General features: G+C 35.3%; 1 protein-coding gene and 2 non-coding genes across 3 annotated transcripts in view; 1 reads left to right on the top strand and 2 right to left on the bottom strand.

Moving 5' to 3' along the window:
- Positions 1 to 3,115: 3,115 nt before the first annotated feature.
- On the bottom strand, positions 3,116 to 3,222 carry LOC128284673 (small nucleolar RNA R71). The gene has a single exon (XR_008275095.1). It is a non-coding gene; the product is annotated as a small nucleolar RNA R71 (small nucleolar RNA).
- Positions 3,223 to 18,420: 15,198 nt separating this feature from the next.
- LOC128284487 (small nucleolar RNA R71) lies at positions 18,421 to 18,527 on the bottom strand. The gene has a single exon (XR_008274912.1). It is a non-coding gene; the product is annotated as a small nucleolar RNA R71 (small nucleolar RNA).
- A 37,977-nt stretch (positions 18,528 to 56,504) lies between these two features.
- LOC108466598 (GDSL esterase/lipase At5g18430-like) overlaps positions 56,505 to 58,211 on the top strand; it is a 1,768-nt gene continuing 61 nt past the window's right edge. Inside the window, exons 1-5 of the mRNA XM_017766985.2 lie at positions 56,505 to 56,789; positions 56,891 to 57,021; positions 57,111 to 57,353; positions 57,542 to 57,794; positions 57,886 to 58,211. The exon at positions 57,886 to 58,211 is cut by the window's right edge and continues 61 nt beyond it. Coding sequence (XP_017622474.1) covers positions 56,537 to 56,789; positions 56,891 to 57,021; positions 57,111 to 57,353; positions 57,542 to 57,794; positions 57,886 to 58,118 — 1,113 coding nt within the window. The 5' untranslated portion in view covers positions 56,505 to 56,536 and the 3' untranslated portion in view covers positions 58,119 to 58,211. The remainder of the gene's footprint in view (positions 56,790 to 56,890; positions 57,022 to 57,110; positions 57,354 to 57,541; positions 57,795 to 57,885) is intronic.

Below are 58,211 nucleotides of genomic sequence, written 5' to 3'. Positions count from 1 at the left end.
TCGATTGCAGTGAATCAATCCAGACAAAAGGAACTCCCTTGAGCAGAAGCTTATCAACGGAGCTGCAATCAGAGAGAAACCCTTGATAGACCTTTGGTACCATCCTGCAAGACACAGAAAACTGCAGATTTTAGATACATTCTTAGGCTGTATAAGGTACTAGAAGTGCTTTGGTAATCTAACTAGAAGTGCTCTCAACAGAAATCCCCAAGTTTTCAGAAACAGTACTAGATAAATAGGAGTGTGTAGAACCTATGTTTATCAGAGCAATATAAGGTACATAAAAAATTAAGAACGTATTGGTGATAACATCAGGAGCATCACTATCCTCTCGGTGACGAGTGGTATAAACCAACGTAGGCTGCCTCGCCATAATTTGACTAGTACCTCTACTCAGTGCTCTTTATCCTCGGCCAATACCATTACCACCACTAGCCGGTCCATAACCCGTAGGTGGCTGTTGAATTGTCTTCTAAGGCTGTACAGAACTCGGTCTTGAAGCTTGCATCTAATCAGCTCACTGTGGACGCTCTCTAATACGGTACTCTAAAGATCCACACCACAAACAAGCCACTAACCTTTTCCAACACTCGCCCGAATGGCACCTACCACAATCACTATAAGGCTGAAGCCTAGTAGGAGCAACAGGAACCCTCACTATAACCAGCCTATCAGGTCTGGCCCTTTTCTTAGGCCTCTGACTAGAACTAGGGAGCCCTGAATCCTCTTATTCTTGCCTCTCTCACGGTCCCTAATCTGACACTCCACACGGTTAACCACTTTGACGATCTTCGTCTTATCTACTAGAATCGTAAACTCTCACTCCCACTGTGGAGCAAGCAGTACCCTCAAATTATCCCTCAAGCCATCCTCAAAATGGACGTACTTCTTATACTCAGACGCCACTATTCCTCGAGCATAGCATCTTAACCTCAGAAACTTGACCTCATACTCAGCCACTAATCTATCATCTTGCGTGAGATTCATGAACTCATGCCTACGAGCATTAATGTAGCTCGTACCCACATATTTCCCCTGAAAAGCATCTTGAAGAAGTCCTAGTTCAGCTGATTAGGCTGAGTACCCTGATAAACAATAATATATACATATTTTTTACCCCATGCTTGGTATATTTTTGGAAGGTTTATCATAAGAGTTAATGAAGTTTACACTCCTAATCCTTTAATTTCATTTTTTATACTCAGGAGAGCTTAGGATAGCAAAAAAAACAAGAAACGGGCCAAAAACAGACAAAATGGGCCTAATTTAGTGTTTCACACGGCCTAGGTAGTTCCACACAGTAATCTACATGCCCGTGTGTGACACACGGGTAGGCCACACGTCCGTGTGTCATGACCGTGTCGACTAAAAACTAACTCAGAATTACACACGGCTTGAGCACCTTCACATGGGCGTGGCACACGGCCGTGTCCCTGTGGAACCCAAGTCTAATTCTACTCGGAAAAGGCTAATTTTTAGCATTTTGAAGCATTCCAAAGTTTATATAAACACCCTAGAATAGGATCAAAATGGGGGAACACAGAATAGAAAGCAGAAAACACTCAAAGATAACCATCGAAATTAGCTCGGAAGCAGGATCTACTTTAAGACTAAAAATCTCCATTCAATTTCCTTAGAAGTTCTTTGGGCTTCTTTATATTTTGTTGTTTTCCCAATTTTGAGATGTTTTCCCCTATGATTATGAACTAAACTCCTTAAATACCTAGGAGAGATGAAGCCTAAGACAGATCTTATTACTATTTGAATTATATAATAAATACTTGTTCTTATTCTTAATTGTGAGTTTTAATCCTTATTTTAATATTTCAGGAATTTAATTCAGGTTTTGATGTGCTTATTCAGTGGAGCAAAAGTCCCTATTTAAGAGTAGATCCCCCATAATTAAGTGGAGTTGCATGCAATTCTAGAGATAGGATGACATAAATCTTCCGGATTAGATTCAAATCTAATAAGGGAATCCATAGGTCGAGTTAATGCGACAATAGGGGTTTTAACTAGAAAGAGATTTCAGTTAATCAACCTAGAGTCAGTTGTTTTTAGTCTCAAGAGAGATAATAACATAAATCGGGGATTTCTACGGATTAAGTCTAGTGAATAAATCATCTAATTCAGAAGTAATAAGTGAAGTCTAGGTGGATTTTTCCTTCGGTATTGTCCTCTCCATCGATTTTCCAAAAGTATTTTTCAACTTTCATCTCTGTTGTATTTTTTTAAGACAATTAGATAATTAGTCTTAGTTTAAAAACATCCCTTCAATTCTTAGGCTAGATAATAGAAAGATAGTAATTACTAGTACTTTTAATCCTTGTGGATACGATATTTCCGGTTTCACCATAACTATACTACTGTTCGATAGGTGTGCTTGCCTTATTCGAGTTTTTAGTTAGTCTAGCGAAAGGCGTCGTTACTGGGGACTAAGATATTAGGAACACTTAATTTTTATTACTTTAGCCATTTTTATTTTTATTGCAATTTAATTTTGTTTTTATTTTAATTACTAATTTTTCTTTTATTTATTTTGGCAGGTTTTTATAGTTTATGACTAGAAGAAACCCTTCAGGACCTCTACTTTTTGACAGCGAAATTGAAAGTACAGCTCGTAGAAATTGTAGAGAAATAAGGTGAAGCTTACGATATATAGAGGAAGAGCACGAAGATGACACCAATAACACCGAGGAGATGGCTAAAAAACAAAACAAACTGTTGTCTCTTGTGGTTGCCACAAATCTTGTAAATCAAACTCCTATACGACTATGCTAAGCCCAATTTAATAGGAATTGGATCGAGTATAGTTAGACCTGCTGTTGCTGCAAATAATTTTGAACTGAAACTTAGCACAATTCAAATGACACAATAGTTTGTCCAGTTTGATGGTTTGCAGGACGAGGATCCAGACACTCATTTAGCAAATTTTCTGGAATTCTACGATACCTTTAACATCAATGGCATTTCTAACGATGCCATTCACCTTCAGTTATTTCCATTTTCACAATGGAATAAGGCTAAACAGTGGTTGAACTCATTACCACGAGGGTCAATTACTACTTGGGAACAAATGACCGAAATTTTTTTACTTTGTGATGCTAAAACGGAAAAGTTGAGGAATGATATCTCTTCTTTTGTGCAGATGGATTTAGAAACACTTTATGATGCATGAGAGAGATACAAAAATTTATTGAGAAGATGCCCTCACCATGGGTTACCTCTTTGGCTACAGGTTCAAACTTTCTACAACGGTTTGAATCCTTCAACTAGACAAATGATCGACGCAGCTGCCGGTGGAACCATCAATAACAAGATACCTAAAGAGGCTTATGAGTTCATAGAAGAGATGTCACTGAACAATTATGAATGGCAAGTCATGAGGAAAAAGCCGACAAAAGCAAATGGCATTTTTAACATCGACTCGGTTACTATGATTTCAAATTAGGTAGAACTCTTGAATTAAAAGATTGATGGTTTATTTGGTTTTAAGCAAGTACAACCAATAATGCAGTGCAATGCAAGTGGAGGTGGAATGAGCAATTCAGAATACCCACCTTACGACCCCAATATGGAGAACGAGCAAATGAATTATATGGGTAATAATCCTTACAGTAACACTTACAATTCAGGTTAGAGGAACCACCCATGGGGAGGCCAAGGGAATCATAGACCACAACCCCCTCCAGGCTTCCAACAACAACCTTACCAGTAAGAGAAAAAGTCAAACCTTAAGAAAATGATGACAAAGTTTATTTCAGTAGTGGAAGCTCAGTTTTAAAACACTGAAACTGCACTTAAAAATCAGCAAGCATCAATTCAAGGGCTCGAGAATCAAATAGAACAGCTAGCTAAGATGATTTCAGAGAGACCACCAGGAAGTCTACATAATAACACCAAACACAATCCAAAAGAGCATGTGAAAGCAGTTACACTAAAGAGTAGGAAAGTGTTAGCTGAATCTGAAAAAAAGATGCCACAAGAAGTTAACATAAAAGAAGATAAGGAGGTAAAACCTAAAACAAGTCAAAAATCGATGCTGAGGGAATATAAACCACCAATTCTATATCCAGCAAAGTTGAAGAAAGACCGCATGGGTGCACAATTCGATAAATTTATTAAACTTTTTAAACAATTGCATATTAACTTACCTTTTGTTGAAGCTATCTCGCAGATGCCTACATATGCAAAATTTTTGAAGGAGCTTTTAACAAATAAAAGGAAGTTTGAAGAGTTGTCTACAGTAGAACTCAACGAGGAGTGCTCAGCCATACTCCAAAATAAATTGCCAACCAAACTGAAAGATCTAGGAAGTTTTACTATTCCCTGCTTAATTAGTAGTTTAAATGTAGAGAATACGCTACCTGATTTAGGTGCTAGCATTAATTTGATGCCTTACAAAATGTTCAAGCAACTTGGCCTTGGGGAACCAAAACTTACTAGGATGAGTATTCAACTAGCTGACAGAACTGTTAAATATCCTAATGGTATTATCGAGGATGTACTCGTAAAAGTAGATAAATTTATATTCCCTATTGATTTTGTTGTGCTTGACATGGATGAGGATGTTGAGGTGCCTTTAATTCTAGGTCGCCCATTTTTAGCCACTGCTAGGGCTGTTATTGATGTGGGTGAAGGTAAACTTGTGCTTAGGGTAGGTGACGAAGAGATTATTTTTAAAATTTATGATGCCATGAGATTTTCTAAAGAACAAGATGACTCCTGTTATTTTATTGATTCTATTGATCATACTACTCAAGATTCTTTGCAGGAAATCATACATAAGGACACGTTGGAACTGTGTCTTGCCCAAGGAGAGGACATAAATAACAATAATTCTGCGATAGGTAAGACAAAAACTAAACTTAATTCTAATTAGCCTTCACTGAGACAGAAGGGTTATGAAGGTATTGAGGTAAACAATGAATTAAAATTAAAACCCTCGGTTGAAGAACCTCCTAAATTGGAATCGAAGCAACTACCAAATCACCTAGAATATGCGTTTCTTGAAAATAATTCCATATTACAAGTGATCATTACTTCAAATTTACAGCTAACTGAAAAAGACGAATTACTTCAAGTATTGAAGGAGCATAAAAGAGCTATAGCTTGGAACATTTCTGACATAAGAGGGATTATTCCTTCTTTCTGCGTACATAAAATTGTAATGAAAGATGAATATAAACCTTACGTGCAAGCTCAAAGACGACTGAATCCTAGCATGAAAAAAGTCGTAAAAGCTGAGGAAATTAAACTTCTAGATGCTGGAATTATTGATCCTATTTCTGACAATTCTTGGGTGAGTCCTGTGTAGGTTGTCCCTAAGAAAGGAGGCATGACTATTGTGACTAATGAGAAGAATAAATTAATCCCAACACGAACAGTCACGGGAAGGAGAGTTTGTATTGACTATAAAAAATTGAACGATGCCACAAGAATAGATCACTTCCCCTTACCATTCATTGATCAGATGTTGGAAAGACTATCTGGGCATATGTATTATTGCTTCCTAGATGGACTCTCTGGTTATTTCCAAATCCTAATAGCTCCTGAGGACCAAGAGAAAATGACATTTAAATGTCCATACAGTATGTTTGCTTATCAACAAATGCCTTTTGAATTATATAATACCCCTGCTACTTTTCAGCGATGCATGTTGGCTATTTTTGATGAAATCGTAAAAGACATTATGAAGGTATTTATGGATGACTTCTTGGTATTCGGTAACTCTTTCCATTTTTGCCTTAAAAATTTAAAAAGAGTTCTAATAAGATGTGAGGAAACAAACCTTGTACTGAATTGAGAAAAATGTCACTTCATGGTTCATGAAGGGATTGTGTTAGGCCACAAAATTTCTAGCAAAGGGATCGAGGTTGACAAATCAAAAGTCAAAACTATTGAGAAATTACCTCCCCCTAATTCAGTTAAGGCTATTCAAAGCTTTTTAGGTCATGCTAGATTTTATAGAAGATTTATTAAAGATTTTTCTAAAATAGCTAAGCCTTTAACGAATTCTCTAGAAAAAGATGTGCCTTTCAATTGTAGTTGCACCTGATTGGAATTTACCCTTTGAACTAATATGTGATGCGAGTGATTTTGTAGTAGGTGCGGTTCTTAGACAGCGAAAAGGCAAGCATTTTCAACCAGTCTATTATGCTAGCAAGATATTGACGCCGCACAATAAAATTATATGACGACTAAGAAAGAATTGTTGGCTATGGTTTTTGCATTCGATAAATTTAGACCATATTTAATATTATTTAAAGTTTTCATTTACACTGACCATTCAGCACTTCGATACCTCCTTACTAAAATAGATGCAAAACCTCGACTAATAAGATGGATTTTATTGTTGCAGGAATTTGATTTAGAAATTCAAGATAAGAAGTGAGCAAAAAATCTTGCAGTAGATCATCTATCCAGATTAGAAAACCCACATCTCAAGGAGTTTGGTGAACATGAGATAAATGACTCATTCCCTGAAGAACAACTCTTTGCTATATCTAACTCTGAGGAACCTTGGTTTGCAGATATTGCAAATTATTTAGCTGCAAATGTTACACCAAAAGGGTTCACACATCAGCAAAAAAAAACGATTCTTCACTGACGTGAAAAACTATTTTGGGGAAGATCCTTTTCTTTTCCGCATATGTGTAGATTAAGTAATTAGAAGATGCATCACAAAGTTAGAAGCAATTAAGATCTTGGAACACTGCCACTCAGGACCAATTGGAGGACATTACAGTAGGACTAGGACCACACATAAAACACTCAAATTAGGTTTTTATTATCCCACACTATTCAAAGATGCCAATAGGTACGCTATTTCTTGTGATAAATGCCAACGAACAAGTGAAAAGATATTGATGCAGCTGAACAAGTTAGATGAATGGCGAACTAATGCGTATGAGAACTCACGATTATACAGGGAAGTAACGAAGTGCCGTCATGATGCTCGTTTAAAGTAACACAAGCAATTTGAAGCTGGAGATCTTGTTCTACTATACAACTCAAGGCTCAAATTGTTTCTTGGGAAGCTAAAATCCAGATGGTCAGGTCCATTCGTAGTCCAAACTATTTTTCCATATGGTACAGTAGAGGTAAGTCATTCAACCCACGGTACTTTCAAGGTAAATGGACATCTTCTCAAACTATATAATGGTAAGGATTTTAAAGATAAGGGAGAGGAGCTACGGCTCCGCGAACCTGCCTAAATGAGCCCACAAGGTAAAAGCCGAGCTTAGACTTTAAATAAGCACTCCTTGGGAGGCAACCCGAGCACTAACCCCACTAAATAACTTTAATTTTTTTCCATTTGTCATAATTTAATTGCAGGCATTTTTGACACACATGGCCGAACACACGGACTTGTCATAGGCAGTATGCTCACCAAGGAATGAAGACACGGGCGTGTCCATGGCTGTGTTAAAACAGGACAAACATTTTTCCCAAGATAGGATGACACGCGGGCTGTGATAAATAGCCATGGCCGTGCGATACAGCTGTATGCACCACACAGCTAAGGGACACGGGCGTGTCTCAGACCGTGTTGAAACTGCACTTCAATTCCCCAAAAATCAGTAGAGGCACGACATGCGTTAAATCACCACGGTCGTGCCTAAAAGCTGTGGGCAATTCTGATTACATAACACGGGCGTGTTGGAACTATCACGAGCATAGTAAAAGCGAACGAATTAGCACATGGCTGTACAATGCAGCCGTGTGGGATACACGACCTAGACACACAGGCGTGTCCACAAGCCGTGTGCAACACTAACTTAAATCATCATACCATAAGCACAAATCAAAGACAAGTGCATGTTGGGCCGAGCACGGGCGTGGGAGAAGCGAACGAACGAGCGCACGGCCGTGCGACTTGGCCGTACGCTCCACACAGCCTTGGGACACGGGCGTGGCCACAGGTCGTGGACGATACTGACTTACAATTTCATGAAAACCATGGGCTAGGAACATGACACACGGTCGTGTGGTCCAAAACAAGGCCTCCACGATCGTGTCCCCCTTTTAAATCAAATCTCTAACCCTAATTTTCCCCTATTCCTATATAAACACTCCACTATTAACTCATCCCACCCACTTTTCACTATTCATCATTTCCACTCCAGCCACTATTCTCCGACAAGCTGCCGGCGACTAACCCTCCCCATTCTCCTTTCCTCCTCACACTTGTCCCTCATCCCTTCTCCCTCATTGTTCACCCCCCACAGCCCACAAAACCTCTCCTCTCCTCCCTCCTTCCCCCTTCCACTCACACAACCACCGATACCTTCAACCGGTAACATTGGCCGTTCAACCACCGTACACCGTCACGACCACCACCAACCACCACTATCAGTTTCCTTTATTGCACCTCTAATTGCTTTACATTATATTAGTTGTTTTATTACTATTATTATTTTTAGTATTATTACTCGTATTACTTTATTCCTGTTTATCCTATTAATCCTATACATTGTTATTGCTTCACTGATATTACTGGTTCTTATTGATAACTTTATGCCTAAGTTAGTTTTAAATGTTTACAATACTCTGCATTTATATTTTAGGGTCATTTGTTTTGTTGATTTAATACATATTTTGCTGGCTCATTTATATATATATTCAGTAATCATTTAGTTAGTTTTCTACTAGGTATTTAGAGTCTACTTATTTTGTCTGCTTGATTAAAGTTGAATTTGGATGCTTACTAGTTTACCCATTATGTTGATTTGTCCAAATTGAATTTTGTGTTTACTTTCACAGGACACTATGACAAATACTCACGGGAAAAAGTCTGCAGTCCCCGTTTCTAAAAAGCGGAAAGGCCCAGGAGTGACATCATCAGGTTCCACCACTGAGATACGCCATCCATTCTTTCAATTTCCACTAGAACCCCAGGAGGAATTATTTTAGATTTTACGTGCCCGACCCCTTGGTGTGGGCCGATCCATCGATTGGGCTGTATTAGAGCAAGTCCACCTGGCTGACTTAGTTCGGGCCCTTTTTGGTATCGATCCTTGGGACCGGTTCTTCAACATTATTGAGCCAACATACCTAGAGCTCACTTTGGAACTTTACTCGACCTTTCAGTTACAGATGGTTATGGTAGAGTACGACGACCTAGGCACAGTCCAATTTCATCTTGGCAGTCTTGTGCGGTAATTGAGTGACCCAAAATTTAAAGTTACCTTGGAACTTTATACAAACGACTTCATAGAGACCGACAATTTTCCCCATCTCTACCGTCACATCCATTACACATCTTCCTCTTGTTGGGCAACCCTCATGCCTACTACCGACATCTATGATCCCAGCCGCTCTAAGGCATCGGCTCTCTCTCCAACATTGTGATACCTCCACGCCCTTTTAGCTTACACCTTAACAGGGGGACGAGAGAGCACTAGCGTCGTTAACACTCACGATGCATACTTTCTATGGAGCATGAGGTAAGGGCATATTTTCGATCTCGCATACTTTATTGCCCTTGCCTTTCACCATCAGAGCGAACAGCATCGAAAGGGAGTCATCAGCATCGACCTTTACGTGATTCGACTAGCTCGACACTTTGGGCTCCTGAACACATCAGCACAGTCCTTATCGCTCACACTTATGGGCCAGATGTCCCCACAGGGAATCTCAAGTATGCTCCACATGAGGATGATAGAGCATCGTCGTGGGTTCGATCCTCCTCAATACCGACTAGCACGAGTCACCGATGAGGATGACCCTAAGGATATTCCTAACGATATCCCTTCATTTCATGAGGACCCACATTCTTCGCCATCGCCAAGTCACCGACCAGTTCATGCGGCTACTTCATTGACATAAAATTCTGACCACCTAGATCTATTTGAGTAATATTGCACTCGGAGATTCGATGGCATAGAGGCGACTCTACAACAGATTTGCCAGGATTTCCACATTTCGCCTCCAGCACCACCACCTCACGATCCAGCTGCCGATTAGGACCTTTAAGTCCATTTATTTTCACTTTAGTTGCTTTTCCTTTTGTTTTTATTTTCCCTTTTATATCTATTTCTATTTCCATTTTTTATGTTCTAAAAAGACTTTAAATATCTTAATTTTATGGCTATCTTTCTATGAGTAACCATAACAACCCGATCAATATAACTCCCTAAAATATTACTAGTGCTATCGCAGTTTCAAAAGGTTCAATCGATTGGTGCTATTCAGGAATATACCAACAATCTTATGTGGTGGCTATGTCCTCCTCGACCACGATCATAGCCACCACAACAACGACCACCACGATAACCTCTTCGCTTGGCGCTGTGATTGTGGAACCCAACCTCTACCACTACTTTCACCTTTGCCTAGTTCCACATGCACTTCATTCACAATGACTATGAACCTGCTTTCACTACTCCAAGGACTACATCCAAATTCAGGATTGTTTCACTTCTCCCCATATTATATGATATTATGCTTGTGTTATTATTATCTATCTTTGTACATTGAGGATAATGTACATCTTAAGTGTAGGGAGGTTATTTTTATGATTATCAAAAAATCCCTAAATAATTGTCTCATAATATTGGAGTGAATTCTGATTGATTTATAATTTTTATTTATATGTTTTGAATTAAAACATAGGTAATTATGCATTGATATCTCACTTTAAGACGTTAAAGAATCAAGCATGATAAGTTGACTTTTGAGAATTAAAATTGCTAGGTTATTTCCCTGAATTAAGGTCTTATCTTAAAGTTTTGAATTCACAGGATTGACATCAAAAGCCATAATTTTTGTGAGATCTTGAGCCTTTAGAGCATATACCCTTTCTTGCTCACTTTTATTGCTGCTTATAAGTGTGGCAATACTGATTTGTGTTATTCTAGAACTTGCTTCGATTATACATGTCGAGACCACACCATTGATTTGATATACCGAGATGATAAAGGCACTTAGGTTTTAACCCACTCACTCCCTAAAAATCCTACCCATATAATTGACCCTTAGTGAACCCGTTTGAGCCTTAACCATTGTTTTTTTCTTTTCCCCTTAATGTTAACCCACAACATAACCCTTTTTGATTCGTTAAGAATTTCTCCCTTTTTATTAACTCCCTTTTTATTGAGATTTGATTTGATTAGTTACCTAACTATGCTCGTTCATTTTAAATGTTGAATTATTTCTTATTATGTACTTTCCATTATTGTACTTGTCTTATTCTTAAAAAAATCATATAATTACATATTGTTAGAAAAAGCTCAGATACGTTAGTGTTATATTATTGAGAAAAAGCTCACTTCATTCGTTTGGGCACTTGTTTGTAATTTAGCAATTAGCTTTATTTTTTTAAGTTTGGTAATTTATTAAATTAATCTCGATTCTAACCCTCATTTTCAGCTTTTATCCACACCTTTAACCCAAGCCCCATTACAACCCTGTTAAAGACCTTTTGATTTGTGTATCATCTCATTTATAGTGTTGGAGATGTGATTTTCATGCAAGCCTATGGTAATAATTTTTCATGTTTGACTATTGAGTGCTTAATTATTGGACCTTAAACACTTTACGTGATTTGAGTGAATCTTTAATGAGGATGTCAACCCTTGTCAATTTGGAATTAAAGGTAATTACTTAAATAAAGGGGGATACCTATGATTTTATGATTAAAATGCTCAACTTGGATTGTTTGAAACTTTGATGTTCTTTTAGTTGAATTCTCAATGCATGATTATCTGTGGATTACTTCAAAACATTATTGATGAGAATTATAAGTTAAGAAGAATTAATTTTAATTGTGAGTTGAGAATTTTGCTTGAGGACAAGTAAATACTTAAGTGTGGGGAGATTTGATAAACCATAATATATACATATTTTTTAGCCCATGCTTGGTATATTTTTGGAAGGTTTATCATAGGAGTTAATGAATTTGATGCTTCTAATCCTTTAATTTCATGTTTTATACTCATGAGAGCTTAGTATAATAAAAAGAGCAAGAAACGGGCTAAAAATAGACAAAATGGGCCTAATTCAATGTTTCATACGGCTTAGGCAGTTCCACACTGGTAATCCACACGCTCGTGTGTGACATATGGGTAGGTCACACGCCCGTGTGTCATGACCGTGTCGACTAAAAACCAACTCAAATTTACACACAACTTGAGCACCTTCATACGGCCTTGTCCCTGTCGAACCTAATCTAATTCTACTCGAAAAAGGCTAATTTTTAGGGTTTTAAAGCATTCCAAAGTTATATAAACACCCTAGAAGAGGATCAAAAGGGGGAACGTAGAATAGAAAGCAGAAAATACTCGAAGACAGCCATTGAAATCAGCTTAGAAGTAAGATCTACTTCAAGAATGAATATCTCCATTCAATTTACTTAGAAGTTCTTTGGGTTTCTTTATGTTTTGTTGTTTTCCCAATTTTGAGATGTTTTCCCCTATCATTATGAACTAAACTCCTTAAATACCTAGGAAAGATGAAGCTTAAGACAGATCTTATTACTATTTGAATTATATGATAAATACTTGTTCTTATTCTTAATTGTGAGTTTTAATCCTTATTTTAATATTTCAGGAATTTAAATCAGATTTTGATCTGCTTATTCAGTAGAGCAAAACTCTTTCTTTAAGATTAGATCCCCTATAATTAAGCGGAGTTGCATGCAATCCAAGAGATAGGACGACATAAATCTGTCGGATTAAAGTCAAATCTAATATGGGAATCCATAAATCGAGTTAATGCGACAATATGGGTTTTAATTAGAAAGAGATTTCAGTTAATAAACCTAGAGTCAGTTGTTTTTAGTCTCGAAGAGATAATAACATAAATCGGGGATTTCTACAGATTAAGTCTAGTGAATAAATCGTCTAATTCAGAAGTAATAAGTGAATTCTAGGTGGATTCTTCTTTGAGTATTGTCTTCTCCATCGGTTTTCCAAAAGTATTTTTCAACTTTCATCTCTGTCGTATTTTTTAAGACAATTAGATAATTAGTATTAGTTTAAAAACATCCCTTTAATTCGTAGGCTAGATAATAGAAAGATAATAATTACTAGTACTTTTAATCCTTATGGATAAAATATTTGCAGTCTCACCATAAGTATACTACTGTTCGATAGGTGCGCTTGCCTTAGTCAAGTTTATTGTTAGTTTAGCGACCATCATACCCTCCTCAACCGATAACCACCATTGATATGCCTCATCGTGAAGCAAAGAGACTGCATCCTTCAGTTTCTGCTTGGAAGTACAATCTAGATCACTCATGATCCTCTCGGTGGCCTCCAACCAATACTCGGCCACAGTAGGGGCGACTCTAGTGACACCCCTAAATAGCTCAACACCATTAGACTGGAGTCATTCAGTTACCAACCCTAGGCCCTCAGATCCAGAATGGTGTCCAGCGACCCTCTCCAATATCCTTAACATGGCTTGGGACAATGTGTCATCCCCAACCGAACAACTTTAAGACCCAGTCTCAGTAGCAGGCAAAACTAGTGTCTCACTCGTATCTAAGTTTGGCATGCTACCCAGATACGACCTCTACCGCGACCACGAATACCATGTCTATGAATTCCACGAGCGCTCATCGCAAATTTCAAATTTTATCTATAATATAAAATTTTATGCATCAATTCCAGTATTTATTAGCAGATATTTTAAGCACAAATTATCAGAAGTTTAGAATTGTTTTTAGAGGTTTCAATCCCTATCTATTTTAGTACAGTTTCAAAAAGTACTATTTACAGTATTTTTAGAATATTTTATCAAAAGTTCAGAAATACTTACAAGATTGGCACCGAAGACTCAGTATACCACATATTTTCTCAAATTATCCAATTTTTTTGAAAATTAGTTCTTTTTTAAATGTAATTTTGTAACCCAAAGTTTCATAGCCCGAGTTTTGTAACGTGGCTCTGATGCCACTACATGTAACACTTCAGATCTGGCCTATACGTTATGACCAAATCTGAAAATGTCACAAAGAAGGGTTTTGAAAACAAGGTCGATACGATATATCATTTCAGTTTTATATCTCATTTTCGCTTATATCAATTGTCAAAAACGTTATTTAATTATATAATTTGCCAAAACATTATTTACAATAGGAGTTATAAAAAACATTATTATTTTTGAAAATCCTATTTGTAGTTTCGAAAAACCCTTGATTTCGTTAAAAACCATGGTTTTAGATATCCGTTGCAACTAAAATGTTAAACTAAAAATCCAAATTCCAAAGTTAAACCAAATAGTCTGGAGAGTTTAATTATTACAAAACTCTAGAAATAATCCTTAAAATCAAAATAAAATCATAATCATAAACCACTATAACTCGTGGTCACCAAGAGGCTCCGTCCCACTGATCCGCCTAAGTCTGTGGATTACCTAAATAGAACAGACAAACAGACATGAATTTTAGTAAACTCAATGTGTAACCCAACAGAAGTAGGTATAAAATTTATACAGAAATTAGATATACATTCAGATTCAGATCAGACCTAAATCTTTTACAGAAATAGATAACAGATTCAGATATGTGGAATCCTACTCCTATCCTCTACACACCATCTCCAACCATCCCAACACACCATGTGGGGTTAAAAATACTCACCCATCACTACACACTATATTGTGTCATTATGACACATATCAGATAATATGCAGCCAAGCTGCCAGAATATCTGCTGAGGGTCGCCTTTTAGAACACTTCCTTCATATATACAATCCTCCCCAAAAGCAGATACAGAATACAGATTCAGATACAGATGTAACATGCTTATCATGCTTGTGTACAAATATCAAAAATACATATATCAGAATAGCCAGACATACATAAAAATGTCCTACTCAGAACATACTATCAAAATATCAAATCATATAATCTAGGGTTTGGTTAGCCTGTACCGACCCTACGATAGGCCCACGGTTGATTGAGACGACTCGTGCAACCCTAGAAAAAATTTAAAAAGTTTGGGCTTACATGCTCGTGTGAGCCCACACGCTCGTGTGGCCCACACACCCAGATTGGCCTTGCCGTGTGACCCACACGGCCTAGCTCAAAATCCATACACTCGCATGGACCCACACAACCATACTCACACTACCACACGGTCGTGTCTTGCGCACGGCCATGCTTTCGTAGATCACACGACTGTGTCTCGCACAAGACCAACCACACGAGTGACCACATGCCTATGTGGCGTGAACAGAATAGTTTTTTTGGCTTTTGTCAAAGTTTGATTTCTGCATTTCAGATACACACCTGGTACTGTTTTGATGCTACTGCAAACACAAATCCTCCAAAACCTAAAAATTGACATACCAACGCTCAAAATCAGATTTAATACACGATTAAATCGTAACTACAAAACCAACAATAATTCAAAACAAGCGTTCATCACTTACCCCAACAACAATTCAAAACAAGCGTTCATCACAATCAAAACACGAGTTCAACATCAATGAATAATTCAATAAGGCCAAACGGGTTAAAAGGAAAACTCCCTACTTGGGCAAAACATACTACATTTACTTACCAAACGAATAAACACAACGATTCAAAATACCGCAATAAGGAAGCACAATTTTTTGTTAAAATAATGAAGAAAACGAGAAAAATTTTGTTGAAAAGAAAAGGGGAAAAATAGAAGAGGAATAAAAAGAAACGTCAGATTTTCCAAGAAGCGAGAAAGATTTTTGAGAAGACAATTTTTTTCCCAAATTCCACTACATCCACATCCATAACCACCCACTAACTCAGAATCCCACTTCCACCGAACTTCTAACCACCACCGAAGCAAAAATATCTACAACGCACCCACAGGAACTCGAACACAAGACCTCTAACACATTAACTCCTTACCACTGAAGCAGCAGGTTCATTCTGATATGAGTTAACAGACAATTTTATATAAGCCCACCCAACAAGCGCAAGGCTTAGATCCAAAAATAACAAAATTTGGTAAAGGGGAGACTTGAACCAAAGACCTCACACACATACCCAGAACACTTAATCACTAAAGCAAATACACATTTGTGTTATATATTTACAGAAGTAGACATAAATTATTTAGGGCATTACACCACACGAGTGTGTGGGTCAGAAATTGGATTTAATAGACCGTATAAGTTCCTATCTAATTATTTAAGACTGAGTAGTTGATTATCTAAACATATACTAAATGTGATGGTTGTTAATGATATTGATTTGTACTATCTGACTATGAACTATATCTGGGCAACTATGTCTACGTTCTTGATATCTGACTTCTGTAATTTGCATCTGCATTGGATGAGAATTGTGTAATGAAAGAAGAGATCTGTTCTAGTTCAATGGCTAAGCCACAATCTATATTTGTATATGGCTGATAAACCGTAATTTATACATATTTTTATCCCATGCTCAACACATTTATGGATGGTTTCTCCTTAGATTTGGTGAATTCGATGCTCCTAATCCTTTAATTTCGTGTTTTATACTTAGGTAAGCATAGGAGAGTAAAAAAAGCGAGAAACGGGCCGAAAAAGGGGAAAATAGACCCACATAGGAAATCAACACGGCCTAGACTTCCTCACACGAGCATGTCACACGGCGTGTCCCTTTGGCACGATCGAAGCACGACTTACATGGGTAGACTACACGCATGTGCCTATTCAACAGCCTTGACCACTGCCTGGAGTAATCGTACATAGGTGTGCCCCTGCCAAGCCCAAGTATAACCCTATTCGAAAAAGGCCAATTTTGATGGCTCGTAGGCATTGTAAAGCCTATTTAAACACCTGATGAGGCACTTAGGAAGGGGACACGGAATAGGAAGCAAGGAATTACTCAAGGAAAGTCAATTGATCCATCTTAAAAGTCGGATTCATTATCAAGACTGAAGATCTCCCTTCAAGCTCCTTTAGGAGTTTTGGGTTTTCTTATGTTTCGTTATCTTTATGCTTTTGAGATGTTTTCTTTCATAAGTATGAACTAAACTCCCTAAATACCTAAGGGGAATGAAACCTAAGACAGATCTTGTTATTATTATCTGAATTGTATGATAAATATTTGACTTGTTCTTAATTATGTGTTCTTAATTCTTGTTTTAATATTCTAGGATATTGATTCAAGTTAATGCTCTTATTCAGAGGAGAAATAGGCCCTGTCTAAGAGTAAATTTGTCACAATTAAGCAGAGTTGATTGCACGCCTAGAGATAGGGTGATAAGATTTTACCGGATTAGGGTGAAACCTAATAAAGGGATCCATAGATCGAGTTAATGCAACACTAGGGCGTTTATTAGAAAGAGATTTCAATTAACCAACCTAGGGTTAGACGTTATTAGTCTCGAGAGAGATAATAATATAACTTAGGAATTTCTATGGATCAAGTCAAATGAATAAATCGTCTAATTCAGAGTCAAATAACAAGTGAAGTCTAGGTGGAATTTTTTCCTTAGGTATTGTCTTAATCAATTGAATTTTCTAAAAGGTATTTTCCCAAATTTTCTTTCTTTGCATTCTTAGTTTAGTAATTAGTTTAGTTAACCAATCCTCTTAATTTTTAGGCTAGATAATAAGAAGAAAGTAATTACTAGTACTCTTGGTTCCTTTGGGTTCGACAATCCGGTCTTTCTAAAGCTATACTACTGTTCGATAAGTACACTTGCCTTGATCGTGATAATAGTTAGTTTCAAGAACGATTAATTATAAATTTTTAAAACCTGTCGCGAATATCAAGTTTTTGGTGCTGTTGCCAGGGAACTAGAATATTAGGAACACTCGATTTTTATTACTTTAGCCATTTACTTTATTTATAATTTAAGTTTTTATTTTCTTTTCTAATTTTTTCTTTTATTTTCTTCCGACAGGTTTTTCTAATTTATGACCAGAAGAAACCCGTCAGGACCATTACTCTTTGACGGTGAAATTGATCGCACAATTCGCAGAAACTGAAGAGAAATAAGGTGAAGCTTAAGATACACAGAGGAGGAGCAAGAGGAAGACATCCACACCACAACCGAGGAAATGGCGACAATTAGGAAAATTCGATACCTCCTGCGATTTTCGCTAATCCAGTAAATCAGAATCATGCTCCACTCACTATGTATGATTATGCTAAACCAAATTTAACTGGAATTGAGTCAAGTATAGTTAGGTCTACTATTGCTACAAATAACTTTGAACTGAAACCTAACACAATTCAAATGATACAGTAATTTGTTCAGTTTGATGGTTTTCATGATGAGGATCCAAACGCTCACTTGGCAATTTTTCTAGAACTATGCGATACATTTAAAATCAATGGTGTTTCTGATGACACCATTCACCTTCAGTTATTCCCTTTTTCATTGAGGAATAAAGCTAAACAATGGTTGAACTCGTTACCACGAGGGTCAATCACTACTTGGGAACAGATGTCAAAATTTTTTATTAAAATATTTTCCGCCGACTAAAACAGCCAAATTACGTAATGATACCTCTTCTTTTGTGCAGATGGATTTAGAAACACTCTACGATGCATGGGAGAGATACAAGGACCTTTTGAGAAGGTGCCCTTACCAGGGTTACCACTCTAACTACAGGTTTAAACATTTCAGAATGGCCTGAATCCTTTGACTCGACAGATGATCGACGTAGCCGCTGGTAGAACTATCAATAATAAGACACCTGAAGATGCTTATGAATTTATGAAGAGATGTCACTGAATAACTATCAGTGGCAAGTCATGAGGATAAAACCAATGAAAATAGCTGGCGTTTTTAAAGTTGATTCGGTCACCATACTCTCTAATCAAGTAGAAGTTTTGAATAGAAAGATTGACGGTTTTCTTGGTTCTTCACAGGTTCACCCAGTAATGCAATGCGAAGCAAGTGGAGGTGGATCAAGCAATTTAAATTACCCACCCTATGGCCACAACATGGAGAACGAGCAGTTAAATTACATGGGTAATAATCTTCGATCTCAAAATAATCGTTATAGTAATACTTACAATGCAGGTTGGAGGAACCACCCAAATTTCTCATGGGGAGGCCAAGGTAATCAGCGACCACCACCACCTCTAGGCTTCCAACAACCACCCTACCAACAAGAGAAAAAGCCGAACCTTGAGGAGATGCTAACAAAATTCATCTTGGTGTAAGAAACTCATTTTCAGGATACTGAGACAGCACTTAAAAATCAACAAGCATCCAGCCAAGGGCTCGAAACTCGAATAGGTCAGCTCGCCAAATTGACATCTGAACGACCACTAGGAAGTCTACCTAGTAACACTGAACCCAACTCAAAAGAGCACGTGAAAGTAATTACACTAAGGAGTGGGAAAGTGTTAGTTGAATCTAAAAAGAAGCCACCACAAGAAGTTGACAGGAAAGAGGTCGAACCCGAAAACAATGACAATCTAATGCCAAAAGAATATAAACCACCAATCTTATACCAAATAAAGTTGAAGAAAGACCTCATGGATGCACAATTCAGTAAATTTCTTGAACTTTTTAAACAACTGCATATTAACTTACCTTTTTTTGAAGCTATATCACAGATGCCTAGATATGCAAAATTTTAAAGGAGCTTCTAACAAACAAACGGAAGTTTGAAAACTTATCTACAGTGGAACTTAATGAGGAGCGCTCAGCTATACTTCAAAATAAACTGCCAACCAAACTGAAGGATCCAGGAAGTTTTACTATTCCCTACTTAATTGGTAGTTTGAATGTTGATAAAGCACTAGCTAATTTAGGTGCCAACATTAATTTGATACCGTATAAAATGTTTAAACAACATGGTCTTAGGGAACCTAAACCCACTAGGATGAGTATTCAATTAGTTGATAGATCTGTTAAATATCCTAGGGGAATTATAGAGGACATACTTGTAAAAGTAGATAAATTTATATTTCCTGTTGATTTCGTTGTGCTTGACATAGATGAAGATGTTGAGGTGCCTTTAATCTTAGGTCGGCCATTTTTAGCCACAGCTAGGGTTGTAATTAATGTGGGTGATGGTAAATTGGTACTTAGAGTAGGTGACGAAGAGATTATTTTTAAAATTTATAATGCCATGGGATTTTCTAGAGAACAGGATGACTCATGTTATTTTATCGACTCTATTGATCATGCTACTCAAGATTCTTTTCAGGAAATCATACACAAGGACACAATGGAACTATGTCTTGCCCAATAAGAGAGGATGGATGATGATTCTAAAATAGGAATCGAACTAAACTCCAACGAAACCTCCCCAAAACTAGTAGAATATGAATTAAGGTAAAAGATGAACTTAAGCAAAAACCCTCTATTGACTAACCTCCTAAACTGGAACTTAAACAATTGCCGAATCACTTGGAATATGCATTCTTTGGAAATAATTCCACATTACCGGTAATTGTTGCATCCAACTTTCAACCCAAGGAGAAAGAGGAATTACTCCAAGTATTAAGAGAGGAATTACTCCAAGTATTAAGAGAGCATAAAAGGGCCATAGCTTGGAAAATTTCTGACATTAAAAGGATCAGCCCTTCTTTTTGTACCCATAAAATTTTAATGGAAGATGAATATAAACCATGCTACAAGCCCAAAGACGACTGAACCCCAATATAAAGAAAGTTGTTAAAGCTGAGGTAATTAAACTCTTAGATGTTGGAATTATTTATCATATTTCTGACAGTTCTTGGGTGAGTCCAGTGCAGGTTGTTTCTAAGAAAGGAGGCATGACTATTGTAGCCAATGAGAAGAATGTATTAATCCCAACAAGGACAGTCGCAGGTTGGAGAGTGTGCATTGATTATAGGAAGCAAAATGATGCCACGAGAAAAGACCACTTCCCCTTCCATTCATTGACCAAATTTTGAAAAGATTGCCAGGACACATGCACTACTGCTTTTTAGACGGACTCTCTGGCTATTTAAAAATCCCAATAGCTCCTAAAGATCAAGAAAATATGACATTTATATGTCCATACGGTACGTTTGCTTATCATAGAATGTCTTTTAGATTATGTAATGCTCCTGCTACTTTTTAGCGCTGCAGATGGCCATTTTTTACGAACTCGTAGAAGATGTCATGGAGGTATTTATGGATGATTTTTCAGTTTTTTATAACTCTTTCCATCTTTTCCTAAAAAATTTAAAACGGGTGTTAATAAGATGTGAGGAAACAAACCATGTGCTTAACTGGGAAAAATGTCACTTTATGGTTCAAGAAGGTATTGTGTGAGAACATAAAATTTCTAGTAGAAGGATTGAGGTTGATAAATCTAAAATTGAAACCATTGAAAAACTACCTCCCCCTAAGTCGGTTAAGGCTATTAGAAGCTTCTTCGGACATGCTAGGTTTTATAGAAGATTTATTAAAGACTTTTCTAAAATAACTAAGCCTTTGACTAAATTACTAGAAAAAGATGTGCCTTTTAATTTTGATCAGGAGTGTTTAGAAGAATTTAATGCTTTAAAGGATAAACTGACTAAAGCTCCAATTATAATTGCACCTGATTGAAATTCACCTTTTGAACTAATGTGCGACGCGAGTGATTTTGCAGTAGGTGCAATTTTGGGACAGTGAAGAGATAAACATTTTCAACCTATCTATTATGCTAGCAGGACTTTGACAGCCGCACAAGAAAACTACACCACCACAGAGAAAGAGCTGCTAGCTGTGGTTTTTGCATTCGATAAATTTAGGCCATATTTAATATTGTCTAAAGTTCTCGTTTATACTGATCATTCCGCTCTTTGCCACCTTTTGACTAAAATTGATGCAAAACCTTGATTTATTTGATGGATATTATTATTGCAGGAATTTGACTTAGATATTAAGGATAAGAAAGGAGCTAAAAATCTTGCGGCTGACCATCTCTCCAGGCTTGAAAACTCAAGTACCAAAGAACCAGTTGACATTGAAATAAATGATTCATTCCCAGAAGAACAATTTTTTGCTATATCTGATTCTGAGGTACCTTGGTTTGCAGATATTGCAAATTTTTTAGCCGCTAACATTATCCCAAAAGAGTTGACACATCAGCAAAAGAAGCGATTCTTCACTAATGTGAAAAACTACTTCTCGAAAGACCCTTTTCTTTTCTGTAAATGTGTAGATCAAATCATTAGGAGATGCGCTACAAGGATAGAACCATTGAAAATCTTGGAACATTGCCACTCAGGACTGACTGGAGGACATTACGGTGGAAATAAAATCACATATAAAGTCCTCGAATCAGGTTTTTATTGGCCCACTCTATTCAAAGACGCCAACAGGTATGTTACTTCTTGTGACAAATGTCAAAGGACAGGTAATATATCCAAACATGATGAAATGCCTCAGACATATATGCTCTCATGTGAAATATTTTACATTTAGGGTATCGACTTCATGGGTCCATTTCCTAGTTCATTCAGGAATAAATGCATCTTAGTAGTTGTTGATTATATGTCCAAATGGGTTGAAGCCCAACCTTTACCTACTAATGATGCTAGAGTAGTAGTACGATTCCTTAAGAAACTTTTCTCTCGATTTGGTACACCTAGAGCAATTATCAGTGATAGGGGTACTCATTTTTGTAACTCCTAATTTGACAAGACCCTCAAGAAATATGGAGTTCATCATAGAACAACTACCCCTTATCACCCTCAAACTAGCGGCCAAGTCGAAGTAGTGAACTGAGAGCTTAAACGTATCCTAAAAAAGACAGTAGAATTAAACAAGAAGGATTGGGCGATGAAAGTAGATGATGCTCTATGGGCTAATAGAACTGCTTTTAAGACTCCCATAGGAACATCACCTTTCAGACTTGTTTATGGAAAAAGTTGTCACCTACCGTTTGAGTTGGAACACAAGTTATTCTGGGCCATAAAATTTCTAAACCTTGACCCCAAACTTGCAGGTGAAAACAGGTTGATGCAGTTGAACGAGTTAGATAAGTGGCGAGCCAATGCATAAGAAAATCCACGCCTATATAAAGAAGCAACGAAGCGTCGCCACGACACCCGTTTGAAGCAATGAAGGCAATTTGAAGTTGGAGATCTTGCCAAGTTATAAAACTCGAGGCTCAAATTGTTTCTTGGAAAGCTTAAATCACGATGGTCAGGTCCTTTCGTAGTTCAAACTGTGTTTCCATATGGCATAGTAGAGGTAAGTCATCCATCACAAGGCACTTTTAAGGTAAATGGACATCGTCTCAAAATGTATAACGGTGAGAATTTTAAAGACGATAAAGAGGAGCTACGGCTCCACGAAGTTACCTAAATATACCCGCAAGGTAGAGTCGAGCTTAGACTATAAATAAGTGCTTCTCGGGAGGCACCCCGAGCACTAACGGTGCTAACTTCTTTAAATTTTAGTCTTTAACATTTAATTCACTAAGTCACTAAATATAGGATTTTCAGAACCACACGGCCAGGCACACGGATGTGTCGTAGGCCGTGCACATACTATGGGATGCAACACGGCCGTGCGATACGGCCGTGTGAAAATAGAGCAAAATCGTTTCCCCAACACGGGATCTGATAAAGTTGCCACGACCGTGCGACATGGCCATGGGAAATCCTGCCAAATTAACACGGGCGAGCGACACAACCATGTCCACCGACCGTGGTCGAGCCTGTCAAAATAACACGGGCGTGTGCCTGCATACACGGGTGTGGGAGAACCGAACGAAGATTGACACGACCGTGCAACATGGCCGTGTATACCAATGTGCCCAATTTCGAAAACCATGAAATGCACAGGCTAAAATGAAGGCACACGGGCGTACCCCACGGTCGTGTGCCCCAATTTCTCTATAAACACCTATTATTTTATTTTATTTTTATCTTTATATTTTGAAATTACTTTTTATTTCCTTTTAATACTATTTTATCTTGAGTTTTTACAATTTTTATTTTCGGCTATTTCATTACGAGTAATTATGCTCCATTATATTTCCTAAAGAGTTCCTAATTTTATCACAACCATAAAGAGTTCCAAAGCTCATCATCAAATAGGAACTAAAAACTCCAATAGTAAAGGACTTATGGACTATTGAACCTCTACCACCACCGAAGTATCCTCATCCACTCTCATCATTACCTTGGCCGATTATTTTTCATAACTCCAATTCAAGGAGTTCATTCATCATTCAGGAAGTTTCACTTCTCTCCCTATCTTATGATTATTTATCTATATTTTGCAATATATCTATCTTTGTACATTGAGGGCAATGTACATCTTAAGTGTGGGGGGTCTTTCATATCATCATTAGAATTCCCTGAATTTTGTCTTATTCTTATGTGAATCACTCATATCACTATTAGAATGAATATTAACTAATTTATGATTTTTATTGATATGCCTTGAATTAAAACATAGGCATTTATGCATTGATTGTTTAAACTGTAAGACATTAGGGAATCAAGCATGATAAGTTGATTTTTAAAGAATTATAAACTTTTAGGTTGTTTCCCTAAGTTTAGGTATTATCGTGAGTTGAAATTCACAAGTTTAAACATCAAAAAGCCATAATTTTTGTGAGATCTTGAGCCTTTAGAGCATATTTTATTTCTTTCATGCTCACTTTTATTATGAGTGCGTCAGAATTGATTTGTTATTCTAGAACTTGTTTGATTATGCATGTCAAGACCACACCATTTGATTTGATATGTCAAGATGATAAAGGCACTTAGGTTTAACCCACTCACTCCACAAAAGCCTACATTCATAATTAACCCTTAGTGAACCCCTTTGAGCCTAACAAGCCATTAATTGATTTACCCTCAATATTAACCCATAACCCATTATTGTTGAAATCCCCTAATTTGATCCCTATTTTTGTCGAGATTTGATTTGAACTAATTGCTTAGCTATGTTTTGTTCTTCTATGTATTTGACTTGTTCTTAAAAAAAAATTTACTTCAATACATATTAGTAGTAATTCGTCATTTTTGAGCTTGAGCGTTAATTCCATATTTTGAGAAGAAGCTCACTTATATTAAACTGATGACTAGTTATTTTTCTAGCTAGGTAATTTTTCAATTCAATCTCGATTCTAACCTTTTCCTTCAGCTTGTGACCACACTTCCTAACCAAATCCACGTTACCTTTTTGATTGATGTATCAGCTCAATATATAGTGGTGGAGATTTGATTTTTAAGCAAGCCTATGGTAATTGTGACACCCCTAAAGTGACCCTAGTCGGAAAACGGTTTCGGGACCGCTAAACCGAGTCACCAAATTATTTGAATATGATAATTATTGTCTAAAATATGTGAATATGAATGTGTGAAAGTTTTAAGCTTTGATTTAGTTAATTGCATGTGAATTTAGTTAATAGGACTTATGTGTGACACTTTTGAAATGTGATAGGTTAATCTATAAGGATCTATTAGTGCATGTAATCAAAGGGGTGGACTTGCATGTCAATTTCCCCCATTTAATTACTAGTGGCCAGCCATGACAAAGGGTGATGGCTAAAACATGTCATAAACATGTTGTGTTAATGGTTTATGTTAGAAATAATAAAATAAAGGGTTAGTAATAAAATAAGGAGATGGAGGTGATGAAAACAAAGAAAAAAAAGTGTCCATCCTTTAACATTTCTTTTGGCGAAAATTCTAAGGAGGAAGGAAGAAGAAGAGGATTTTCTTGCTTCATGTTCGGTTGGTTGGTGTTTAGGAGGAGGAAATGTTGAAGAGATTAACCAAGCTTGTAGCTAGGTTAAGGTAAGTTTGATGTTGTTCCATGAGATTCATGCATATTTTTATGTTAGTTTGAGTTCTACCTAGCCCATGGTTTAAATCTTGCTATGTGATGAAGATGATACTCGGCCATGGGTGTTGTTTTCTTGGTTGGTGTTTGTTTCATGCTAAATCTAGATGAACAATGGGGTTGTCATTTAGGTTAAGATCAAAGAAATTAATCTTGTTAAAACTTTGAACTAATAATGCCCATATGTGTGATAGCCGAACATAGACTTTGTTTAAAGTCTTGGTCAAAGGCAGTTAAGTGTTTTGGAAATGATTAAGCTAGGTGTTTGATCTTTTGGTTCGACATAGTACATAAAATGTTGCTAGATGGAGAAACAAATTCGCCGACAAGAGGTGTGCTAAGTAGAATATAATTTTGTATATTAATGAGTAATGCATGTGTTGAATTGATGGAATGGAGAGGATGTTTTAATAGTGCATATATGTGTATTAGCCAAGTTTTGAACTTGAAACAAAATGGTATTTGGTCAATACAAGTGACCATACTTGTAGAATGTCTTAAGTATGCAATCGGCCTCAACATAGACATGCATGTTCGGCCACACAAATGAATGCATAGATTGATGTTGTACATTCAGCTATAGGTAAGTATAATGATGATCCTATCTTGACTTAGACAATCGGCTCAAGGAGAATTTTTTAAGTGCTTAGTTAACTGATATTAAGTTAATGATGTGTGTATTTGGTCATAAAGGTGCACATGAGGAAATGTTTGATTAATTGTACTAAATTGCTTAATGTGATTAAAAATGCGTATGACCATTTTGTATTTGAGCTAAAGGTGGCCATATGACCTATCAAATTCATTGTCATATTCGGCCATAAGTTAGCATAATGAGACTTTAATAAGTTAAATTTTTTTGAATTAGCTCAAGAGCTTAGAGGACCAAAGCTGGATAAAGGAAAGGAAAAAGTGATCGAATAGCCGCCGAAATCGTTCGACAACATCCGAGGTAAGTTTTAAGTGATTAAACGTTGAGTAAATTCAATCATAATAGGACATAATAAGTTGATTTAATAAGATATGATGTGGCCATGATATGTCTTAAACTCAAATGGTAAGTTCATAAGTGTTTGGACTTGGAAATTTAAGAGCAAATTGTAATAAATTGCTTTGGACAGCAGCAGTAACGTGAGTTTAGAAAATCACTATAAATTTTTGGTGTGGAATTATAGGCTGAATAAAATATGTAATCAAGGCTTAATTAGTCTAGTTTCTTATAAAAGAGACCTTGTGAGCAAAGAAATTTCCTATAAAGAGATATTTAAAGTTGTGTGAGGCGGTGTCGAATGACTCAAATCCCTGATACGCTTTTTAGAAAATCATTATAAATTGTACAAAAATGGTTATAAGATACAATTTATATGCTTAGACTCATTAAACTCCTTAACGAGTCTAGTTTCAAATGAAATCAAATACAACACATTTTGAATTCTGTAAAACAAGAAATTTGATTCGTAGTGAAGAGTGGTTAGATTAGTCAAACAGTGAAACAAGGGAAACTTTAAGAAAAATCTGGTATTGATTGGCCTAACCTAAAATTCTGGAAATTTTATGGATGGAAAATATACGAGTCTATATTCAGGAAAAATTAATGGCAAGTGATTTGGAGTTTTGTAGCTCCAGTTATAAATAATTTAGTGACTATTGCTCAGAAAAAACAGCTTGTGCTGAATTTGAGATTATGTTGTAAACCTTGATAAACTTGTTTTAGTTGCTCATAAGCTATTGATTAAACCCATACGTGAATTCTAAATTGTGATATTGGAAAATGATAGATGTAGATTCAGCCAAGACAATGTGTATACGTGAAAGTATATGTGTAATGTGAAGTATATTTGGATAATTGTGATGTGCATACATGAAAATTTATATTTTGATTTAGGATTTTATGTGATGGATGTGAACATGCGTATGTGTGATAAGGCCGAATGGCCAATGTGATGAATGTGAACATGCGTATGTGTGATAAGGCTGAATGGCCAATGTGATGGATGTGAACATGCGTATGTGTGATAAGGCCGAATGGCCAATGTGATGAATGTGAACCCGTATATATATGTGTGATAAGGCCGAATGGCCAATGTGATGAATGTGAACATGCGTATGTGTGATAAGGCCGAATGGCCAATGTGATGAATGTGAACATGCATATGTGTGATAAGGCCGAATTGTCAATGTGATGAATGTGAACATGCGTATGTGTGATAAGGCCGAATGGCCAATGTGATGAATGTGAACATGCATATATGAGATAAGGCCGAATGGCCAATGTGATGAATGTGAACATGAATATATGTGGTAAGGCCGAATGGCTAATGCGAAACATGTATGAGATGGATATGTGGTAAAGCCAAATGGCTAATGTGAGATATGTATGAGATGTGTATATATATATATTGTGGCCAAATGACAAACGGTGAAAGTTGTGTATTATTAGATTTTTGATGAGGCAAATGAATTACAAATATGACAGTCGATGTGAATGTTGTAACATGTGATTAAATGTACATGAAACTTGGAAATATATTCCGGGTAAGACCCGATGACTACGTGTAGAGATTATGTCCGGGTAAGACCCGATGACTACGTGTGGAGATTTTGTCCGGGTAAGACCCGATGACTACGTGTGGAGATTATGTCCGAGTAAGACCCGATGACTACGTGTGGAGATTTTGTCCGGGTAAGACCCGATAACTTCATGTGGAGATTTAAATGCGAGCTAAAGGTCTCGCCGATAATCCGAGTAGAGGTTAGAGCTATAAGACTTAGTAATAAGAATTGCATATAAATATATTCAATGCGAAAGGTTAAGCAGTATGTACTCCAAGTTTATATGTGAGCTTGATTTGAACTAATTCATAAGGTAGTTATGTGATGCATATGAGAGCAATCTATGAGACTATTCCTATGATTATGTGACTTGGATCGGTGTGAGAGGATATGTGAAATCATACAATATATCTATGTCACATGAGCTCACTTTTATGTGAAAGTTTATCGCCTATTGTATATGATGAGATGTGCATATTCGGTAAAAGGATGGTATGCCGAAGGAAGAGTGAAATAAAATATGAACAACTATGTTATAATTTGATTGTTATCTGTTGTCTTTGCTTAAAACTTACTAAGCATTGTAATGCTTACTCAGTTTACTTTGTTTTCTCTGTTTTATAGATCTCATTCTTGAAGCTGAGGCTCGAGGATCGTCGGTAACTAGTCACACTATCACTATCCTTTGCTTATTCTTGTTATGTTTAGAATTATTTTATGGCATGTATAGAATAGACTAGTGGCGGAAGAATATTTTTGGTTAATGTATATAAGCCATGCGAAAATGGCATCTTTTGAATGTTTACTTAGAAGTTTAAATTTTATCCCCGGTCGTGCTTAGTACTTATTTAAATGAATGATCTTTATTTCAAGAAAAAGTTCAAAATTTTCTTTGTTCGACATGAGTTACAAGTCCGGTAATGCCCTTACCTATTAGGTGTGATTCACGGGATAGGGTGTTACATTTATTGGTATCGAGCTACGGTTTAGTCGATTCTAGGACTAACATAGCACGCGTGAGTCTATTTATACATGCCATAAAGTGATAAAATGATAGTGCGATGATTTTGGCTATTAAAATGTGTGTCTTTGTATTGTAATGAATCTTGATCCCGATCGATTTGTAGCAAGCTTCGACTATGAGAATTTGCGATATAACTTCACTTAGATATGCCTAAATTATTAAGTTGATCAGTGCGTATCATGTACTCGTATTTGAATTTCGATTTGGATTGAATTATAAGGGTATAAGTGATGCAATTTTGAAAGAGTGTTATGACTATAAATGTGATTTTTGTATGTGGCTATGGAACTGGAAGTTGAATGGTCGATAAGCATGTTGTGTTTGTATTCAAGTAATGTAAATGATATACTAATGTGTATTGCTATATGTGTATATGTACATGAGAATTGAGAGTGATATATCCAGGCTAAGTCCCGAAGAGCATTCGTGCTAGTGATATATCCGGGCTAAGTCCCGAAGAGCATTCGTGCTAGTGATATATCCGGGCTAAGTCCCGAGGAGCATTCGTGCTAGTGATATATCCGGGCTAAGTCCCGAGGAGCATTCGTGCTAGTGATATATCTGGGCTAAGTCCCGAGGAGCATTCGTGCTAGTGATATATCCGGGCTAAGTCCCGAGGAGCATTCATGCTAGTGATATATCCGGGCTAAGTCCCGAGGAGCATTCGTGCTGGTGTTATATCCGGGCTAGGTCCCGAAGAGCAACATCTTTGGTGGCGTGTATTCGGCCTTCGTGCCTAGTAGGCTTCGTCTTGGTAATTTGAGCAAAGTTTAAGTGCTCATTACTATACTGAATTCAAATTTAAATGAGATGATATGTTTAAAAGTGTACATACATGATGTTTATAGACTTGGTTAAGTCATTTCAATGTGTATTAACGAATGAATAAGAGCACTATGTGTGTGAATGATTAGAGGCCTGTGTGTGTGCGAATTCCTTTAACCGAGCACTATGAGTACGAGATCGGTCGGGGGCACTAAGTGTGTGAAGTGGAATTCATGTAAGACCTCGTGCAGGGACGAAGGCATTGATTTGAGATAGTGTGTAAGACCATGTGCGGGACATGGCATCGGCTCGATATGTGAGAATATGTAAGACCATATCTAGGATATGGCATTGTAAGAGCTATATGTGCTTAATGAGTATCCGTAATGATTTGAATGATTCAACGGGTATATTTAAGATGATAAATAAAGTAAGATCGAATAAGTGATACGGTATGTACGGAAGGTATGTGAAAATCAAATGAAAGTAAAATTTGTGAGTTCATATTATATTATGTTATGTATACTTAATAAGTGAATACGTAAAAGATGGTGGATATGTTGTTAAGAAATGAATTCATGTTATAGATGTGTTACGGATTTAGTCTATGGAATGCTTGGTATATGAAGTCATATGTGCTATTGCTAAATGACCCCTATATTTTTTGTTAATCATATTCAAGAAATTATTTCGATTAAGTTCGACATTTGAAAGTCTGTAAGAATTTTTGATGAATGTTGATAATTTTGGATATATGGGTTATGTGCTAAAATAAATCCCATGCCGGTATACTATATGAGGCTTTATGCCAAATCGATTGTATACGGGTATCGTTAACGGTGATTGAATGTGCTAAATGAATTCAATGTTCGGTATGTAGAAGTTGATTTTACATTGGAAATAGGTTAAGTTGAATAGTGACATATGATGGAGTTATAAAGGATATTTATTGGGATGTTTGAGTATATGTGTACTTTCGGTTAGGTTACAGCTTATACATGAATGAAAATGTGGGTTACAAATATGTGGGTTGATGATGTGAATTATACATGTTAATATGTGCTTAATATGTGTTTGAAATGCATTTGTGAATTAAATTAAGTGATTATTGCTTATGAAATCAAGAAAATGAGATATATGTGCATACTTGTAGAAATGTTTATGTATTTGTTTTAAGATAAGAAAATGATTTTATAGATCGATGAGAAATCAATAATGAATTACAATTGCTATCGATGAGCTAATGTTTATATGAATATAATTCAATAAGAGGACGTTATCCTAAACTACGCATCAGTAGAAATTTTGGGACGAAAATCCTAAATGAGGAAGAGTTGTGACACCCCTAAAGTGACCCTAGTCGAAAGCGGTTTCGGGACCGCTAAACCGAATCACCAAATTATTTGAATATGATAATTATTGTCTAAAATATGTGAATATGAATGTGTGAAAGTTTTAAGCTTTGATTTAGTTAATTGCATGTGAATTTAGTTAATAGGACTTATGTGTGACACTTTTGAAATGTGATAGGTTAATCTATAAGGATCTATTAGTGCATGTAATCAAAGGGTGGACTTGCATGTCAATTTCCCCATTTAATTACTAGTGGCGGTCATGACAAAGGGTGATGGGTAAAACATGTCATAAACATGTTGTGTTAATGGTTTATGTTAGAAATAATAAAATAAAGGGTTAGTAATAAAATAAGGAGATGGAGGGTGATGAAAACAAAGAAAAAAAAAGTGTCCATCCTTTAACATTTCTTTTGGCCGAAAATTCTAAGGAGGAAGGAAGAAGAAGAGGATTTTCTTGCTTCATGTTCGGTTGGTTGGTGTTTAGGAGGAGGAAATGTTGAAGAGATTCGACCATGCTTGTAGCTAGGTTAAGGTAAGTTTGATGTTGTTCCATGAGATTCATGCATATTTTTTATGTTAGTTTGAGTTCTACCTAGCCCATGGTTTAAATCTTGCTATGTGATGAAGATGATACTCGGCCATGGGTGTTGTTTTCTTGGTTGGTGTTTGTTTCATGCTAAATCTAGATGAACAATGGGGGTTGTCATTTAGGTTAAGATCAAAGAAATTAATCTTGTTAAAACTTTGAACTAATAATGCCCATATGTGTGATAGCCGAACATAGACTTTGTTTAAAGTCTTGGTCAAAGGCAGTTAAGTGTTTTGGAAATGATTAAGCTAGGTGTTTGATCTTTTGGTTCGGCATAGTACATAAAATGTTGCTAGATGGAGAAAAAATTCGCCAGACAAGAGGTGTGCTAAGGCCGAATATAATTTTGTATATTAATGAGTAATGCATGTGTTGAATTGATGGAATGGAGAGGATGTTTTAATAGTGCATATATGTGTATTAGCCAAGTTTTGAACTTGAAACAAAATGGTATTTGGTCAATACAAGTGACCATACTTGTAGAATGTATTAAGTATGCAATCGGCCTCAACATAGACATGCATGTTCGGCCACACGAATGAATGCATAGATTGATGTTGTACATTCGGCTATAGGTAAGCATAATGATGATCCTATCTTGACTTAGACAATCGGCTCAAGGAGAATTTGTTAAGTGCTTAGTTAATTGATATTAGGTTAATGATGTGTGTATTTGGTCATAAAGGTGCACATGAGGAAATGTTTGATTAATTGTACTAAATTGCTTAATGTGATTAAAAATGCGTATGACCATTTTGTATTTGAGCTAAAGGTGGCCATATGACCTATCAAATTCATTGTCATATTCGGCCATAAGCTAGCATAATGAGACTTTAATAAGTTAAATTTTTTTGAATTAGCTCAAGAACTTAGAGGACCAAAGTTGGATAAAGGAAAGGAAAAAGTGATCGAATAGCCGCCGAAATCATTCGACAACATCCGAGGTAAGTTTTAAGTGATTAAACGTTGAGTAAATTCAATCATAATAGGACATAATGAGTTGATTTAATAAGATATGATGTGGCCATGATATGTCTTAAACTCAAATGGTAAGTTCATAAGTGTTTGGACTTGGAAATTTAAGAGCAACTTGTAATAAATTGCTTTGGACAGCAGCAGTAACGTGATTTTAGAAAATCACTATAAATTGTTGGTGTGGAATTATAGGCTGAATAAAATATGTAATCAAGGCTTAATTAGTCTAGTTTCTTATAAAAGAGACCTTGTGAGCAAAGAAATTTCCTATAAAGAGATATTTAAAGTTGTGTGAGATGGTGTCAGAATGACTCCGAAATCCCCTGTTCTGTTTTTAGAAAATCATTATAAATTGTACAAAAATGGTTATAAGATAAAATTTATATTCTTAGACTCCTTAATGAGTCTAGTTTCAAATGAAATCAAATAAAACACATTTTGAATTCTGTAAAATGAGAAATTTGATTCGTAGTGAAGAGTGGTCAGATTAGTCAGACAGTGAAATAGGGGAAACTTTAAGAAAAATCTGGTATTGATTGGCCTAACCTAAAATTCTGGAAATTTTATGGATGGAAGATATACGAGTCTATATTCAGGAAAAATTAATGGCAAGTGATTTGGAGTTTTGTAGCTCCACTTATAAATAATTTAGTGACTATTGCTCAGAAAAAATAGCTTGTGCTGAATTTGAGATTATGTTGTAAAACTTGATAAACTTGTTTTAGTTGCTCATAAGCTATTGATTAAACCCATACGTGAATTCTAAATTGTGATATTGGAAAATGATAGATGTAGATTCAGCCAAGACAATGTGTATACGTGAAAGTATATGTGTAATGTGAAGTATATTTGGATAATTGTGATGTGAATACATGAAAATTTATATTTTGATTTAGGATTTTATGTGATGGATGTGAACATGCGTATGTGTGATAAGGCCGAATGGCCAATGTGATGAATGTGAACATGCGTATGTGTGATAAGGCCGAATGGCCAATGTGATGGATGTGAACATGCGTATGTGTGATAAGGCCGAATGGCCAATGTGATGAATGTGAACCCGTATATATATGTGTGATAAGGCCGAATGGCCAATGTGATGAATGTGAACATGCGTATGTGTGATAAGGCCGAATGGCCAATGTGATGAATGTGAACCTGTATATATATATGCGTGATAAGGCCGAATGGCCAATGTGATGAATGTGAACATGCGTATGTGTGATAAGGCCGAATGGCCAATGTGATGAATGTGAACATGCGTATGTGTGATAAGGCCGAATGGCCAATGTGATGAATGTGAACATGCATATATGAGATAAGGCCGAATGGCCAATGTGATGAATGTGAACATGAATATATGTGGTAAGGCCGAATGGCTAATGCGAAACGTGTATGAGATGGATATGTGGTAAAGCCAAATGGCTAATGTGAGATATGTATGAGATGTGTATATATATATATTGTGGCCAAATGACAAACGGTGAAAGTTGTGTATTATTAGATTTTTGATGAGGCAAATGAATTACAAATATGACAGTCGATGTGAAAGTTGTAACATGTGATTAAATGTACATGAAACTTGGAAATATATTCCGGGTAAGACCCGATGACTACGTGTGGAGATTATGTCCGGGTAAGACCCGATGACTACGTGTGGAGATTTTGTCCGGGTAAGACCCGATGACTACGTGTGGAGATTATGTCCGGGTAAGACCCGATGACTACGTGTGGAGATTTTGTCCGGGTAAGACCCGATAACTTCATGTGGAGATTTAAATGCGAGCTAAAGGTCTCGCCGATAATCCGAGTAGAGGTTAGAGCTATAAGACTTCGTAATAAGAATTGCATATAAATATATTCAATGCGAAAGGTTAAACAGGTATGTACTCCAAGTTTATATGTGAGCTTGATTTGAACTAAATCATAAGGTAGTTATGTGATGCATATGAGAGCAATCTATGAGACTATTCCTATGATTATGTGACTTCGGATCAATGTGAGAGGATATGTGAAATCATACAATATATCTATGTCACATGAGCTCACTTTTATGTGAAAGTTTATCTGCCTATTGTATATGATGAGATGTGCATATTTGGTAAAGGGATGGTATGCCCGAAGGAAGAGTGAAATAAAAATACGAACAACTATGTTATAATTTGATTGTTATCTGTTGTCACTGCTTAAAACTTACTAAGCATTGTAATGCTTACTCCGTTTACTTTGTTTTCTCTGTTTTATAGATCTCATTCTGAAGCTACTGGGCTCGAGGATCGTCAAGAACTAGTCAAACTATCACTATCCACCGCTTATTCTTGTTATGTTTAGAATTATTTTATGGCATGTATAGAGTAGACTAGTGGCGGAAGAATATTTTTGGTTAATGTATATAAGCCATGCGAAAATGACATCTTTTGAATGTTTACTTAGAAGTTTAAATTTTATCCTGGTCGTGCTTAGTACTTATTTAAATGAATGATCTTTATTTCAAGAAAAAGTTCAAAATTTTACTGTTCTGACATGAGTTACAAGTCCGGTAATGCCCCTTACCTATTCCGGCGACGGTTACGGGATAGGGATGTTACAGTAATAATTTTTCATATTGACTAATGAGTGCTTTAATTAATGTCCTTAAACACCTAGAGTGATTGGAGTGAATCTTTAGTGAGGATGTTAAACTCTGTGATATTTTGATCAAAGGTAATCACTTAGATAAAGAGAGACACCTATGTTTTCGTGATAAAATGCTCAACTTGGAATGTTTGAAACTTTGATGTACTTTTAGTTGAATTTTCAATGTATGAATACTTATGGATTATTTTTAGATATTATTGATAGGGATTATGAATTGAGAAGAATTTATTTTGATTGTAAGTTGAGGATTTTGCTTGAGGACAAGCAAACGCTTAAGTGTTAGGGAATTTGATAAACCCTCATTTATACATATTTTTATCCCATGCTCAGCACATTTATGGATGGTTTCTCCTTAGATTTGGTGAATTCGATGCTCCTAATCCTTTAATTTCATGTTTTATACTTAGGTGAGCATAGGAGAGTAAAAAGAGCAAGAAACTGGCCGAAAACGGATAAAACAGACCCACATGAGAAATCAACACGGACTGGACTTCCTCACACGGTCCTGTCACACAGCCGTGTACCTTTGGCAGGATCGAAGCACGACTTACATGAGACTACATGCCCGTGCCTATTCAACAGCCTTGACCACTGGCTGGAGTAATCGCACACGGGCGTGTCCCTGCCAAGCCCAAGTATAACCCTATTCGAAAAAGGCCAATTTTGAGGGCTCTTAGGCATTCTAAAGCCTATTTAAAACTTGAAGAGGCAGTTAAGAAGGGGACGCGGAGTAGGAAGCAAGGAATTACTCAAGGAAAGTCGATTGATCCATCTCAGAAGCTGGATTCATCATCAAGACTGAAGATCTCCCTTTAAGTTCCTTTAGGAGTTTTGGGTTTTCTTATGTTTTGTTATCTTTATGCTTTTGAGATGTTTTCTTTCATAAGTATGAACTAAACCCCCTAAATACCTAAGGGGAATGAAACCTAAGACGGATCTTGTTATTATTATCTAAATTGTATGATAAATATTTGACTTGTTCTTAATTATGTATTCGTAATTCTTGTTTTAATATTCCAGGATATTGATTCAAGTTAATGCTCTTATTCAGAGGAGGAATAGACCCTGTCTAAGAGTATATTTGTCATAATTAAGTAGAGTTGATTGCACGCCTAGAGATAGGGTGATAACATTTTGCCAGATTAGGGTGAAACCTAATAAGGGGATCCATAGATCGAGTTAATGCAACACTAGGGCGTTAATTAGAAAGAGATTTCAATTAATCAACCTAGGGTTAGACGTTATTAGTCTCGAGAGAGATAATAATATAACTTAGGGATTTCTACGGATCAAGTCAAATGAATAAATCGCCTGATTCAGAGTCAAATAACAAGTGAAGTCTAGGTGGAATTTTTTCCTTAGGTATTGTCTTAATAAATCGAATTTTCTAAAAGTATTTTCCCAAATTTTCTTTCTGTGCATTCTTAGTTTAGTAATTAGTTTAGATAACCAAACCTCTTAATTTTTAGGCTAGATAATAAAAAGAAAGTAATTACTAGTACTCTTAGTTCCTTTGGGTTCGACAATCCAGTCTTTCTAAAGCTATACTATTGTTCGATAGGTGCACTTGCCTTCATCGTGATAATAGTTAGTTTCAAGAACAATTAATTATAAATTTTTAAAACCTGTCACAAATATCACGTATCAAAGGCATTTTATAGCAATTAAATCCCTTTTTATAGTGTGTTGGGTTAGTCGGAGATGGTGTGTAGCAGATGGGGGTAGGAAAATTGCCTTTGTTTCTGATCTATTCTGTATCTAAATTTGAATGGTTCTATTTTTCACTGGATTTGTTAAGATTGTAATGAATATCCTCTTATTCTAATTTTGAACAGGAGTTTAGGAATTTACTGTTATACTTATGATTCTATTTGAATTTATATCTGTTATATACATTGAGTTATCAATTCATTTTGTCTGTTGACTGAATTACAGGTAACTCACAGTCTTGATCAGGTCAACATAATGGAAGCTCAGTCATTCTGCTTTATCAGCTTTTATAGTATCAGTAATTTCAGTATTGTTTTTGCATTAGGACTTTCTACAATTGTTTTAAACTATTGGACGATATTGAATTATTTGAAACTACATTTATAAAAGTTGGTTTTCCTAATAAGGGTAAATGTAACTCTTTTGACTTAGTCTTAATGTCTAGGCCAAGTTTGGAGTGCTACAGTATTGATCTGTTATAAGTATATCATATTGCATTGCATGGGGTGGGACAAAATGTATGGAGGAAGATTGGCAGCTTCTTTGCAAATTTACTGTGTATCCATAGCCGAAGGCAGATTCCATCTATGGGATATTTTTTTGTGCATCCATAGCCAAAGGCAAATTCCATCTACGAGATGTTTTTGTGCATCCACAGGCAAAGGCAGATTTTATCTGCGGGGTATTTGTTGTGTTTTCACATCCAGAGGCAGATTTTATCTGAGAGACTTTTGTTGTGTATCCACAGCCAGAGGCAAATTCTATCTGTGAAATTTTGTTGTGTGTCCACAACCACTAGCAGTTTATCTACCAACCATTGATGGTTTAACCACAAACCTAGTGTGTAGGTGGTTGGAGTTTAAGGGAACTTCTAGTGTAATGTGTAGTGAAGTTGTGCAAGATCTTTCAGTTGATATATTGAAATTGCATTGCCATACACAAACATGTGCATACATAAAACTGTGAACTCTGAATTAATAATTGATGGTTCTCACTCTGTGTTTTGTTATTTATCATTTTTTATTGATTTTTTGTACTGATTTTCTTGTGATGAAACTCACATTGAATGTCACACCCCAAAATAGGGCCTAGGAGTTTTAAGGGTATTTTAGAAATTTTAGCCTTCGAGTTTTAAATATCTTTAATTTTGAAAATAGGACTAATATGCAAAAGAGTCAAAATTAAGAGTTTTTATGAAGTAATTTGAATCAAAATTAAGAGTTTTTATGAAGTAATTTGACCAAATGTCCAAAATCAACCTAAAAGCCCATTTTCCAAATAATTTTCACGTCAACTTTTCCTCCTCATATTGGTGTCGTCGCTTTGTTTCCCCTTTACTTTCTCAATCAATTTTTACCTCTAATTCCTAATCCTCTTTGATTTCTATAACCCTTGAACCTTAAAACCTCCGTTTAAACAAAGGAAATCACCCAAAAACTTCATCATCTACATCATTTTCTCCAAACATGGGTTTTTTGGATTTGCGTCAAAGCTTGTTTTTCTTCCATCGAATGTAACCATTCAACTTTCTATGTGTTTTAAATGATATCTACTCCCTTAAACTGAATTTTTAGCCATTGAAACACATGTTTTAAATAAAATCCAAAAATAGGGTCTTTGATGGTGAATTTTGGGTTTGTGGATAAAAACGTGGTTTCAATGTATTTTTCAATTAGTTTTAACATGATTAGAAAGGTTTCTAAACTTACTTTAAAGTTTCGTTAAGGATTTCCAAGGATTCAATGAATTTTCACAAAAATTGCCATAAACATGTCGAAAATAAATAAATTAACATAATTCATTTTAGGTAAAAATATTAAGTATAGACTGAGATATTTGAGTTTCAAGTTTGTTAGTCACAATTTCAGCTCCTTGAGGAATATATCTTAGGCTTGCATTTTTGGTTTGTTTAAGTGAGTCTTTAGCTAAATATTGATTGTATATATTTTGTGGTTAATGTGTGAAGCATCGGATGTAACACCCCTAACCCGAATCCGATCGCAGGATTTAGGTTAAAAGGTATTACCGAGCTAAACATTAAATTTCTCATCCACATTAACTAACATAACAGAGATCAAGCTGAATACATATCAATCTTTGTGTTATATATATATGCCATTTTCATATGGCCAAAATATTTACAATTACAAAACATAGTTATCTTCAGCCTAACCTATACATGCCATATCAGGACCAAAATAAAACTGTACCAAAAAGATCGATAGTAGGATGAATTGCTGACGATCCCCGAGTCGGTGGCCAAAATCAACAATCTATAAAACAAAGAAATAAGGAATAGAGTAAGCTTTCGAGGCTTAGTAAGTTTTAAGCATTTCAAACAATTAAAACTTGTCATTTAAATCGAACATTAAGTATCACAGAACTCGTATTCTAATTATATATTACTTGGCCGAATATACACAAGTACACTAATTATAAAGCCTATTGGTCGAATTTATATATATATATATATATGAATACACAAGAAATTTTCAGCACATATTTAACTATAGTATATGGCTCATACAATTATTTTAAGTCACATACTTTCATATAATGACATACATTGACCGAATAGGTCATTCTCTTATTCTTAAATACCGTATTCATCCACACGTATATATATATATATATATATATATATATATCATTCTTTAATACTAATAATTCACTTTAAAATCATTTCACATATGAGTACATAATATGTACCTTAACATGTTAAATATATAGTACTTACTCGACGGTGGTTTTCCGCGGATATTCAATGTCGTAATCTTACTTAATTTACTGGCATCAAACCTGTCAAGTCTTAGAACTTGAAAAAAATTTCTAGCACCAGCCTGCGGGAATTTAAACCCAGTATAATACCAGCTCGTAGCCTATGGGTCTCCAGCCCGGATAGCATTCTAGCATGAAGCCTGCGGGTCTTTAAGCCCAGATAACATTCCAGCACTTTAAGCCCGGATAACATTCTAGCATATAGCCTGCGGGTCTTTAAGCCTGGATACAATTCCTCAAGTATCATGCATATTTAATCATATATTAAAACATCTCATTGAACATGTCACATTAGTAGTCATTTGTTACATGCGAATATAAGCTCCATATACATTTCATTTATTAAGCTTAACCCGTATTGACCATTCGACTATAGTTCATATACTTAGATTATTTATCACACAACTTAATTCAAATAGAATCAAAAGGTCACAATTCATCTAATATACACATATCAAGGCATCATCAATTTTTATACTAAAGGCAACTACTCAAAACTTACCTCGGATATCGTCGAATGATTACAACGGCTATTCGATTACTTTCTCTATTCCTTTATCTGAGTTTGCCCCTCTATGCTCTTGAGCTAATTCAAACAAATTTAGCTTATTAAAATCCCATCATGCTAGATTATGGTCGAATATGACAAGAGATTTACTAGGTCATATAACTACCTTTAGCTCAAATACGAAATGGTCATACCCATTTTAATCACTTTATACATTCTAATACAATTTAATAAACATTTCTCCAAGTATACCTTTTATGACAGAATATACATATCAAATAAATAGCTTACTTAATACATAACTCACATAGCCAAAGTACATATAACCCTAATGACCGAATATGTATATCACCAAAATTCCTGTGACTTAACCTTTAACCCCTTTTAGCCGAATATCCATTAAATATCTAGTTCACATACACAGACACAAAATTCATATGGCTTATCATATTTTCATGTACATATCTTAACTATATAGCCGAATATATATATATAGTTCATCAAACCGATATTTATTCCTATTCCCATAACACATATGGATCAATTTGACATGCATTTACCTTTGGCACATTCAGTCATTTAAGCAATAACCTATCTAGAATTTAAGCATTTTATACTAAAAATTCTCCCAAGGCCAAATTCATATACATCTTTTAATACTCATACAAAGTTTATATTTCAAATGATTTGTGCATACACCATTAACCTACTAATTAACTAAACACTTTAAAAATTTTCTTTAACTAAACATATATTCGGCAATGACCACAACAATTTAACAAATCTTAAAAACAATCTATAACATTTTAAATTCATCTTATCCCCCCCCCCCCAATGACCGAATGTGCATATATATATATAAAAACTCAAATAACAACAAAATTTTCTTTTCAAAATGCATATATATACATACGGCAACTTCAATTCATACCTCTCAACAATGAATTCAACTTATTCAACCATCATTTAAGCTACTTTAACATATAAATAACATCTTCCCAATAACACAAATTTAGCAACTTGCTAAATGGATATATGTTCAATGATTCATGAATTTAAACCATGTGTTAACTATACTATGTACTTATCAATTTAATTTCATAATCAATTACAAAAAAAAAAAATCACATTACATACCTTTGAATTGAGATAACCATGGCCGAATGCCTTGGCTTCTTCTTCAAAATTTTTCTTTCTCAATTTCGGCAATGAAGAAAGAAAGATGAACACCCATTATTTTATCATCTTTTTCTTATTTTACTAATTACTTTTATTTCAAAATAATGCCATTACTTATTATAATACTTAAATAAAACATATATTATCCATCAACCATCATTATGGCCAGCCATTATATTAAAAGTGGTCTATTTGACATGCAAGTCCCCCATGTCAATAGTTCATGCATTATTTGGTACTTTAAAATTTACCTATCACATTTTCAAGTCTTATCACATGAGTCCTATCTTATAAATTTCACATACAAATGACAAAATCAAAGCATGAAACTTTCAGACATGCATTTAGACATATAATAAACATAGAATATAACGGTTAATTATTTTTATGACTCGGTTTTGTGGTCCCGAAACCACTTTCTGACTAGGGTCAAATTAGAGTTGTCACATCGGAACCGTTGGAACCTTCTTCGAGCAAGGCGCAAGGCAAGGAAAAGTTAGTTTAAGCTTTTGGCTTTTCAGCGAAAGCATAATTGGTGAGTGTTTGGAATTGCTACTTGTAGACATGATTTGTAGTGTTGATTGAAAGCTTAGGAATAGCCTAAACCTCTATCCTAAGTTTCGAGTGTAAGCTTTTTATTTTCCTTATTTTATTTTTGGCAAATTATCTGAATATGTGAATAACTATGAATTTATTATTATGATTAAATATTGTGAATTTTATTGTATTGTGGGTATATTAAATATGCTGAATGATAGTAATGATGTTGTGTTAACAATATAAAGATGTGCAGTGAAAGTGTGCAAAAGCTGATGAGTATGTATGTGTTGCATTGCGGAATATGATGCTAATGTAGCAGGTTTTTGTATATGATAAACTGATTTTAATGCACTTATTTGATGTCTGGTATATGATGGCTCAATGAGCATTATTGTAGCACTTTAAGTGCAATTAAATGTGAATTTAATAAGCATTCATTGTGTACAAGTTTGTGATGTAAATTGAAGAAAATGAACAGAGATGATGTGCATTAAATCAGTAATTAAAAATATGTAATTATGATGTGGATATTTTGGCCTTGTAACCTTATGAGACTATTGGATATAGTTGGCATACCATTAGATTGTGAGTACTCACATATATGTGTTATGTGATATAGGCGCTGAGGCCCCAAGACATGTTGAAGAGATAAGGGATATGAGCTAAGCTCCATTCAACGAGACATATTTGGTATGTTAGAGAGTGCTAGCTTTATGCTCCACTTTTGGGATATGTTCGACTCTATAAGTCAATTGGTGTATTGGATATTCGTGTATCCAATGAGTGATGATAAAGCTCACTTTATGTTTCATAGACTAAAGTGTCAATTTATCGTTTAAATATGATCTTATACGTTATGATAATACGATAAGAGACATATACTTTTAATTGTGAATAATATGTTAAATGAGTTAATTTAAGTTACATGAAAACATTAGTATGTCCTCATAGTAAATTGCGTATATAATTGTGGATTAGGTTGTTTTCATATAATTTTTGAATGTCTATGAATATATAAGTTAAATTTGTAAGTTATTAAAACATGTATATGTTGTTTTAGTCTTAACGAATTATTGTTAAATGAATTAATGAAGCATGAACATGTAATTCTGACTCGAATGAAATATGGTTGTGAATGTGTTGTAGTATGCTCTTGAATGACTTTTGATATTGTGTGTACATTGTGGTTACTCTGAGCATTCACTGAGCTTGTTAAGCTCACACACTCCCTTTTTAAACTTTCTAGGTTAGTTGTGTACTAGTGTGAGCGGTGTGGTTCCGAAGGTTGATCCAAGCAAGTCCATTTTCGTTATTAGTAGGTGTTTATTATTTTGTTATGCTTTGGGAATAAGGTAATGTGGTAGTCTTTGTGCTAGTATTGGATATGATATTTTGAGTTGTCTCTATGATTTGATTGCTTTTAGGATTTTGGGATTTGTTTCGTAATATGTTGATTGTTGCTCGAATTTGCTTTTCATGTTTGAAACTATTATTATGGTCATTTTGATGTTTATTTGATGATCATCATGTTGAACTGGTACGAGTTAGAATGACTTATATGCTTAATGTTGTTGTATTTTTCGGGTCTGATGCAGAGGTATCAATATTCATGTTTTAAAAATGATATATCTTTATTTTCAAACGTGCAGGAAAACAGAATAGAGTTTTGGTATCGATACCTTATCTCAAGTTCCAATACTCGGGGAAGAAATATCGATATTTTGGTAGGGGTACCGATAATTTTTGAGGTTTGGGTTTTAAAGTGAAAAATAGTAAGCAATTTTGGTACCGATTTTCCAAGCGGTATCGATACCTCTTGAGCAAAATATCGATACCATGTCTTTAGTATCGATACCTATGTTGATGTTTTGAGATTTTGCTAAAACGCACTATATGCATGTTTAATTATTATTTTAAGGCTATTTGATGTATGTTAGCATGTAACGACGATAACTAAAGCTTAAGATAGACTCTAAACCTGTACAAATGTTAAAATGGAAGATGGTTTGTTGAGAATGAGCTCTTACTTGTTGTATTTGACATGAGACGATAGCGTGGCACCTTGATATTTAACTTGGCTACCAGGCCGAGCATGGGGTGTTACACTGGGCTTCATAGCTCACTCCCTTTTTATTTTCATCTTTACAAATAACCCACCAAGTTAAGACGCGGACACGTCATACGAAGGGTCTTGGCTTAGAACCTTTTTTTAGTCATTATTTAATTAAAGTATTTTAGGTTTATAATATGCATTATTACTGATTCAGATATTGCATTGTTTTATTATTAAATTGTGGCATAGGACTTGGGATTTGGGTTTTTTTATATAGCACACATGACATTTAATTTAATTTTAGGAAATTGAAATATGGATATAAAATAATTATGCATGAACTCCGATTTTTATTAAAACTAAATTAGATATCACTTTTTCTACTACAAGAATTTAAGTAAATTTTGTGTAAAGAATAAAACGAAAATTAATTAAGTTTTCTTATAAGATAAAACAAATGATTAAATTTGACTGTTTTGTAAAACTTCTAACGTACTAGGGCATTTCTGTGGCCGATTTAATCTCCCGAATTTAGGATTAACGTCTAGGCCGAGTTGGGGAGGTTACAAAATTATTTTGAATTAGGATCAAATTGATAAAATATGTAAGTATTGAGGACTAAATGTATTATTCTACCCATTAGAAAAAGGTTTTCCGTTATCAACTTAACAACGGGTGACCAGAACATGAACAAATTCAAACATTAGTGCCTAAATTAAAATTTTTAAAAGTTGAGCGACCAAAACAGTTATATAATTTACCTTTTAATTAATTGTCACATAATATTTTTTTACAATTAAATGAATTCATAGCAATCAAATATTTTCAAATTTTAACTTAGCATTTTGCAATGAGCATGTATATAAATTATTCTATAAAAAAAAGGAATGAGTATTTAAAGTAATAAAAAATCTTAATTTTCTTTAATATAATTATATGTTTTAAATTAAACTTTCCAAATAATTCATATTAATTTCTTCAAATTTTATGTTTTATGTATTAGTATATTAAATTCTTTAAATATCATTTAACTTATTTTTTACTTAACATCATGTCTAAAATGAACATTTTAACTTCTCACAATACTTTTTACAACAATAGAGAACACTTTAAATTAACAAAATATATTTTTTCACAACACTTCTCAAAACACTTTATTTTTCCTAAAAGCATTTTTCAACCGCAATAGCAATAGAGAACTAACTCGTACTCCTACCTGATCCAACTTTTGACTTTTTTGGGGGTCAGTTTTAACTTTAAAAAATCAATTGGGCTTTTAGCTTTTTTTTTCAATTTGGGCCAGAAAATTCAGCCCCCAAAACAAAAATTGATTCGACCGATTTTTTACTAGTCCATCCGATTTTCGGTCTATGGACCAAAATTGGTTTTGATCGATCAACAATTCAATCAAATTTTTTTATCTCTTACAGAATCTATCCACCACCTAGTCCTCCAAGTACTTTAAAAAGGTGATAAAGTAATAAACTAAATAATTTGAATATTTATATAATAAATAAATAAATAAATTATCTAAAAATAATGATAACTTTATCTAGAGAACAACAAACTAACATATTGATAAATAAATAAATAAATAAAGAAATCGTCCCCAAGTTAACTTCATATTCTGGATCTAATGTTCCATTATATGAGTAATAAAGAGAAAGATTAGCAATGTTACAAGTTCTGAAAATTTTCATGGTGTTTGGCAAGTTGACCGCATAAGCGTTGTCATTGATTTTCTACCTAATGAGATAAGGCCCATACTTTTTCAACTTAAACTTATTGTAAGTCCTAGTCGAAAATCTTTGTTTGCGCATGAATATCATAACTTCATCACCTTAATTGAAAATTTGCAAAGCTTGGACCTAGCATAGGTCTTCAAGTTTTAGCTTGACCTCCGCTTGAATATCTTACACTTGCTTGGCTATGTAAGTTAATATGTGCTAAAAGTAACATATATTAACTACGTTCTTAATGCGTTTTTGAGTGATTATTCGATGTTAATTGTGAATTTTATGCTTTTAATACTTTAGATTCATGTTTTTATACTTAGGAGAGCATTTGGGAGCACAAGGAGCGAAAAACGAGCAAAAATTAAAAAATCGGAGGTTGACCCCTTCCACACGGCTCACACAGTCACGCGGCAGGTTGTGTCAGTTTCACGAATTGGCACTCCGAACAAAAAAAACACGATTTTTAGATTTTTTAGACCTTTTAAGATATATATATATATATATATATATGGTAAAAATAAGAAGATAGGAGAAAGCCGCCATATAATATTTAAGAAAACAATCTGGAAAACACCATTGAAGCCAATTTTGAAATAGATTTCCATCAAGATTGAAGATTCTCAGTTGATTTCTCAAGAGATTATCATGGGTTTCTTTATTTTGTTCGGTTATACTGTCTTTGGGATGTTTTTATTTTTAAGCATGAACTAATTTTCTAAATACCTAGGGAAATAAACCTTATGATGTATTCTGTCATTTGATTTTTGTTTTACGCAATAAAGACTTAGATCTTGTTCTCAATTATGTGTGCTTAATTCTTGGTTTAATATTTCTAAACTATTGGTCTATGTTTGATGTGCCTAAATCAGAGGAGGAATAGACCATGTTTAAGAGTAAATCTAGCATAATTATGTGGAGTTGCATACAATCCTATAAATAGGACAACATAAATCTGTAGGACTAGAGTCAAATCTAATAAGGGAGTCAATAGATCGAATTAATGTGATAATAAGGGTTTTAATTAAAATCAACCTAGAGTTAGTTGCTCCTATTCTCGAAAGAGATATTAACATAATTTAGGAATTTCTATGGATCAAAATACTAAGTAAAGAAATTGCATGATAATGATAGATGAAATCTAAGTGAATTCTTTTCTGGGTATTATTTCGCTTCTTGGTTATTTATTTGATTATTTTCTTAATTTGCTCTTGTCGTGTTCTTTAGTTAATTTTAATTTTTTATCAATCACTCGAATTTATAGGTTAAATAATAGAAAGTCAGTAATTACTAGTACTTTTAGTTTTCGTGAGAACAATATCTTTAATCAAATTTTTAGTTAGTTCACAACACATCATGAGTAGCAACTACACTTGATCCTAGAACCTGTGAGAACTTGATCAAATCCAAAGCATGCAGAGAGCACTTCACATAAACAATAGAAAGTGGTGATCCGCTTGTAGCACTATGAACGACATTGTTATAGACAAAGTAATCTTAAGATAAGGCAAAATCTCATTGTTTAGGCTTGTCTCCACAAACGATGCAAATAAGATTGACTAAAGTTTGGTTGAAAACTTTAGTTTGTCCAGTTAATTGCGGCGAGGTAATGCTGCCCAACCTCACTAGTGAGTCAAAAAAATCTCCAAAGGGAAAGCTAGAAATGGTTAATAAATCTGGTATCCCAATCAAAGGTGATTGACTTAAGGACTGTGTCTAAGCAACAATCTCCTTAAACAATAGCCTAGTGACATTAGAGGCATTTATAATCCTTTTGCAATGGATAAAATGAGTTGTTTTCAAGAATCAATCAACCACAACAAAGACTAAATCCATGCCCCCATTTTGTTCATGGAAATTTAAGCACAAAGTCCAATCAAATCCTCCTAAATATGATCAGAAACTGGAAAAAGAATTTAAGGGCTGGTATTTAGAGTTTCTACTTTTGCAATTTAGCATGGATAGCATCATCTTACTAATTTACGAATATTTCACTTTAATTAAGGCCAATCTAATCTTCCACCATGTAAATCCCTAATAACCTTCTCAAACAAAGAGGTTCATAGAAGGAAAAGCCTATTCTCTTTCATAAGAAAGCCTTCATAAATGTAGAGACAGTCAGTGGCTTGCTTACACTTACACTTTTCTCAAATTCCTCCAAGATTCTCATTCGCCTTATAATTGTCTTTCAAGTAATCAAAGCCAATAATCTTAAGCTTTAAGTGTAACGCCCTGACCTATATATTTTTTCTTCTGTGAATTTTGACACAAATATGTATCTACTTCAGTGGTTGAGTGTTCTGGGTGTGTGTGAGAAGTCTTGGGTTCAAGTCCCAAATTTGTTAACTTTGTTATTTTTTATCTGAGCCTTACCTTTCTTCAGTGGGCTTATATTCAAATGTCTGTAAATTTATATCAGAATAAGCCTACTAGTTCAGGTGGTAAGGGAATTGGTGTGTTGAAGGTTTTGTGTTCAAATCCCCACACAAGCATAAGAGTTATTTTTGCTCGGTTATCTGGAAGAGTTTCAGTGGAATTTGAACTTCGAGGTAGTTAAGATTGAGATGTTAGTGAGGGTTGAGATATTGTTGTTATTAGTTTTTATTTTTGTTTTTTTCAAAATTTTCGTTTCTCTCTCCCTCTCAAAAATTTGGACGTCAATTATTCTTCCTCTTCGTGGCACTTTCAGTTTTTTTCTCTTCTTGTTACCTTTCTTTTCCGTTCAAACTATTGTCGATCTTTACTTTAGGTTCTGTATCTTCTACTCAGGTGGTGTTGGAAAGTGCTCTGAAAGTTTTGTGCAATTGTTGGATGTTTCGGTTATGTTAATGATGTGTATCTTATTACTTAAGAATAGATCAAAGGGCTGGGGACTTTTCATTGGTACTGTAGTTATGTGAAATCAACGATGTTCGTTATAAGGTAAGGGATTTGGTTGTTTAATGGAATGAATAGAGCCTTGGTTTCGATTTTAGTATTGATTTAAGTGACTAATTCGATGGTTTATTGGTAATTTTAGGTGTTGAATGGCTCGAGGGTGTTTTCACACTGAAATCGTAACATGTGTGTACCTGAAACGCAAAAAATGAAGTTTCAGTAAAAGCTAAAAAACAAATTTGTCGACGCCATATGGGTATGTGGTCGCTCATGTGGAAGGCCATGTACAAGACACGGCCGTGTGGTAGACGAAAACTTGGTCGTGCACAAGACACAGGGGTATGGTGGCTCGAGTGTAGCCGTGTAGGCCACACGGGCCAAGCCAAATTAGGCGTATGGGCCCACACAGGCATGTCACACGGGTGTGTGGATTTTGGGCCAAGCTGTGTAGGCCACATGGGCAAGGGTAATCTGGGCGTGTAGGCCCACACGAGTAAGCCACACGGGCATGTGGGCCCATACTACTGAAAATTTCCCTAAGGTCGCACGGGTCGCTCCGATTGACTATGGACCTACTGTAGGGTCGGTAAGGGCTATTAAACCCCTATTCATATGCTGCGATGTTCTGATAGATTAATTTGAGTAGGATGTTGTATGTATGCCTGACTGTACTGCCATACATATAACTGTTATCTGTATATAAGCATGTTGAGCATGTGTAATTTGTTATATCTATATCTAATTTTCTATATCTGTTATTAGGGTGGGGTTTGTATATGAGGAGGAAGCATTTTGCTCTGCGTTGATCGTCTTTATTCTGGCAGCTCGACTGCATATACTGTGTTATGTGTCTTAATGGCATAATGTGATGTGTAAGGATGGGTGAGTGTTTTTAACCTCACATGGTGTGATAGGATAGAGGGAGTTGGTGTATAGAGTATGGGGGTAGGATTCTGTATATCTGAAATTGAATCTGTTATCTGAATTTGAATTTGTCTCTGTATTTGACTATGCATATAATTCTGAATGTTTGCATGCTTAATTTTGTTGGGTTACACACTGAGTTATCGTAAACTCAAATCTGTAGTTTGTTTTGTCAGGTAATCCATAGACTTAAGCGGATTGGTGTGACGGAGCCTCTCAGTGACCACGAGTTCATAAACTGGTTATGATTATGGTTTTATTTTAAAGATTATTTCTGGATTTTTGTAACAATTGGACTCTCCGAACTTTTTGGCTGGATTTCTTTTGGATTTGGATTTTCGTTTTAGTATTTAATTTGCAACTGATATCTAAAAACTATGGTTTCTACTAAAGTAAAGGTTTTTCTAAGAATACGAACTAATTTCTTGAAATAAAATGTTTTCGTAAGCTTCCGCTATTAAACACAATTTAAGACTAATTAAGTAATTGAATAAACATTTTGACAATGGATAAAAGCAAATAAGAGTTTTAAAACTAGAATGGTGTTAACGTGTAGAGATTGATATCAAAACCCGTTCTTTGTAACATCTCCGAATTCTGCCATAATGTTTAGGCCGGGTTTAGGGTGTTACATTTAGTGGTATCAGAGTCAGCTTGCAAAACTCAACTGTAAATTTTGGGCTTCAAAATTGTGTTTCAAAAAGAATTGGTTCTTAAATAATTTGAACAACTGAGAAAGTATGTGGTACACTAAGTCTCCAGCGTTGATCCTATAAGTATTTCTGAAACTTAGTTAGGATTACTCTGAAACACTGTAGTTAATACCTTCTGAAACTGTACTAAGTTAGCTAGATACTGAAACCTCTGAAAACAATTCTGAACTTCTGATAATTTATGCATAAAACATCTGTCAATAAATACTGAAATCGATGCACACAATTTTTAATGTAGAGAAAACTCAAAATATACAATGAGTGCTCGTAAAACTCACAAACGTGGTATTCGAGGCCGTGGTAGAGGCTGTAGGGGGCTCGAGCTGAGTCTTCCTCTCTGGGCAGTATGCTGAACTTGGATATGAGTGAGACACTAGTTTCATCTACTACTGAGACTGAGTTTTAGAGTCGCTCGACTCGGGATGACACACTGTCCCAAGCGATGCTGAGGATCTTAGAGAGGGTCACTAGACCCATTGTAGAGCTGAAGGTCGAGGGTCGGTAACTAAACGACTCCAGTCCAATGGTGCTGAGTTGTTTAGGGGTGTCACTGGAGTAGCCCCTAACGTGGCCAAGTATTGATTGGAGGCCACCGAAAGGATCATGAATGATTTAGACTGTACTCTTGAACAGAAACTAAAGGGTGCAGTCTTTTTGTTTCACGATGAGGCTTATTAGTGGTGGTTGACAGTTGAGGCGGGTACTCAGCCTGATCATCTAAGTCGGGATTTCTTTAAGACTACCTTTCAAAGCAAGCATGTGGGAGCGAGCTATGTGGATGCTCGTAGGCGTGAGTTCATGAATCTCACGCAAGGCGGTAGATCTGTGGTCGAGTATGAGGCCGAGTTTTTGAGGCTGAGCCGCTACGCTCGAGGCATGGTGGTGACTGAATATGAGATGTGCGTCCGATTTGAGGATGGCTTAAGGGATAATCTGAGGGTGTTGATTGCTCCAGAGAGGGAGTGAGAGTTTATGATTCTGGTTGAAAAGGCGAAGATCGCCGAGAATGTTAAGTGCTGGAGCGCCAGAATAGGGATCGTGAGAGGGATAAGAATAAGAGGGATTCGGAGCCTTCTAGTTTTGTTCAGAGGCCTAAGAAAAAGGTCAGATCTGATGGGCTAGTTAGATTAGGGACTCCTGTTGCTCCTATTAAGATTCAGCTGTGCGGTGATTGTGATAAGCGTCATCCGGGCGAGTGTTGGAGGAGGATAAGGGCTTGTCTGAGGTATGGGTCATTAGAGCACCGTATTCGAGAGTGTCCACAAAGGGCTGATCAGATGCAAGCTTGGCACTGTGTTCTCGCGACCTCACGAGGCGATTCGTGACCACCTAGGGACTATGGTCAGGCTAGGGTTGGTAATGGTATGGGTCGTGGGCAAAGGGCACCGGGCAAAGGTGCTGGTCAGATTGAGGCAATGCAGCCTGCAGTGGTTTATGTTACACAACGCCGAAAGGATAGGGATGCTCTTGATGTCATCACCGGTACGTTCCTTATATTTGATGTGCCTTATACTGCTTTGATAGACATAGGTTCCACTCACTTCTATGTAACTAGCACTGTATCTAAAAACCTGGGGATTTCTATTGAGAGCACTTCTAGTGAGATTACTGTACTAAGTCTGTTGAGACAATCTATTCGGGTTAGTAAACTCTATAAAGATATTTTTCTAAGAATACAAACTAGTTTCTTGAAATACAACATTTTTGTAAGCTCTATTAAACACGATTTAAGACTAATTAAGTAATTGAATAAACATTTTGACAATAGATAAAGGCAAGTAGGAGTTTTAAAACTAGAGTGGTGTTAATGTGTAGAGATCGATTTCAAAACCCATTATTTGTGACATCTCCGGATTCGGCCATAACATCTAGGCCGAGTTTGGGGTGTTACATTAAGTGTTGTCATCAATTCCACTCTTTGGCTCAAAGCATTAGGTATTATATTATCTACTTTTTATTTATGCCAAAGTTGATAAGGAAATTTCTATAAAAAAGTGATCAATTTGTCATGTATATCCTAGCTAATTCTCCTTTGGCCTCTAAATTTCTTGAAGTCTGATGATCGGTATAGAGAACAAACTCTTAACTGATAAGTTGATGCTCTTAAAGTTTTGAAGCTCTTATAACTAAATAAAACTCCTTATCATAAGTTGGCCATTTTTAGCGTGCATCAATCAACTTCTCACTTAAGAAAGCTACTAGTTTTTTTCCTAGTTAAAACACTATAACGCCCTAGAAATTTTGGTGTCGCAAATCTCTCAAGAGAAAGGATAATGAATATTTGAATAATGATTGTGGAAATAAAGTAAACACTTAGAAGGGATTAATGGTGATAGAAATAATATTACTAACTTGTAAGCAATGATGTAATGAAGTTGAGAAGAAATGGGAGGGACTTGAGGTAGAATTTGACCATCTGATAAAAAAAGGGGGATTAAAATGGGAATTAAACCATTAAGGGATAAAAGAGTGGAACGATCATGATAATATACTTTTCTTCTATTGCAGCTTTCTTGCATTTTATTTTGTCGACGAATAGTTCTACCAAAAATTTCTGGGTTATGATTGTTGCTGATCAGCGACTGTAGGATTAGTCGGAAGCTCAAGTTGTTTATGGTTGTGTTCAGCAGCTTTCTGCTGTGCGTCCTTCAAGTCGTAATCAATGGATTTGGGCCGAGTAGATGCTGGGTTAAGTGTAACATAGATGCCGTTGACTTTCATTCACATGGCGCTTCATCGTTCCCTGCAATTGTGCAGGACCATAATGGAAGCTCCATGAAATGCTCTCTGGGCTTAAAATGAAGCATTATGTAATAATTCAATCTGACTACCAAATTGTAATCAGGGCTTTTATTTCATCAAAACTAGATGTGATCCTTTAGGATTGTGGTTCGTTGAGTTGGTATTTTCAGCATTTGTCCTACTGGACACAGTGTACAATCAATAAAGTAGTCCATCAACTTGCTCAGGTGATATTATTCTATGCAATTTGTCAAACGTGGGATGACTCTCCCCATTTTCTTCAATTTATTTTAGATTTGGATTGTTCCCTGTCAAATACCAATAACGTTGAGGGACATAAGATTGGGAATATGAGATAAGCCTATGACTTAGGATTAGGGTTTTTTAGGGGGTTTGGATAGGCGATTAGGCGCGGTGCTATGCGTTTAACTTACTTTTTGTCTCACACTACAATATCTAGTCTCACCGCCACCGCTGTTTTTACACTAACCGTAGGTAAACACACCGACCATCCAAACCCATCCATAGTGTTATGGTTTACCTTTCTACTTTGCCCCTTATTAATGAATTCTGCTTTCAAAATTTTTAATTAAATTATTATGTGGTTATATATAATTTAAAAACAGATTTTTAATTTTAAAAAATAAGAAAGTTAAATTCTTTACTTTTATGTTTAAATATTTATTCTATAATTTTAGATAAACAAATAATAAAATCCAGGATCAACCGTACAAATTACGTGCGTAAGATTTAGTGTAAAGTGAGTGGGTTAGGTGTCATTGTTTTCTAACTTTTGCATGGTAAAGCACGGAATGAAGGGGTGAAGGGAATGAATTCATTTTGGCAGCAATTGTAAAAAGTAACGGAAAGAGAATCTGGGTAAACTACTCCATCATTGTTTTTATTTTCATAATTTTAAAAATATTAATTTTTTACTTTAAAAAGAAATTATTAAATTGGTCACTTTACCATTAAATAATAACAGAAAGATTAATTGTGTATTTTCACATATTATTTTAGATAACTAAAATAGAAATGCCTATTTAGAGTAGTTTATCCTAATTTTAGAATAATTAACAAAAAATATATAATCAGTATTTTATTACCATTTAATGATAAAATGACAAATTTAATTAATTTTGTTGTGATTAAATTAATAAAAATTAAAATAACTAAAATAAGAACCACATCTATTTAGAGATATTTAATGGGATAGTTTACCGGAGAAAACTTCACTATAATCGGCTAAGAGAAGCTTTGGAGAAAGGCCTCCAAACCGTGAGCTTTTATCATCAATTCGTAAGAATTTGGCAAAAAACTTTACTAAGATCTCATCTTCAAAATAATCTACTATACATTACCCATTAATTAATTGTAAAAGTTGAGGTTTTGTTTTTAGGATTACACAAGGAAGGTGAGAAGATAGTTGTTATATTTGTATATATTCATGTATTTATTGTATAGTTATGTAGTAATTAAAGTTAATACAGTTAACTCTTTTTATAATACCACTATTTGTCAGTTAAGATTTTATTTGTTATAGAAAGACGGTTATAACTATTATAGAGAGAATTGTTGTAAACTTATTATAAAATTCATATTATGAATTTCATCAAAAGAAAAAGTAAGAATTAAATTTAAAAAAAAAAAGAAAGTGAAAATCAAACCAACAAAATTAAATGGCGTATAGCATATGCATGCATTGTTGCTTTTATGCGTATTTTATTTTACATTCTTTTATGTGAGTGACCAATTAAATTAATTAATTTGTCATTAGTTATTAAATTGAAGTAATCAACTTATGAGCTTATAATGTTCCAAATTTGTAGTATAATATTTAATTAAAAATTTAACAATTTATTGAATTGATATATTTAATTTCCCTCATTGAATATTATTTCATTTAATAAAATATGGTTAATAGGGTTTTTCATATGAAATTTAAACATTTTATTGAAATAAGATCTTTTTTAATAAATTATAATTAACATGCTTGTTTATATAAAATAATTATAATTTTACGTAATATTTTTTACAATATGTTGTTATAGAGAATTAATTTAATAAAATGATGCACTTCATAACTATGGTTGATGCTTTTATAGTGAAATTTTTTATAAGAATATATTTTATTTTTATAAAAATTTTAAAATTATCCTTTCAAATCCTAATGGAAGAAAATATTTTGTGATGATTAATTTACAACCATGACAGTTTATATATTATCAATTTATCATCTATAAAATTAAAGCTTAATAACAAATTAATTTTATGTTATAAATTCATATCATCATAATTGCCATATATGTGTGATGTTTTTATAATTGACATGAAGTTGTTTCACATGAGAAATTTCCCTCCAAAAATTAAGAGCATCCTTGTTAAGGATCATCTAGGAATTACTCCAAAAATATACATAAATGCATCCCTTCTAACTCACACCTGCAAGTAAGCCAATTCATGGTGCCGATATGTTAGCTCATTTGATGGGACTTCCAGATCTTCCCTAATGCTATAATCAGTTGTTTGCAATAAAAACAAAATTTAAAGCTGTCAAGTCAAGGTTACTAATGTAGTTTGAACAACTATGTTTCCCAATTTGTGTTCCAATCATTACAATGAGAAGAAAAGCAGGCTTTTAGAAAGAAATTAAGCCAACCCATTTCCTCAATCATACTGATGTTTCTTCTTGTACAAGATCAAAAGTATAGAAAGCTTCATTGTAAGAAAACGGTATCACTTGTTTCAAGATTTAAACCTTTCATCCTCTGTTTATCTGGAAAGTGTTAATGGTTAAAACGATGACTTTGAATGGTATTGTTATGATTAAATGCAATGCCAAGGCTCAAGCATCTTATAAATTCATATCTAACCTATAGCTAGTCCTGTGTGACCCAGAAGCAGTTGCCAGGCGGGACAGATCATTGTCATGTAAAATGCAACACTAGCAATAAATTCTCCTGGAAAAGGTGCCATTCCATCTTCATATCTCTTGGCGGTGATTCAAAAAGCAATAGCAAAAGTTGCTGCAAATAGTATATACAACTACCAAAAACAGCTCGCTTTTCTTGCCTTCTAGCTTCTCTTTAATTCAATGGTGGCTGAAGTTCCAGCTCTATAAAGCGAACCCCCCTCCCCCCATGAGTTTTCCTATTCACATAGAAAACTCTTCTTTGGTTTTCTTGTGATAATGCTAATGGCTTCTTCATCAACATTTACCCATTTTTTGATGGTTTTGCTTTTCCTGTTGGCCTTTGGGAGCATTGCTTCCTTAGCTGACGCTCGTGCATTCTTTATTTTTGGTGATTCACTTGTTGATAGTGGCAACAACAACTACCTTACAACAACTGCCCGTGCAGATGCACCGCCTTACGGAATCGATTATCCGACTCGAAGACCTACCGGGCGCTTCTCTAATGGCCTTAACATCCCAGACTTGATTGGTTAAGTTTCTAGTCAAGTTATTCTCTTTTTGTTTCTTTAATGTTGTTATCTTGTCTCCGCAGACAACATAAATATATGCTACATCAATGCTTGCCTGCAGGTCAGAAAATTGGGTTATCAGAATCCCCATTGCCATGTTTGAGCCCAGAGTTCAATGGGAAAAAGCTGCTTATTGGTGCCAACTTCGCCTCAGCTGGTGTGGGAATCCTTAATGATACTGGTGTTCAATTTGTAAGTCAGTCAGCAGCTAAGCAACCTCATCATACTTCATCAACACTGCCAGCGTTGTAACATTTTAACCCAAAATGTTGATATTACAGGTAAACATACTAAGAATGTATAGACAGCTTGAGTTGTTTCAAGAATACAAGCGAAGATTGTCGGGTCAAGTAGGATCAAGGCAAGCTCATAAACTTGTAAACCAAGCACTCGTACTCATCACAGTAGGTGGTAATGACTTCGTCAACAACTACTACTTGGTGCCTTACTCTGCAAGATCTCGCGAATACAAATTACCTGATTATGTCAAGTTTCTAATTTCGGAATATCGAAGACTTTTGATGGTATATTAACTCTTTCGACTTCTTTTACCTACTATGCACTGGCACTCACAAGAATGTCGGGAATATTTTAAAGACATGAACAATGTTAGTTCGTAAACATGTGAAGGAGAAACAGCATTTAGCTTGCACCATGCACGTGTTTTATTTGTAGTTTGTGAACCCCATTTTGTTCATCATTATTCATGCAGAGGCTATACAAGCTGGGAGCCCGAAGGGTTCTAGTGACGGGGACTGGACCAATGGGTTGTGTCCCGGCAGAACTGGCAATGCGGGGCACCAATGGCGGATGCTTCGAAGAACTACAACGCGCTGCATCTTTGTACAATCCACAACTTGTTGAGATGTTAAATGGACTGAACAAGAAGATTGGCAAAGATGTCTTCATTAGTGCAAATACTCAAAGAATGCACAATGATTTCGTTAGTGACCCTCGAGCCTTCGGTACTTTCCTAGCTTCCCCAAATCTCAACATTCCCCCGTCATTATTATTTCTTTTTTAAGTTAACCTGACTCTTTGTGATGGTTGGAACAGGATTCGTAACATCACAGATAGCCTGTTGTGGACAAGGACCTTACAATGGACTTGGTCTCTGCACTCAGCTGTCAAATTTATGTCCCAACAGAGCTCTCTATGCATTTTGGGATCCATTCCATCCATCAGAGAAGGCTAACAGATTGATTGTGGAACAAATAATGACTGGATCCAATGAGTACATGCACCCCATGAATCTCAGCACCATCATGGCCATGGATTCCAGGATCTGACATCAGCGCTATTTTCTTCTTTTTCATCATCTGGGTGTTCCGTAATAATCTGTTTCTTTCAACTGTCATAAATGTTATATTTCGAGCCGGTTT

The sequence above is a fragment of the Gossypium arboreum genome, chromosome 11 (assembly GCF_025698485.1).
Source record: "Gossypium arboreum isolate Shixiya-1 chromosome 11, ASM2569848v2, whole genome shotgun sequence".
Lineage (NCBI taxonomy): Eukaryota > Viridiplantae > Streptophyta > Magnoliopsida > Malvales > Malvaceae > Gossypium > Gossypium arboreum.
Note: the sequence above shows the minus strand (reverse complement) of the source record. Positions and strands in the feature narration are given on the sequence as shown.